This window comes from Pteropus medius, unplaced genomic scaffold (genome assembly GCF_902729225.1).
Source record: "Pteropus medius unplaced genomic scaffold, Ma_sr-lr_union100, whole genome shotgun sequence".
Taxonomy (NCBI): domain Eukaryota; kingdom Metazoa; phylum Chordata; class Mammalia; order Chiroptera; family Pteropodidae; genus Pteropus; species Pteropus medius.
In genome coordinates, this window is record NW_024349225.1 from 5,866,069 (window position 1) to 5,927,016 (window position 60,948).

Consider the following 60,948-nt stretch of genomic DNA (forward strand, 5'->3'; position numbering starts at 1 on the left):
CCAAACCTATTCTCCCAAACTGCACACACACACACACACACACACACACACACACACACACACACACACACACTTCCAGGAAACCAGTTAGAGAGAAGCATGTTATATTTTATTTCTCGAAAGAGTAATGCAAAAATAAATCAGTGGAATACGAAAAGCTCAGGATCTCTCCCAAGACTACTGCAGGAAGGTTGACAGAGGATATGGGAAGGATGGAGACAGGGACCAATTTTGTAGCTCATCCACTTAGGACACCTTAGGAATAGCATTGTGGTAATGACGACCAAGATGTTCTGTCAGATTCATCCAATCTGCACCTTCCTATAGCAGCTCAGTAAACTCAGCTCTTCACATGGTTTCTTTCTCGTGTGAGTTTGGCGCGTCCTATTAGCCGATTCCGGTTAGTTAAAAACAAGTTACACCCTTTCCCTCCTTCAGTCCCAGGGCCCAGAGCTCAGCTCGATCCGGGTGGTCTCAAGGATTGGCACGGGGAGGGGGAAGCTTTTTTTTTGAATCACTTTTTGGTCACTGAATCTGCCATTTTGAGAGTAAGATTTGCTTTATGGAAACCAGTTCATTAATAAAAACTACATTCAAGTTGCAGCACTATTTCACAGTGAAATATTTTGAGTAAAATTTTATTGCTTAGAATAGTCATGGACAAAAGTTTATCAACAAAATGTTTCAATTATGTTAATAAATAAGACAATGCTACTAGAGTCTCATATTTTGGTTTAGAATCTTCTCTGTGAGTTGCAGAATTAATCACTTTTTCTTCGTAGTCTTATTTGACAGGAGCCAACAATTGTAAAAACGTTCTTATGGCAGAAGATTTTCCGGCTGGTTTGGCCGATGACACATGTGTAATATGAAAGTATATACAACCACACCCAAAGATCATAAACAGGGAAAAATTATTGGCAATTTTGTAAATTGTGCCTAAGCTTTCTCAGTTAAAAAAAAAAAATCAAATCTTAGATCCTACTTAGTCTGTATAGTCTGGTATTGGTTAGCTTTAGCTCCTTAATGAAATTAGATCTTTATGAAATAAAAATATATTTCTTAAATAACTTGAATAACTTGCTTTTTGGCATAAAATGTCTTAAGTAAAATGGAAATTGTTCAACTCACACTTTGTTTTGGCAATGTAAAAAAGCAAAAATTGAATGATTTGTTAATTGTTGAATCCCGCTATGGCTCTTAGTTATTCCATTTTTAGTTGTGACAGACATTGTGTATTGGTTTAGATCTAAGTGATGATTGTCATTAGCTAATATCAGTCGTGATTCCGAAGGTAAAATAGCAGTTTCCTGTTAGGCCAGCTCATTTAAGGTTTAACTACTTGTTAGATTAGTTGGTCTTTAAAAAATCATTTTGGTTCTTAGTATTTTTTTAAGATTGAGATTAGTTGACTCTGTGTATACCCATGTGGGTTTGGCGGCACAGGATAATGAAGCTTGTATGCCTTGTAAATTGATCACTTGTATTTATTATGTTTGCTATTTTGGTCACAAAGCTAAACATTTTTTTTCTCTGTTTTGAAAGTATGTTAACGATGAGAGCTTGTTTAAAATAAGGTATAAACACTGGTTTAATATGCTAACTTTCACTAACTCATAAAATATATGTAGTAAATATGAATTTACATACATGTACATACACATTTTTTTCCCTTATGACCATAAGTAAGCTTCAGATCTTGGAATTTTCCAGAAAGTTCCGTGCAGCCCATAGTATAAAGAAAGCAAAGAAAAATACCTAATCTCTCCTTTCCAGGTGGGAAAATCGAACCACAGCAAGAATCCATAACATTCCCATGACCATGCAAAACATGAAAAGAAGACACAATAAACATATCCCTGGTCCTTGAGACTTGTTCCAAACATTAGACATTACTGAGTAGCTTCTTACTCTTTTCTGCAGCCTCCCAAGAGTACTGAAAGGAAACCACATCCCGGAATAAAATCACAAATACATCTGCTAAGAAATTTATAATCTATGAGCAGTTTCATTTCTAACCCCGTCTGCAAACAGAAATCCCCATGAGTCAAAGCAGATGATGATGTATGTGATCGCCTACCAGAGGCACAATTAACCGAAAAACTCTCAGAGGAGAAGCATAAGAAAGTTTTCACTACAAATTATAGATACTGATGAAAAATCAGAAGGAAAGCTCCCTTAATGCGGCAGCGTCAGGTCAAGACTGGTAACAGAAGCTGAGTCCTGGGTCAGCTACCTCTAAGTCACACGCCCCTTCTCTATTTTGAGGGACAATCTATCCGAACCTCAAAAGTGAAGGAATCAATTCTATTCCAAGGGAGTCACATAAGTCAATTTTCCATTCCTCATCTCTTCTCAAAGATCATCTCCCATTGGTCAGGGGAGACGTTTTATAACTTTAACAATCTGTCCCACTGGGGGACCCTTTTATGATTGCATGTACCTTGTATTTCTACCCACTGGAAATGAGATGATTCCCAGGGTAACCTTACAAGTCAGACGTTGTAAATGGCAGGGCCTCTAGAATGACTATTCGGAGGGCCACCCTGCTGACTTTTTCCCCATCTAGCTCACTACGGGAGCAAGAAAAACAAAAGTATCGTGTTAGAGTTATGCACATTTTTAGGTTTATGTGATATAGTAAGCAGTAAATCTTACCAAATTAATATACATAAATTTTCCGGGCACAGTTCTTAATTACAGCAAGAGATTTGTAGAATATGTGATTGAGTATGTCAAGACAGGATTATAAATTCACTTCCACAGAGGGTTAAGCAGACCTGTTAGAATTTGGGGGTGGGGGTGTCAGTGTGGACGGAAGCAGAATCCTTTCCTCAGCCACTTGGGTAGATGGCCATTTCAAGATCTTAATTTATTAAATTTTAATTTATTAAAAAGGATGAACGATGTGTCACAAACTACTGATTTTACCTTTATTTTATAGCTGTTTTTTAAAAAAAGACAATATTCATTATAACCCCTACCCTGCTCAGGTTGTCCCAGAAATAAATCCTTCTTGCTTAGGAGATGGCACTAGTTAAATCTCATAAAGTGCCCTCATGGTTTGAAAGGGCCACACGACGCTCAGAAAAAGGGATGAAGGATACTCTCTAGGATACGTTGCTCTTTCTATGGCATTTTAGCTTCCATTGCTTTGGTACCTCCACTATAGGTTTAGAGTTTAATAAAGTAGAAACTGACCACAGGCATCAAAGAATTGTTCTTTATTTAAAACGTGTCCATAAAAAGCCAAGGAAATACCGAGGTGAGGCAGCACCCAAGTTTCCTAGCCGATGCGGAAGCGCCTCTGGTTTTCCCAGCAATTCCCATTGGTGTTACGACTGAAGAGTCTGTTGTAATCGGTTGCAGAAAGGAGCTGAGTGACAGCTGGGATGCAAAGACGTGTGCACAAGCCAGAGTCAACTCAGCTTTGCCAAAACCCAACTGCTCCCACGGGAGTGTCTTGCAACATATGTTCTGTTGAGAAAAAAGGTTGCAAACCAGGGGCTTGTTGCAATAAACACCACTTGTGATGAACAAGATTCGTAAGTTTAAATTTATTTTTTTAGTTTGTCTTCGTCACTAGACAATCAATTCTGAGGGCAAAGACTATATCACCACTGTACTCCAGCCCCTGGCACACAGTAGGTACTCAAATAAATATATGTTGTAAGGATGGATGGATGGATGGATGGATGGATGGATGGATGGATGGATTCCACCCAGCTCAAGTGTGAGTAGAAATATTCTCTGCTTTGAGGGGAGAATGAGATAAAACACATAGATGCATGTCATTTTTAATGTCTGAAAAGTGGATCGAATTAGCACTAATAAATCTTCTAGATAATTGTACTTCTTTCAATGTCCAAACCACATTTTTCTACCACGTTGAAACCCAAAAGTAAATACCTTCCCAATGTTTGCTTTACTGGTAGGAAACACTGCTAAGATGATGCCGTGTCATCATCAGGAGAAAGGATGTCATTCCCAGGCCCAGAGTGCACAGGCAGCAGGGCACCAGCAGGCACCACTGTTCCAAGTGGGCCAGGCTGACAGCCTCTCATTCGATCGCTGCTCACTTCTTCCAGCCTGAAAGTGGAGTATGTGTTTACGTGCTGGGTGGTGAGTGGGAGGGACTCTGACAAGAACATCGGATGCTATGAGGCAACAGTACTTTACTGGTCACAGTATGACTGGACTTCACGTTCTGTCCTAACAGTAAGAAGAATTTTATGTGTGAGCAAAGTCAAAAAAATTTTCCTTTGGTCACATTATGCAAAGAATGAGCTGAGTATCACCCAGTAGGACCTGTCCGTACTCTAGGACTCTGAGGCAAACAGCTGCCCGTACAGTCTGTCCTTCCATCCAGTCTACCCTTTGGGCTCCAGACCCTTGATGTGTCTCATACTCAATGCTATTTCTCTCATGCCCAGCATCAGGAAGCAAAGAGTATCACACTGGCGCATTAAGACATTTATCTGGCCACGGTCTCAGGGATGGGGCCAGCTTCCGCTGACGTGAGCATGCCTATTCAACACGTTCAAATGTCCCCATCCCGCCTCATCCGCGTGTGATGGCTCCTGAGCCCTAAGGTCCGTATCCTGAGAACCTCAGTTGAGAAATGTCTACAGCAGCTTCACTGTTGCTCAAGAGCCTGAGTGTTGTAGCAGCCCGGGGGCAGGCTGTCCCTAATGTTCTCCAAGTTCTTCACGTCAGCCAGAATCCCATCTATGCTCGTCTCCAGCAAATGGAGGTGGCCCCTCTGCTGACGGGCCCTCTCCTCCAGCTCTGACATCAGGGGCCGCAGCTGGCTGTTGACCTGGGTCTTGGCTCGGGAAAGCTGCTGCTCCAGTAAGATCAGCCCCTCTTCATCCACACTGCCGGGCTGCTCTGTTTTAGAGAACGGGAAAGGAATTAACAGAGACGAGCTGTGGTTAGGTCTTCTTAAACATACGTGGGCCCTTCTGTACACTTAACTCCTTCCTGTGTCCACCTGTCTGTAGCAAATAATATGCCATGCATTTTTAAAAGATTTATTTTAAATTAGAAATAACCTAGAAAAAAAATTCTAAGAGTACTAGCCAAGTTACTGTGTTGTGAACAGCCCAGTTCAAGCCTCGGGGCCCGATGAAGCAACATGAAGCTTGGATTTCTCTTTTTGTGTAAGGGTCAACAGTTTATGGAGGTCAGAGGGGACAGAGCACCGTCCGAGGTGTCTGCCCAACACTGCTCACCGTAGGATCAGAATCAACCCCAAATGATATTTTCTGAACCACCCTCAGGCAGTATCTTACTGTTTGCCATTGGAAGACCTTTAGAAATTGGCTGGCCTTCAGGCTTTACAGAGCCCAAGGTATGCTTTGCTATTTGGTGATGGATTCCAGCTGTCAGAAAATGATGCAAGATTTCCTTGTGGCCTGAAACAGTGAGAACCTGGCTAGATATTAGTTTATTTCCAGTATGAACTGTAGTCATCTTTGTTCGGGTATGTTTGACCCATATGTCAGCATGAAGAGCACCTGGCCAGACCCGTTTTGTTTGAATAGGTTGGAGCGGCCCTTAGCCAATTCCAACTCAAGGTCAGGTTGCCTCACGCATCTAAGCTGAGCGATAGCATTTGATTGCATGGGTTTATCATACCTAGAATGACTAAACTGTTATTGTTCCAGGCCTGAAGAGAGCAAATAGAGTAGAAATGATACCATAACAAAAATGTTGGTCCAACGGATCAGTCCTTCACCTGGGGGCGGGACAGAATTTAAGAATTTAAGGCCTTATGACATGCAAAGGAAGTAAAGCACACTTAGGGACAAAATAACCCTGTCCAAGGGGAGGAAGCATAAGCAGCGCCAAAACAGCAGACGATGAAGAGACCTCGGTTTAAATCCCGCCCCCACAACGTACCGTGTGATATTATTAACTTCTTCAGCCTCGGTTTACTCCTCTGTGAAATAAAATAATAAAACCCACCTCGTAGGACCTTGAAAATACCCAAATGATATTATACCACGGAAACACCTGGCATCGTGCCTGACATGTAGTAAATATTTAATAGTTCGCATCTACCGTTCTCACCCCATTCTCTCGTTTTCTCTTTAAAGGCCCCATTGGTTTCATTACCTTTTTTCTAGAACATTAAACAAAGCTGTTAAAATCTCGACTGGGGAGTTTCCCCGCCTCCCAGAGGGTATTTTACTCTCTAGGGCTCATTGGATCACAAAGCAGACCCATCAGTAAAGCAACACAGACAATATTGGTCTCTCAGGGTGATGGCGATAACCCACAGGAAAATCAGGCTTTCAAGTTGTTCTACTGAACTGAAGAAGCAGAACCAAGCCTTTTCTCAAGTGCTGCTGGAGTTCGAATCCCTCGTTCTGTGCCTGCTGCGGTCCAAGCTCCGGCAAACGGGCCAAACGAGGCTCTGACATCAGTTCTAGCTATATTCAGAATTTTGATTCGAATAGGTCTCCTCTGGGGAGGTATTTTGAGTTGTTGCCGCACTATGCCATCGAATCTATGTTATCCTGAAGTTTCGTGCTATCTCAGAGACTACCACCTTTACACTTCTCCCAGGCTGCCTCACAGGCAGCGCGAGCTTCCGCGACTGGATTCATCGAGGCATAACCGTGGTTTGGGGAGGGACGAACGGCAGAATCAGCAAGTGATTCCTGACTTCCAGGACTGCCAGAATCTCTCCCCTCTCCTCTCACAGTGCAGAGCAGGCTCCCTCACCCCTCTCCTCGATTACCATCTCCTCAGCCATCTCATCGGTCTTCTGCATACCCCGCCTTTGAGCTCTCCTCTAAGCAAGCACCCAGTGACCTTTCGGAAATATACAGTGATAATGTTATTCTTCTGCTTAAAATTGTCTACTAGCTTCTCAGAATCAAGGCCAGAATCCTTGGCAGGACTGTCAAGACATCCAGGGTTCACTTTAGCTGTGACATTCAAATCCTGCCTCCACAATTTACTTAGTGATCGGTGAGACATTACTGCCCTCTCTGAGCCTCGATATACTTCCCTAAATACACTTAGCTCTTTGACCTACAGACTTAGATGCTCAGGGATCCGTGTTAGAGTTAGTAAGACAAGAGTCCAGAACATGTAAAGTTAACTGCCTGGTCTCGGGGCCTGGACACAAAGCAAACTTCCTGATACCCTTAAGTAGAGCTGGAACTCCAGTTCATCAGGGCTACGTTCTGGGAGAAGCCAGGAGCACGGGGCTGGACAGTGGTGGACACGCCACATACCTATTAGGTGTAGGATGCTGTCCAATGTGTTGAGCGTATCTTGGATTGTAACTCCAGCATCCTTGGCTCTGTTATCAACTCTTCGGGCTTCTGTAATTACCTGAGGAAAAATAAATACAAACTTGTCTTGAAAGGGTATTTCCCACATTGGTGAGTTTAAAGGAATCTCCCGGGGCAAGACGTGAGGACTCACCGTCTGCACGGCGTCCACGTCCATGTCGAGCTCCTGCTCCTTCCTCGCCAGCTGTCCTTCTACTTCCCTCAGCTCACTCTTCAGACTGGCCAGTCCCTTTTCCATGGCCAAAGCTCCATCTGCTGTCACGTTGGCTTCCAAGTTCAGACTCCCTATCTCCTGGGAGAAGAAAAGGAGCCAGGGACGGAAGGAGAGAGGGGTGAGGCACGAGAACATTCCAAAGGCAACTGCAGAAAAAATACAGCTGCAGCCAGGCCCTGATGGAGTAAGTCAGAGGAACGAGGAGAGTGAGACTCAGGGACACGCCCTTCCCCGCGCTCTGTGGGGCTATGTCTCTGGGGACCTGGGGAGTCAGCAGTGAGACACTGCTTCCCTCTCAGGTTGATGCTCAGCAAATGGCGGATGCAACGGGAACCAGTTTGGAAAACCTCGAGAACGAGAAGCTCATCTCATTCTCTGCCACGTTTCTTTGCCGCCACAGTCTTTTGCATGACTTTACTCCCTGAGACAGTTGAGTTTGGGGGTGTGGAGAATGAACGGGCTACAGCCTTCAGTTCTGTTTTTATTAGAACAAATTTTATCAATATCTTTATCAACAGCTATGATCAAGCACCAAATTGCTGATGTCTCTACGCCAGAAGCCATATAAAAGGAGGCACATAAAATTGGTCTCTACCCTCGAGGGTACTAAAATTAGAGATTATTTTTGCAAGTTACCAAGTGGTCCAAGAGTGAGGCCACATGGTCCAGATCCAAAAAGTTCCCTCTGGGCTTTCTAGAGTTACATAAGCTTTCCGGAGGTCATGCTTAAATAAGAACTATGAAGCGCTCTTCCTGCTGAGAAGCGCTCCTTCTCCTGGAGCATGTAACATGGCCTGTGTGTGTGTGACCAGCCTGTCTCTCCCCGTCACACTGAATGCTCCTGGAAGAGAAGGACGGGGTCTTTTGCATCTCCACATCCCCAGCACCAAGCACAGTGCTGGCTCATAGTGAAAAGAAAGAGAAAAATGAAGCTTACACATGAAACAGAGGGACAAGGGACGTAGACTCCAGAATTTCATCAGCTTGAATGAAAACACGGATGACGGTCGTTATGAGTTGAACTGTGCCCCTCCCCCCATTCATATGTTGAAGTCATAACCTCAGTACCTCACTATGCGACCTTATTTGGATGTAGGATTGTTGCAAATGTAATTAAAGTGAGGTCCTAGGGGAATAACGTAGGCCCCTAATCCGATATGACTAGTGTCCTCATAAGAAGAGTTGGAGACACTCAGGGAGAAGAACCCCATGTGATGACAGAGGCGGAAGCTGGAGGGATGTTGTGCAAACCAAGAAATGCTAAGGACCGACAGCCGCCCCCGGAAGCTAGGAATGTTTCTACGCAGAGTCTCGGAGGCACACGGCTCTGCCAACACCTCGATCGCAGACTTCCAGCCTCCGGAACTGTGGGAGAATTCATTTCTGTTGTTTCAGGCTACCCAGTTTGTGGTACTCTGTTATAGCGGCTTTAGAAAACTAATGTAATAGTCTATATATAGATAGATAGATAGATATAGATATATATTTAAAAAATAAATAAATAAATAAATAAAACAAGCTTGGCTGGTTCTTCTCACAATGTTGTCCAAAAAGGGAATTGAAAACAAGGGGTTCTAGCACCTAGTCAATGACGGCCCCATGACTCAGTCAACAAAAGGGGTGCCAGGTAGGTCTGGGGCCACGACAGACCACAACAGGACTCTGAGCCCACGGGTCAAACTGAGCCTAGTGCTCTCTCCCGTTCCACACCACCCTTGGGTTTGGAGGTGCTCTGGCCGACCTGCATCTCGATTTCCCCTTACCTGCTCGATCTTGCCGGTGATCTTCAGCGCCTCCCCGGCCGCATTCTTTGCCCTCTGGGCATCGGCAGCAGCACCGCCCAGGGCGGCTTCCGCTTGCTTGGTCTTCTCGCTGGCGCCCTCGACCTTCTGGCTAATGTAGGAGAGTTTCTTCATGGCCTCTTCGGCTTCTGCTTTTCTGTCTTCGACCTGCAGGTCAAATTCTGAAACGAAGAGGAGAAAACATTGCGAGAAGGATCAAAACTAACTTACATAACTAACTTACGAATGAAGATTAAAAGGGCTGAAGTTTTTAAGAAATCCAGAAACCGGGTTATTGCTGCCTGGAAACGTGAGTGTGGGAAGCTGTGGCTATGACTCCTCCTTATCTGGGAGAAAGCATCTTAAAAGCGGCCTCAAAAGGGCCATAATTAGTCCTTCGCTTAGGGGCACTGACAATCAGCCTGCCCTGGGTCCCCACCACTGCAAGAGTCTGAACACCCCAAAATGAATTAGAAGCAGGTGGAATCCTTAAAGCCCAAAGTTTCAAGCCAGAGCCTTAAACACTGAGCTGCCAATGATGACAGCTGACGACTGGATGGAATGGGTAGAGAGGTATTCTCTGTGAAGAAAATCTCAAGACTTTAGGAATGTTGTTTTGTTGTTGTTGCTCTTTGGTGAAGAAGCCTGAAACTTTAACCAAATCTCTACAAGGCACAAACCCAAATTTCCTGGGACCTGGATGCTGTGGCAAAGTTTGCTCCATTATTACCACAAAGCAACTGTATTAGTTCTATGTGGGAACTAAATAGACTACCATAAAAAAAAGAAAAACTATTGGTATAGTAGTGGGATGCTGAATCTGTGAAGGGCCTTCGAGATCACTAAATTCAAGCTCCTCCCTTGAAAAAGAGGGAAGTTAGGGTCTGGAAAGGCTATGTAATTTATGCGTGACCTATGGTCACACAGCGAGCTCAGCCTTGTCTCGTGGCACAGCAGAGATGGGAACTCAAGCCTTCTGTCTTCCAGTTCAATTCTTTCCATTACATCAAATATCAATGAGTTTTTTCTTTAGAAAGTTACTTTAAGCACCTATTAATACCCCAATATACCTACCACTTAGAGAGACAGATGAAGATTCAAAAATAAACCAAAGTCATGGTTATACCTTTAAAATATCAAGTGACCCGACCCAGGAAACACTCACCTCTGAGGTTTTTTAAGATGTTCTCAACTTCATAAAAAGTGGCATTGCCCATACTTAGTGCTTCTTGGGCTCTGCTTTTTGCAAGGTTGGCACGGGAAAGCAGCTGATCTGATTTCTGTAAATAAACAGATAGAACAAGATTAGAGTAAATGTAACATACACCTGGGAAGTGCATTCCTGCCAGCAAAATCACTCTGATATATTTCTCTTCACGACAACAAGAACGCTGTGATTCACCCAAGAGTCTAGGGGTTCTATAGCAAGCCCTTCCACAATCTGGGACAGAACAAACTTTATAACCCAATGACTCCAAGGATCCCATATAGAGAACGGTCTCAAACTCTATTCCGCTCTCAGAGACAAGAACAGTTTGGCAAATCATAATTTTAAATTCTAGATACTTCCCGAGGCCAAGCAAGCAGACAGAGTTAGACCAAAATTGGACCCAGGAGACCTGAGTCCTATTCCTAGATTTGAGGGCTGACTCAGTGGTAGAGCTGAGCCAGTTACTTCAAGGTCTCTGCATCTCAGTCACTTCCTGTAGAAGCAGCTGTTCCATGACCTTTAGAAGCTTTTCAGTGGTTCCTCTTGATACTTATTCACATGGTAGGCATTCGGCATGTATCTGTTGAGTGAATCGATTAACAAAGGGATACCTGTCTCCCGTTCTTTCCGTTCTGTAAGAGCTGCCGGGTTTCTTTTTCCCAGTCTCCCAGACTGCTCTGCATACGCTTGAGCTCATCCATATGCTCAGTCACCAGGCCTGAGAGAGAATCAGCTTTTTGCTGGATCCTCTTCGCTTCTATCTGTGAGCCCAAAGAAATGAATGAGTCTGACTTTCTGCTCACCAGTCACTACACCAGCCTTCCTAGGACCTGACATCATCGTTTGAAAACAAAAAAAAATCCGGGTCCAAAGTCTAACAGAAATGAAGCACCATGCCTAAGGAAATGTCAATCAGCAGGTCCCCCAGGCATCAAATAGGCTTTTTTTTTTCAAATTTATTTTTAATTATAGTTGACATACAATATTATATTAGTTTCAGGTGTACACCATAGTGAATCAACACTTATGTACCTTAAGATCATGCTAATAAGTCTAATAAACAGCTGTCACTGCACATTGCTATTACGATATTATTGACTACATTCCTTATGCTGTGTATACATCTCTATGACTTATTTTATAACTAGAAGTTTGACATTCTTAATTCCCTTCCCTTTTTTCCACCTATCCCACCACCCTCAAACAGGTTTTGTGTCTCTTTTTTTAACTTATTATTTTATGTGTTAGTTTATATACACAGGATCATTTTTGTGAGAATCATTGTGATTTTTGCTGTAGGTAGAAAGCTGGATCTTCTTAACCTAATAAGTTTGGGATCAACAACAGCAACAATGCAAAACTTGTGAGAAGAACACATGTCTTCTGAGTGGCCGTACATAGAGATATGCTATAGATTGGATCCCAATTGTAAATATCAAATTTTATCTATAATAATTTCCTACAAGTTTCAACAGCACTCAAAACTAGGGAAGAGATATAAAACGTTTACCTACTAATAGGTTCAAGATGTGAGCTAAGGCCTTTTCAGAGACCAAGATTGGGCTTAAAGAACAAGGAAATAGATCATAAGAAGGATAAATGCTGTTCATACTCTAAACAAGAAAGGTCAACTAAATGATCGAACGATATTATGGAACTCCCAGAGAAGAAAGCATTATGGCCCTTCTTCTGTACATCGGCATGAAGGGAAGATGCCCTTACCTGCAAGGACTGATCATTCACTCCCTGAAGCTGAGACACAGAATCGAGAAGGCGGAGACTGTGCTGGTAAGACTTATCTGCTTCGATGTCCATTTGAGTGGCCTCCCTTGACAACTGCTGGGCCAGAGACTTGGTTTTCTCTAATCTGTGGGGAGAAGGTGGGGGGACTTTGAGAATTCATTCTTTTTATTAAAAGCAAGAATCCATTCTGTTGTTTTATAAGTATGTAGTTGGAATTATCCGAAGAACCAAATGAGCCTATATGTCAGCTATGTGTCCTTCTCCACAATCTAAATATAAGCCTTCGAGCTGATACAGATGCGTCAGGAAAATTCGGCCCACGTTTCCCAATTCTTGATAACATCATTATATTACTTTTATATCCTCCATGCCATCAGATGGGTTTACTCACATCCTTCAAATACCGCAGAGGGTGACCACATCTTCAAGCATGCACTCTCAGTCAAAACACAAACTTTACTTAGATCGATCAACCTTATTCTTCAAGCCTTAAAGGCATTCGCTTTCCCCCCAAAGTAACTCTCTCATTCTCTTGTCCCTCTTATTATTAATATATTTTTTAAAGAAATGCACCACCCCGTCAAATGTGCTTTGCCTTATACCCCGGGAGGATGCAGATTGCACTGGCCCCAGGAGGACCTGTTGAAACGTACTTTCCCACAAGCCCTTGCACCATGGAGCCGTCCAGGCTGCCGCTGCCGCCGCCCCCCTGCAGAGCTTTGCGTGCCAGTGACAGAGCTTGTTGGGAATAGTCTTCGGTTTCCCTCGCCAGTTGCTCCATGTTACTGGCTGACTCAACATGGCTGAAAGAATTAAAAATAAAGCATTTGAGTTTTCGAGCAAGAACTTCCTTTCAGACTTTTATTTAAATGAAGGAAGAGGAAAGCCTAACAGAATTGACCCAGTTTGGGGGAATTAGAAGAACTACTAAGAAGCAGAATGTCTTCTGGAGAAGCAGCCTCATGTCATAGACTTTTTGGTGATCTTTTCCACCTATGGCGTAATCAGGGGAAGCCCAGGGCTGGGGGAGGGATGTGAGAGGGGGCGTGTTGGGAGCAGCATCAGGGTGATAAAATACGAATTGCATTTGTAGGTTGTTTTCTGCAGGAAAAAAAGACCCATAGGTCTTGTTTCATCCAGGATCCAATCCCCTACTCACTTTTGCTACAACTTTAAACTGGGCCCACCACTAGGGAGAAAAAAGCCTGTCAATAAAAGTCCCCAGATGCTTTTGTCCTTCTTCTAGAAAGTGATAAGAAAAACAAGTTCAGGAGGAAGCTCAGGCTGCAAAAACACAAGCCAGCCTCTTTGGCTAACCGAATTCCATCTGAGGTAGACAGAGCCTGCCACCCCGCTGAGCACTGGGCGCTAAGCAAACCTCTTCAACATGGCGGGATTTATAGTTAGGCAAGGACATAAGAGCTTCCTGCTATCACTGAGGCCCTGCAGAGCCAGTTTTCAGGAGGAAGTCCCCTCTCTGCAGACTTGGCCCCACAGGCTAGCAAAGACTTGTTGGTACTTGTTCTCAGGCTCGGCATGGGAGCTTGGGAGTCCCTCAAAGCTGCAGAGTGTTCTTTTCCAAGGGCTGATTCATTTCATGAGGCCCGAGGAATCACATCTGACATACGCCAAAGCCATACTGTGAGTCACGGAGAACTCTGGGAAAGAAGCACACTGAGCCTCAGCTCTTGCCAAATGACCATGCCTGGTGGCCACCAAGACACATAAAAGCCAAGAGGTTAAAAAAAAAAAAAAAAAAAAATGGCTTCAAGGTAGAGGAATGGTTGCAAAGGAGCCTGGAGGTAATGAATATGCTGCTTAGGGCTCGAACGCCCAGCAATGTCATTCAAGTCTGGCCTTGCAGAGATGATCAGAGGCAGGGGCGCCCTCTGCTAGTGCTCACCTGTCTGCCAATCTCGTAGCCTCCTGAGCCAGGCTTTTAAAACCATTTGGCCCCACGTAGTGCTCTGAGGGAGGGATGTTCTGTGAAAAAGGAAAATTGGTTAAGGTTTTGCATTTGGCCATAGCGCCTAAGCAGGTTCTCCATCTGTCCCATCAGAACTGCTTGTCATTAGCCACACAGCATTCTACACCCTGATATATCGAGTCTCTCATCACTAGGGTCACTACAATTAAAAACGTATAGACAAGAATAAAGACCCATGTTCAAAAAAGCCTGTATATAGATACAGTGCACTAAAATATATATACATGTTCATATGTATTTCAAGTCCAGTAGAATATGGTGGCTATTCTTAGTAATGGGATCATAGGGGATTTTTATTTATGTTCCAAAGTTTCTACAATAAATGTTATTTTTGTAATAAGAAAAAAATCAATACATACTATTTTCTAAATCGTTTACTTAGCATACTATCTGCTTATCTTCTAATTTCCTTTATTCATCTCCCACCTGCCCACTTACGTTATTGTCACCTTTGCCTTCTTCATTCAGAAACAGAGAGTGTTCATTCAACTCCCTTCCTCCCGCCACACTACGGACTCCATCATTAGGAAGGTTATACTCACGACAATTTTTTTCCCCATTTTCAAAACCATGTCTTCGTGGATCCTTCCTTCCTTCCTTCCTTCCTTCCTTCTTCTTCCTTCCTTCCTTCTTCCTTCCTTCCTTCTTCCTTCCTCCCTTCCTCCTCCTTCCTTCTTCCTTCCTCCTCCTCCTTTCCTTCCTTCCTCCTTCCTTCCTTCCTTCCTCCTCCCTCCCTTCCTTCCTTCCTTCCTTCCTCCCTCCTCCTCCTCCTCCTTCTTTTCATTTGTTCTCTTGTTCATTTATTCATTCGCGCATGCATGCAGCAAACATTTAATACAGCCACACACCAGGCTATGGGCTGAGAATGCAAATGAACGAAATTAAATTCTGCCCTCTGGGAGCTAACAAGCTAGAAGATATGCAGAAATAAGGGAGAAGAGATAGGGTCAAGACGAGAATATGGTTAACAAGAAATGAATTGAGAAGAACATAACACAGTAAAACAAGAAACTGTGGGAAGCTAAAGAACACAAAATTAGTTGTGACTGTTTTCGAGGGAGAGAAGTCCAATTATCTGCCAGACAGACCAGAAAAGCTGAGAAACAGCCAGCGATCCAGTGATGTCTACGAGGGGGTCTCCCAATACAGCGGCACCCTTACCCTAACCCGGCACCACCTACTGTTTTCTGTAGGGAAGACTCGCTTTCCTCCAGGCTCAGGCGCATCTGATTGATAAGCCTGTGAGTATCCTGAACCCGGTTCTGATACTGACTGCCCAGGGCCTGAATTCTTTCCACAGTCATCTTGAGGTTGTCCAGGCGGTTCCGGTAGCTACTCTCTTGGCTCCTTGCCTTGGCCAACTGGAGATTGAGAGATCTCACAGCACCTGAACAGCAACAAGGACAGGAAGGGTGAGCTCTTTCAGAGTCAGCGCAGGGTGCTCAGACAGAATAGAGGACTGAAGAAGTGACTCTGATGGGCTTTTGGCAAGATGGTGAAACTCAGTGAACGAATGCATACAACTGCTCTTTCATCTCCATCATTCAGGTCCCAGGAGAATGTCCCTCTTTGCAAGAGCTGGGCAGAGATAAGCTGAACTGATATCCACAGAAGAGTCTATGACCTAGTGTGCCAATGCTTTCTGGGACTGTGAATTCTCTCCTGTCTGAAAGGAAGTCGGCCTTCATCACCTTCTGAAATCTGGGCTTCTCTCAGAATGTCCTGAAGACTCTGCTCAGCCTGCTGCATCCTGCCCTCCAGCTCTGCGTTGGGTGCTCCTCCGCCACCACCCTGAGCCTTCGAAATCAGGGCCTCCAGGCTCCGGAGTTGCTGCATGAACGGATCCATCTGAAACCAAACAGGGAAGAGGATCGGAACAGATGATGGTCGAATACCAGGTGTCCAGGGGGTAACGGCTACAAGCCCAGAAATGCTTGGCAGGTCTTGGCAGTTCAGAATTCAGACTTTAGAGCCCAGACTCTGAGTGTGAATCCTGGCGCTCCTGCTCACTAGCTGTATGACCTTGGGCATGTCACTTTCTTTATCCATAAGATGGAGATAATGATAATAATATGTCATAGAGTTATGGGACTAAATGAGTTAATATTTGTACAGGGCTTAGAATAGTGCCTGAAATAAAAGAAGTGTTATAGAGGGCTGGTTGAATAAATTTTAAAAACAGGTTGTGTTTGTCCTATATTTGGGATTCTGTTTAGGCCCTTTTCCTCCCCGACACCTCACCCCGGCAAGGTCATATTTAATAATTAACAGCATGAATGAGAAATTTATGGAGGCTATTTCTGCTTAGATAGCCTTGACACCTTTTGGACTCCTTATACCTTTTGTATGTTTATGATTTTCTTTGTTTGTTTTACGAGAACGTCACTTGGAAAAACATCCTAGAAAGTGGCATATTATAGTAGAAAGAGCACTGAACTCAGAGTCAGGGGACATGGGTGAGATTCTTGGTTCCACCTGGCCATGCGACTTAAAAAAATTGCCAATTTTTCAAGACTTTGTTTGCTCAGTAAAACCTGAGGTCGGAATGCTTTTTCTGCCAACCCGACTAAATTATCATGTGTATCAAATAAGATAATATCTGCGAAAGGGGTTTTGAAAATGATATATATAAGAACATAAATCGGAAGTCTTATTACTATTATACAGAACTTTTTAAAATACTACAATTAAAAAAAAATAATAACCCTCACCACCATCCTTAGGAGACTAGGAAGGTCCTAAATCTGTGACAAAACCACCCATTAGACACTTAAAGCTTTTACTCGTGGGGATGAGGGTTGGTTAGCATGCACACCTGAATCTTCACTTGATCGTAGCAAGCTGGACAGCTGGCTAATGCTGCATGCTCACAGTTGAGGCCACCGAATCCTGGCTTGCAAATACAGCTGCCATCATTTCGACACTCCACAGGCTCAGAGCCCACTGGGTTACAGTTGCAAGCTAGAGACAAAAGACAAATAGAAAACATTCATATCAAGCAAATTCCAGAAACTGGAGACATATAGCAAAACGAAAGGAAGAAGATTAAGTCAGCATTCATATTGTGTCAACGATTCATACTGTGTTAGATTTATCTCTTAGCTATGCCTCCAAGCACATTCCTAATACAGTCTTAGGAATCACCTGGCAAGTCTGTTTGGTGTGTGTGTGTGGATGAAGAAATATTACGATAGTCTGTCCTTTCTGGAGGCACTTATATTTTTCCTCCTGTTAAATGGTAAGCCTGTCAGCCATTCAGCAGGCACTTCGGCTTTGCTCATAAGGTGAATAACATTTCTTCTGGGTCTTTTATGCCCAGGGCCTGAATTCTTTCCACAGTCATCTTGAGGTTGTCCAGGAATGATGAGGAATATGAGCTCAGAGAGGTCCAAGGTCACAGAGCAAATAAATGGCCAGCTGGAATAAGAACTTCGAAAAAGGCAATGCTCTTTTCTTTCTGCCCTGCTGCCTTTGATGTAGAAAGTACAGAAAGAAAGCAATAACTTTATTCATCCAATCAAATTGCTTGAGCATCTATGTTCTAGGAGCTGAGGACGTAACAGTGGGTGAGACATTGCTCTAATGGAGTTACAGCAATTCTCTGGATTGCTCTATCTTTGGTGCTCACAAAACGCTCAGCATTCAGACATGTGATCCCATATCTAAGTGTACTGTCATTATTTGCTTACAAATTTGTGTGTCTTCCTTATTAGCATATGAGCTCTTTAGTATCGAGCTCCACATTGCTTGACGAAAGATAGCTGAGTGAAGAAATGTGTGCTCTAGAAGCCAGTGAAATCTCTATTAATAGCGCCTTATAGCTAGAATTACATAGTTTACAGTGTACTTTCTCATATGCTGCTTTATCTTTGCAACCCCTTTTGGTTAAATATTAGTCACCCAATGAGGAAACTGAAGCTCAGAGAGATTAATTGCTATAATCAGCACAATACTATAGGTATGTTAAAAAAAAAAAAACTGGACTTGAACTTAGTACTGCCAAGATATCATGTGGGGGTCTTCCTATCTCGGGGTACTTTCTAGCATATTACAGTGAACCCACAGGTTGGGATCAGGGCAGATGGGATTTGTGCCCCCGGTCAGAAGCCCTGGGTTGCATGGAGTCCTCAGAAGTCCCAGGAGTCCTCTGATCTGGGTCCCCAGAGCCACTCTGGACCTTATAATAAACAAGCTCTTGAGTTCTGGGCACCAGGCTGGTCTGGGACCTTTGCGAGTAAGGGGCATGTCTGCGGGGCGGACCAGTGCCCTAGAACTAAACTTGCCTCGTGGATATAACCGGTGCAGAGGTGTGGAAGAAGCACCGGCCTGCACAACCTGCGTGTTCATGCTTCGATCTGAAGCAGCCCTAGGAATGCCGCTTGGAAGCCGAGTCTCTCTGGAAGACGCTTCGACTGGCAGCCTTCTGCGCATCGATTCCAGCTGGCCATTTATTTGCTCTGTGACACGGACTTCCTGAGAGTGTCCCTTAACCTACTTTACAGCCCACTCCCCACGGCCCCTCAGTTTGTTCAGGTTCAGTCTCAAGGCATTTGATATTCTCCTGTAACAGGTGTGGCGCCACTTCCTGCCTCCCGGCCTTGGCATTGGCAGAAGATGTGCCCCGTTTTATCTCCGCTTCCACTTAAGAATGTAAACCTGACCTTTTCCACTTCTCCCACCCAGCTTTAACCCATTCAGCATCCTCCGGCTCAGTCTTCCATCCCTGCTGCTGGGGAAACTGGCCTTACGGGCTTCAACAGGTGAACGATCTGGGCTGTTCATGAGCCAACTGGTCAGAGACACCAAAGGAGCATCATGACATGAACTGCTGCTGGCCTCGTTGATTTGTACAGTCTTACGCGTGTACACACTGGCAAGCTTATGTGTCTACACACACATGTACACACACACACACACACACACACACACACTCACACACACGCCCTGTCCAACCCGTCTGGGATGCAGTCCTACCTCGACACTTGTCCACTGGATTGGGAGCCAAGGGGTCCCCAAAGAAGCCTGCTTTGCACTGGTCACAGTGGACACCGGCTGTATTGTGGATGCACTTGAGACATCTGCCTGTCAGGCGGTCACAGTTCCCAGAGGCACTGGGGTCCACATTGTTGTTGCACTGACAGGGCTGACAGGGCCTCACTGGGCCCCGTTCCCCAAAGGGGTCCCCAAAGTAGCCATCAGCACAGAGCTCGCAGCGGGCACCTGGAAGAAACAAACGGCCACGCCCAGTGGTCATCTACCGGCAGCAAGAGCAGATGCTCAGGCCAAACGTACCACAGCCTCAGGAGCGGGCTCCCAGGGCAGGGGGCGTGCTCTTCCCTCCAGCGGGTCGGGGCTCTAGACCCCAGCAGCACCGCTCCGAGCCTCCCTGCCAGTCAGACGGTCGGGGAAAAGCCAGGTCTGGAGCAGTACGCCCAAGGCTGCTGCGAAAGCATGGTCTCTTCTTTCAGACTGACCGGCAGGGAGACGTGACATTTAAAGGTCTCTACATTTTCCATTTTCCTTCATGACCTTGGTTCATCTTTAAAAACCGAGTTAAACCGTGTATTTTGTGTGAGAACTTCATCTCATAATTACAAACCTCCTACAACAGCTTTAGAGATTTCTTCCCGTACACTCCGCCCTTCCTCCATCCACTTCGCCCCTTGGGCATCAAAATAGTCTCATCGTCAGAATGAGCCCACTTACAACAACCCCAAGGAATCATAATTCCCTAGACCTTCCTCGGAATAGAAGCTGGGTACCCAAACGGCACGAGGAAAAGGGGACGCGGGCGCCGGCCTCACCGGTGACTCCGAGGGGGCAGTTGTTGCACACCACCTCCTCCGTCCCGGGCATCACCGAGCAGCTGAACCCGTTGCGACACGGGCAGGGCTTACAGCTGCGGGGGTCGTGCGGGTCGTTGTAGAAACCGAGGGGGCAGTCGGCACATTCGACGTCAGGATTCTCGTCCCCTGAGTAACAGTCTCCTGGGAGGCAGGGGAGAATGGAAGGGCAGACAGAGGAGCGGGGTAAAAGTCCACGCTTCCTGTAATTCGGGGGTCAGAGCTCAGTAGCTCAAAGCCTTCCTTTCTGAAGCTTTCTTCACGGTGTCTGAGCCCTGGCATTCACCTCTGCCCTAGTCCCAGCTCTAAACGTGGCCGCGAACCTGAATCTCCCCCTCACGGCCCCATGCTAAGTACATCCACACTTCCTTTACTAGCCATAACTTAGCACCGCGCCCCCCGCCCCCACGGCCTGACACCATTTGTCAGCACACTGATCCAGGCCCTGACACAGCCTTTGATCTCCCAGTACTATTCTTGCAACTCGACACCAGCTCCCCACCCAGCATTGAACCATGACAGCCATTTCCTGGAACCTAGTACTTTTCCCACAACCTGTGGCGTTTCCAAAATGAAAAGGATTGAGTGGAATAGGACGCCGTGTCCATTTCCCCTGACTCCAGCCCCATTTCCTTAATCCTTTCCCATCTCCGAAATGAGTTCAGCTACGGTCCTTCTTATACAGCTCTCTCTCTCCCATGGAGACCCTCATCACCCGGCTGTACCCCCAGCCACCTGGTCCAGGTACCATTTGCTCACCTGTGTCTGGATCACAGGTCCCTCCTCCTTGGCAGTTACATGGAATACAGGTACTAAAAGGTCCTAGTCTGGCTGAATCTCTTTTGTAGCCAGAAGCACACTCCTGGCAGAACTGCCCCTTGTACCCAACAGGACATACACATTGTTCAACCCAGGGTGCTGGCGCACCAGAGACGGGGCGGGCTGAAATCAGGGTCACGTTGTCAATGTACCCGGTACCTGCAACGGAGGGAACAGGTCAGAAGAAGCCAGCGGGAAGGTGCAAAGATCTAAAGTCAGGCCTCAATTGGATTTTATTTTTCTTAACTATCGAAGGCAGGTGGTGTTCACTCACCATGCCATGCGTAAAGGGATAGCGGTCCCTCACCAGGACGTGCCCAGGCTTTGGTGCCAGAAACAACGGTTTGCATTCTGGCTGCCCACCCCCCCGCCCCACACACTAGCTGTGCAGATTGAGCAAATAACATAAACCTCTGCATGACTGTGTTTCCTCAACTGCAGAAGTCGTGCAAATTAAATGAGAGAACATGCCTGTCACATAGTAAAGACTCAATAAGTTGTTAGGAAACGCCTTTTCTACTTCCCGCTTTATTCACTGCATTAGGGACATGGAAACGGTGCCTGTCGGCCATGCTTCCTTTTTACATGGGGGCTAAAAATTGGAAGAAATTCTCATTTAAATAATTTCGGTCAGGATTAGGAGGGCTCAACAGGTGAAGTTCAACAAGAGGAATGAGCAGAATATATGACGATGTCCAAACATGGTAACTAGGAGTATAATCCCCAAAGAAAAGCTACCCTAGGAATAAAGGCTGTGTCATAGATCCTGTCTCCTAGCTAAGGGAATGTGCCCATTTGTTATAGATCATCTTCTTCAAATAATCAGCTTTCATCTAAATCTGGAGACTCGTTTAGCAAAGCGACATGACTCGTTCTTCATTGGTGCTGACCTCTTTTTACAGAAATTTTCCTTTTTAACGACCTCTTCTAGAATATAAAATTTTAGACCCCTTCCGAGACTGTACATCAAAGCCATCAAGTAATTTATCGACTTGTTTGGTAGCTGAACCATAGAGAGCGGAAGCAAATTAAACTAAAACCTAAGAACAGAGAAATCCGTTTCTCCCAGTTGCTTACTGTATTCTCCATAGGTAGCTCGGATCCACAGGGCCGTGAGGTTCCGCAGTAACCGACGATACTCAAAGTAACTCAGCTGGGGGCTCCAATTACTGCTTGGATGTTCACTTAATCTGCACGATTTAAAAGCAAAAGCTTAAAAATACAACTCTTTAAAAATCTTTTCGTTTGTAAACCTGATACAAATCATGCCCCTTGGCAGTCCTGCAGAGAGGGGCCAGCAGGACGGGGAGCCACATCCTTGTAGGCACATAGCTTTCTCACTCCATGGGGAGCAGAAGCCCCACAGGACATAATGGAGGGCATCCCAGAGCTCCAGGGGTCATGGCATCCAGTGCTGGTCCATGTCCTCAGAGACCACTTTCTATTCCTGGTCATGCGAAACCTAATATTAGAAACATCTCTGAGTTCAAGAAGCTCTCATCCTCTGGAGCAACCATTCATTTTTGGTTTTGTTGTTTAAATGATTTGTAATCTAAGCGTATTTCACTTGCTCTTTTTAAAAGTCAGTTTCCACCTTCGACATTGTCCACATCGAATCCCTTCCTAACCGGGCATCATAGTGCCTCACTGCATCCCATCACCAGCCCCTGCACTGTTTTTTATGCTGTTTTATTTTTTTCCTGGAATAGCAATTCAAGGAACAACCCGAACTCTTTCATTTCATTCTCTGATTCGTTAAACGACAATTTACTGTGCACTTGGTTTGTATTCTAATGGTCCAATGAAGGACCCTACCCAAACTGCCCTCCTCACGGTGCTCGCACCCAGCCTCCACGCCGATCATGTGGCTTCTCAAACTCTCAGTGTCTCGGCGGCTTCCCATCACTGTACGGACATGGACAAGATCTCAGCACCTTGACATGACGTACAAGGCCCACTGTGCTGGGTTCTTTTCCAGTCCTTTCCACCTTATCTGTCCATCTCCCCTGCACGTGCTATGTGGCAGCCATGAATATTGCTTGCCAGTCCCCGCTGTGTTATGGCTTTCCACATCCCCACGTATACTCCTGTGAACAGGTTGTCCTGATTTTTGTCCCTGGGAAGGCTCTGGGCTTTCCTTCTGTTCTCAGCCCACGTTTCCTTGTCTGTGATGTTTTCCCTGACTCCTCCAGCAGAATTAGATACTCTTTCCTCTCGAGTCCCCATGAACATGCACCACCACTGAAGCGATGATTGCACTGTATTATGTTTGCTTGTTGGCATGTCATATATCCTACTAGACCATGAACTCTTAGAAGTCAAAGGCCAAATTTCTTCATCTTGCTTTCCAAGCTGCTAATCAGTACTGAGCACTTAGAAGGCACGGCCCCCTTCCCAGACCTCTCTGTACCCACCATTCAAAATTCCCATTCCACAGGATAATGTGCAGCCTCCTTAGACACACAGGGCCGTCCGCGACCTCAGCCCACCTCTTTCTCTGACCTGACTTCTCGCTGTATTCCCCTCCCCCACTCCATGCTCCACTCCTGCTTATCTACCTGCAACTTCCTAAACCCCAAACTTCCTCAGGCATGACAGTTCCACTGCCTTGTTAGCCTCTCCCGTTTAGAAAGCGGCTCTCTGCTTGACACGTCTCCTCGATCGCTCCAATGGGGGTTAGTTGTGCCTATGTGTGTGTCCACCTTGTCTATCTCGTCACTTACAAGCTGCACTGTAATCATGTTTGTTTTTCTCTCCCATGAGCCACTCAGGGACTTGAGGACAGGAATCATGTCCTGTCTCAGCACATGACACCATGGCTGTTACGTAAAAGGGGCCCAGAAAAGCTTGTAGAAACAATGAATGGTGGTTGAATGAATGAACAAAGGGACGAGACTTCAACCACAATTTGCTGTACTTGACCCATGGACAGTCTTGCTTTTTACCTGAACGTGTAAGTCTTGGTGATCCCGCAAGGCAGTGTCTTGCCAAGCGGCATCAAGGGAGCTGTGACCCGTAGACCAGCACCTTCTAGGATCACGTCGTGGGCGGATGGGTGTCTGCCTCCGCGGTCCACGCGGTAGTCAAAGGCCAGGCTTTGCCCATAGCTCACCTGCTGATTCCCAAGAAATTTGGCTGTGCAGTAAAATTTGAAAAGATTGAGATCAGTTGTGAAACTGGAGAAGCAAACGAGTGAGCAAGTTTGCACCAATGTTGGCAACTTCTGTTGGAGTTCTGTATTACACACCTGCCTCCCCGCCCCAAACCACATTCCAGAAAAGCCAGCTCATGGCACTGGATGTGGCCATACCGCTACTGGCTACAAAGGAGGGTAAGTTACTGAGATGCTAAAAGGGCCTCCTTGCGAGACAATTCCATCTACATGACAGACCAGTGCATAAAGATATAGCAGCAATAGTGCCATTTGTTACGTAAAGCTTCAGAGTTTACGGAATGCTTTCGCAAACGTCATCACATCTGACGGCAATAATTCTCGGAAGCAGGCATTATTATTCCTGTTTCGCAGCTGAGAGAATTGAAACTTGGAAAGATTAAATAAGAGGACAACTTACCCAGGAATCACATGTTAGCTAAGGACCTGAACTAGGAATAGAATTCTTGCCAGAGCTTTTCCATTCAGCTTTTCTATACCACTGACTAATATATATACATATATCTATCTATCTATATCTATCTATCTATCTATCTATCTATCTATCTATCTATCTATCTATCTATCTATGTAATTTCCAAGTGGTTAAAGCTTTAAGAAATGCCCCAGTTTGGCTTTTCCATCTGCTTCTCAATAGACCCACAGAGTTGACCACAGTCCTTATGTCTTGTCTTGGTGGGAAGCCTAGACACCTCCCACTTGACTGAAGTAGGAACCTCACCCCAGTCCGACTGCTTGAACACCCCGTTCTCCTCTGTCGATGCCATGACTCTGTCCCCAGCTGTCCTCTGGAGATACTGCATTTGGCAACTCCATTTTTCTGTCCTGACTTCCTAGTCTTATAGGTTGGCTTCTGGAGGAAAAATGCCATACGTACCAGGAGCTACGAAATAGACGGGGTCTGATCTTTGTGCCGAGGTAAACACGTCTCGATGGCGCTGGGACCAATGGAGTTTTGCAGGAGACCCATTTCTTTGGATAGCCTTCCAGTCGTCAGCACCTGAAACAAAATAAAACCACTCTGCATTCAGATAAACCATCCATTGAGATAAACAAGGCAAGACTTGCTAGCCAAAAAAATGCTAGCGGTGGCTAGCAGCTGGGGTCTGCTTCATATTTCTACACTCGTGCATGGTCCTCGAAAGTCCCCTTGTGCCTCTTTATTTGGGTCTCGACTCCACCTGCTCCCATCCCACAGCGACGCTGACTACTTGTCTTTGAGTCTGATTTTGTAACAAGAGAGCACGTTTTCGTCTACCTGTAATTTAGATTTTTAGTTTATTTATATAAACAGGGTCTGGCCTTAGTGAGGTAAGAGGGTCCAGTACATTTAAAGAGAAACTCTAGAGTTGCAATCATATCGATCTCCCATATTTTTATGGTGCTTTGTAGCTTGGAAACTAACTTCACAGAAATTAACTTATGTACTGTATGTGAAAACAGTATTGTTAGTGAACGTGAATTCCAGGAAAACTCTCATAAACTCTCCAATCCAATAAATGTTTCTTTTGTGGTTTTGAAACAGATGGGGATGGGAAATGCAGGGAGATGAAAATCTGGTCTCTTTTTGGTTATTCTTTTAAGTTATTCACACACTGGTATGAGCAAACCATTAAGCTATACTTTTTCAAGACATCAGGTCTGCCTATCGCCCTGTCAAGATAACACACATTAAGAGCTAGAAGAGAGTCACTAAAGATGCTTGGAGGGTCCCATCCTATGCACGGCAAGGTGGTTATCTGTCAGCATAGAGCCCTATACGATGCTGAAAACTGAATTTCAGAAAACAGAACGCTTTACCTTGATGGAAGGTAGAGGTGATTCTGTGGACACTGTAGTCCCCAGAGCTGCGGCAGCTGGCTGAATGCCCGTAGCAAAAACACTGGGTACAGCCCTCAGGGTTTCCCTCATCCAGGTGGTAGTAACCTGGTCGACACCTGCAGTGGAGTTTTAGAAGTCAGGACAATGCTATAGGTTATTTCTTATTCAAATATAGAGAATGTGATGACTGATCTTTTCTACTTTCTCCCCCGTCGGGATCTTTTTATTCTCAAAGGTGGGAAATACTAAGTGGCATACACCACCCTTGTCCCAGACCACCTGTGGGACAGTCACAGCCCCTCAAGGGAAGGGCTTAATCGGGGCTAAAGGGTGGGAGGTGGGGGCCAGTGACAGAAGGCAAATGCTCCAGTCTCGGCACCCACTCGGCTGTACAGACCCACCCCCCACCAGACCACTAGGCGTGGCCCGCCATCCCTGCCCTTTGTACCCAGGCTCTGGCCCACAGAGGAGAGGGGCAGGTGAGGGTATAACAAAGGACGGCTAGTGGCTCCCTACAAAAGCAAAGTGTAGGCTGTTGTTCCGCCTCTGCTCCCAGATCGAGCCCTCCAGGGGCTTCTCTGAGGACCACAGCTGCCAGACAAGTCCCAGATGTTGGGGTCACAGAGAAAAGGGCAGGGGAAGTTAAGGGGAGTCACTTTTTCTCTGTTCAAGTTAACTACATCCTTCCACATGAAATAATGATCATTTCAATATCATTTATTGGTATTATTTAGCACTTATGATATGCCAGGCACCTTATGTATGTACTCTCTCATTTAATCCTCACCAAAACCCTGTGAAATAGGAATTATTATTTCCAATTTTCTTAGATGAAGAGACCAAGACCAGAGAGGTTAAGAAGCTTGTTCAAGGTCATTGAGCTGGTTATGTGGCTGAGGCAAGATTCAAACTCAGGTATAGCTGCCTTTAAATCATGTGGTCTAATCTGCTGTGCAAAATCACAGAAAAGAAAGTTAGCTGTGATATTTCAGAGGACAGCTGTAAATAAATAAACAGGGCGAGGGTTAAAAAAATCATTATGACATCTATGGAGGAGAGATTAAAAGGATTGAAAAACAAGGAGGGAGGGAAGGCAGGAAGGAAGGAGGCGGAAGGAAGGAAGGAAGGAAGGAAGGAAGGAAGGAAGGAAGGAAGGAAGGAAGAAGGAAGGAAGAGGAAGGAAGGAAGGAAGGAGGGAGGGGAAGGAAGGAAGGAAGGAGGGAGGGGAAGGAAGTGAAGAGAATCTGGCAAAACTAAAGGGTGGTGTTTATGGATGCACTTGCAAAATAAATTAAGAAGAAAAGTAAGGAGGAGAAAACCATAGAAGTCAGAACAGTGGTCACTTCTAGGGAGGGAGGAGGTGTCGTTGGGACGGCCCCTTTTTTAGCAAAGGTCTAGTTTATATATTTGGTGGTGCTGACATTTGTTTTACGAGGTTTTCCATTTCTGTGTTACATTTCGAGATTAAAAACTTTTTCAAAAAGTGACTCCTCTTTAAATCCTGAAGCTATGTTTCCCCACCCCAACCTCAGCAGCGGAGAACCTCCTGAAAACACGAGTTCAGAACGTCGCTGGCATTTCCTCTGCCCAGGTATAAGTGATTGGCAGGATGCCAAAGAACTGCTTTCTTACTTTTAAGGTGATGAGGAGGAAGCCTTTACCTCTGGGGCCGGGCTCACAGCCCTCTGCTCCCAACCGTCCCAGGCAAGGGCAGAGCTTTAAGTCTGGGTGGTTTGTAGGGAACAGCTGAGGTGGCTCTCTCCTCACTGGGCCACCTGCCCCAATATGGCATGGGGCCCAAAAGGCTCTTACATCTTCCCTGGTTCGTGTGTGTGCATGCAACCGCCGTGCCAACCCTGGGCGGCTCCTTTTCTGCATGATGGTTAAATATAGCCATGTGCCGCGATATTCCCTCTTACTAGAATGTTCCCAACACGTTTAATTAGGGCAGGCCTTTCCTAGGAGCAAGCTGAGTCACATGACCTCATAATTGCACCTTGTGTCAGAGCACCTGGGATTTGGAGTTGGGGAGGGGACTCACTGGGGCCCTGTGCCTCTACCGTTGTGTACACAAGGAGAAGCCACAGCAAAAGCATGGAGTCCAGTGAGATTTGGAGGCTCAGTTGTATTTTTTTTTAAAGCCTAGTTTTTGAGGACAGAGGGCAGAAAAAAGGTCATCAACATTCATTCGTTAAGTGTCCTCTTTCCACAATTGCACTCAGAGGTTGGCTTCTCATGCTGGTTGCCAAGGGGACCCTCCCTGCTCTGTATGTAGGGCCACAGTTCACACAGACCTATCACATCGTGCTCCGGTGACAGCAGGCTTGCAGACACAGCGGCCCGTGTCACAGGGCCCCGAGATGCCAGCTGGGTCACAGTCACACTTGGAGTCCCTGGGAAAGAAGGAAAAGAAAATTAGGGATGTGTTTCAAAATGTTTTGCAAGTGTACACACAAAGATCAAGTGCTCATGAGCAAATGTCACCGACTTGAGCGAATCTTTCATCCTCGATGCGGTCTCGCTTAGCTACCCTCGCCCATGCTAATCTCTCTCGGGCCCTTTAATTAAGGACTCATTTGTCTACGTTAGCGTTACTCCGAGTGTGGTCTGTGGGCGGCAGCCAGTCCACGAACTGTTTGCTACCTGCCCCTAAAGAGAGGAAGGGTTTTGTGCTGGAAAGTAAACCCAACTCATCACTGACTGTTTAGTTCGGTTGACTATTTGGTTCAGTTGACTTTTTTTTTTTTTTATTTCTCTTGTTTAATTCAATGATGTCTGCTTTCATCATGATTGATTCCATCTACTTGCTATTTTCGTTCATTTCATCCTTTCTTTTGGTAACACCTTTATTGGGATGGAATCCCCATGCTCTGCAATTCATCCATTTAAAGTGTACAGTCAATGGTTTTTAGTAGCTTGTCAGAGTTGAACAACCATTACCACAACTTTAGTGCATTTTCATCACTCCAGAAAGAAACCCTGGGCCCTTTACCGATGCCCCCTACCACTCCTCACCCCCTACACTTCCCACCCCCAGCCCTAGGCAGCCCCTAATCTACTTTCTGTCTGTACAGATTGGCCCATTCTGAACATTTCCTATAAATGGGATCATATGAGATGTGGCCTTTACTTGGCTTCTTTCACTCAGTATGTTTTCAAGGTTCATCCATGTCACGTCGTGAGCCAGCATTTCATCCTTTTTATGGCTGAATAAAATCCCATCCTATGGACATACCACCTTTAGTTTATCCATTCATCAGCTGATGGACATTGGGTTGTTTCTGCTTTTTAGCAATTATGAATAATGTGGCTGTGAGCATCTGTGTACAAGTTTCTGTGCAAATATATGTTTTCATATCTCTTGAGTGTGCACCTAGGAGCAGAATTGCTGAGTTTGGCTGGGTTGTTTGTTTGTCTGTTTATTTGTTTTTTGGCAAGACATTCCCAATGAAGCCTTTCATTATTTAATTTAGCCACCATCACCTTGTCTCATGCAGACTAGTACTTTAACTAGTGACTAAGTGTACAGATAGCTGACTGGTCAAAGCACTGGTCTCTGTCGCTCAGTTTGGCACACAATTAATGATATGTATTTATCTCATGGGTCCAAAACTGGTGGGTCTTTTCCCTACTGATCTGCTCTTCCTCCGACTGCCCTATGACTCCCTTTAAATCCTGCCCAAACTCGAATTCGATTCCTCCCTCTCCCTTATATTCTTCATCCGAGTAGATGCCACATCCTGTCCGGCTTCCTGCAGATTTCTTCCCCAATCCTCACCTTTCCATTCCTATGGTCTCCTCCCTGTCTTAGCCCCTCCAAACTACTCATCTGGACTCTCTGAAGCCCCGGGGATACTAGGACATGGGACATATTCCTGTTCTCTAGGAGTCTCAGGCAGGGCAGACATGGGAATAGCAATGACAATAAAGCAGATGCCAGCTGTAGCTGAGCTGGAACACCCCTACATGCCTCTTCCTGAGCAGATACATCAGTGAACAAGACAAAGCCACAATGGGGCTCACATGCTAGTTTGAGAGACAGACAAATATGTATAGAAAATAAGAGATTTTAATAAAACAAGAGTCAGAACACGGAGGGTGGGGCCTGGTCAAGGAAGGCCTCCGTGAGGAGGTGGACGAGGCGGGGATAGAGCCCCAGGAATCTCTGTGCGGCTCTGCAGGAGGAGAGGCAGCTCTAGGCCAAGGTCAAGGTCACATATGCTTGGCTCCTTTGAAGGAGGGAAGGATGGCTGGGGTGGCCCGAATGCACGGTGCCAGGGGAGGTAGTGAGAAGTTGAGTGGGAGCCTGTGGCTGAGGCCGCTGAGGACGTGGGGATTTGGCAGGGCTCTGCTGGGTATTGATGAGAAGGGCGGATCTCATTCTGAGCGGGAAAGGGAGCGAATAGAGGGTTGCAAGCGGAGAAGTGATATGATCTGCTTCATGTTTTAACAGGTTGTGAAAGGGAGATCGGGCCCCGGGAAGGGTCTCCAAACACAATCTGAAAGAGAACATCCAGGAAGCCAAGAGGACCTGAGACGACGATGACGGGGACGGTACGAGCGTGGCTGGGGGGACAGTGCGCATGCGGACGAGGGGCTGGAAAAGCGGGCAACGGGGACGTGATTCCTCCGCGGACAGATTTCTAGCTCATGGCTTTGCTGTCGAGATCCCCCTCCTCTAAACCATCCCCAAACCCTGCCAGCTCCGCATCGCTGGATTGGTTGTATGATTTGTAATGTAAGCTCCAACTTTTTCCAGAAAAGATTGGGAGGAGGGATAGAGGATGCTTCAAACTAACGGGGATTAAAGTCATGCAGAAAAGTTCTTCTACTCCAAATTCATTGGCGTCGAAACGAGTCCCAGGTTAGAATTTGAAGATTCTTTACCTCCTTCCCACTTCGTCTAAAGGGGGGCAAATTGTTGGGGTGAGGACATGGTTCCAGAGCCCAAACTCTGGGCCCGAATACTAAGTTCACCCTCACCAGTACCATCAGGCAACTTATTTCACCTCACATGGTATGAGTTTATTATCGTCAACATGAGTATAATTTTAATCTCAACCTCACAGGTTTTTTGTGAAGGTTAAATGAGATAAGCCATATGAAATTCTCAAGGCAGTGTTTGGCACACAGTAGGTGCTCAGGAAAGGTAAGCGGTCACTAATGTCAATATAACTGTCATTACTCATGGCAGAGGCAGCAGTGGTGGGTGTAGGTGCTTACGGTAGCCTTCGGTCCTGGGTGCACCCGGCATCAGTGAGTGTGTGGAAGCCTGGCAGGCATCGGTCACACCTGTCTCCCGTCACACCTGGCTTACAGCTGCACCGTCCAGAGTCGTCACATCGCGCGCTAAGAGAACCTGTAACCGACATGGTAGGGGAAGGAAAGAAGAAGAGGAAATATGTCATTTACACGGCATTAGGAAGCAACTGTCCCTCCGCGGGAGTGCCATAAACACTAAGTAACAACCGCCGCCTGCTGCCTCTAGCAGTTCTCTCACATGTCTGCGTGTGAATCTGCCCATTAGGGAGAGTTTTGACAGCCAAGGATGTCTTCTTCAGGGAAGGAAATGGAAATGACTCCTGAAAGCATCTTAATTTACATATCTGCTTCATTTCAATTAGTAGTGTGTAAGCCATGGCTTTTTAAAAGAAATTTGTCAAATCTCTGAGATCTCAAGAAGGGAGAAAATTAGTGAATGAGTACACGGGCCGCCCTGAAGAGAACGGGCATGAGAAAGCGGGCAATATTCTCCCTTATTTCTGGCAGGGAAAAGCCACCTTTTAAGGGTCAGTGTTCGAATGGTGTGATTTTTTTTTTTTTTTTTTTTTTTTTGAGTACAAAAAGGCCTCTTGACTAAAAATGTCTCCACCAGCCTGGAGGGGTAGAAACTCTCATCCCCGGAGCATCGCCCTTTGTGAGGGCTGAAGGACCTATGCATCTCGCCCAGTTTACAGCACTAGAGCACTTGTCCCGTGATTGATTTTTACAGACATGCTCTTCCCTGTAAATGAGTCCTCGCAGGTTGAGCGCTGGTGAAAGACAAGAGGTTCTCAGGATAACGAAATGTGCCACTGTGGAACCCAACCACTTCTCAGCACCTCCCCTCCCACCAGCCCAGTTCGAGCCTCCATCTTCCCTTCCCTAGACCCTGCCTCTCGCTCTCCTCCCTGCCTGCGTTCTTGCCTGCATTCTCTATGTATAGAAGCCAGGGCGCTCTTTCTAAAATGAAATGCGGATCCTATCATTCGTCTGTTTAGGTCCGCTGGTGGCTCCCACTGTATCCTGGCCCGCGAGACGCAACCTCTCTTACCCCACCTCCCTCCGTCCTCCACTAAGTTCCAGCTGCTCTCTCTGTTCCTAGAAAGGGGTAAACTTCATCCATCCTCAGGGCATTTGCACCTGCTGCGCCCTCGGCCTGGAACGCTCTTGCCCCAGACTTCCCCGGGTTGGCCCATTCTCAGCACTCAGGTCTCGGTTAAATATCACTTCTCTAGAGAAATATTCTCCGGCTCACATATCTCGAATACCCCTCCCACCCCTGCTCCAGTCCTTAGCCCCGCTCGCTTATGATGACTTCAGCTCACGTTCCCTGCTGTGTCCCCAGGGTCCAGCACTGTGCTCGGCACAAAGAAGCAGCCCAGGAATCCGCTGGATTAAAGCCCAGATGCCGAGAACGAGGATGGGGCTGCTGTGAAAGGGGCTGATGGAAGCCAAGAGATGAGGTGGAAGCTGGCGAGGCCTCACCTGCTTTAAAATCTCCCTGCGGCTGGCAAAACTATGAAATAATCCAGATAGCTCAACTAATTGTGACAGGCTATTTATACTCTATACAGCCAACGAAATACTTAAAAGTTGCTCCTTTTTTTCTAATCCATTATTCTCCTGTGAACTTTTCATTCACTAGTAGGTACAATTCAAATCAATAAAGGTATTGACTCTGTGCCTTATAAAAAAAAAAGGCTTTTATGCCACATGTGGAGCATGAAATAAATTAGTCACATTCACAGTCAGAGTCTGTGACAGACTCCATGTCAACCCTGAAAGGCTTGAGGGGCCCTCGGTGATAAGAGTTATGAACTACATTTTTCGAGCGCCCAAGACACGTGAGACACTGAGTCAGGCACTTTCGATATATCAGCTCATGCTATCAACTAATGAATTAAAAGCTAACAGAAGGATAACAGACCCGTTTGTGGGTAATAAGGGAACTATCAGACTGTCCGTTTAGAAAGACGGCTCTAGAGCAATGAACAGGATAGTGTGAGGAGGGGAAGGCCAGCAGGCTCCTGTAAGAGGAATCCTGCTGTGACATGATGGCCCGGAGCACAGGAGTTGGGAGCGGAGAGTAGGAAGGAAACACTGAGGATGAAGAATGAACAGAGTTTGGTGACTCTCGGGAAATGGATGGTAGGGGGCGGGGATCACACAGATGTCACCAAGGTCCCAGGGAACACAACAAAATGGAATGCGATGCTATTTACCAGGAAGAAGATTGAGGAGGAGCAGGCTCTCAGGTTGAACACTGCAAGAGAAGAAAATGAGTTCCGTTTTGGACATAGCGAACTCGAGGTTCCAGCTGTGGATTACGATGGAAATGTGAATCCGGGCCTCGAGAGAGAGGCTGGAGATGATGTTCTAGGAGGCGTCAGCACACAGAGTAATAGGAAGCATGACAGTACTTTGGGAGCAGATAGAGAGCGGGAGGAAGTGCCTCGAACAGAAATGGAACATCGCTGATGAAAGGAAAGGGGGGATTAGGGTGGGGAGAAGTCTCAGGACAGCAGAAGTCAAAGCGAGGAGGGTTAAAGGAGGATCAAAGGAAGGGAAAAGTCTTCCGGATCTAAGGCAAGAGAGCGTTCAGCCAGAGGAGGATGGAGAGAGGCTGTTGTGTCTGGCATTTAGAGATCGCCACACTCACTGCTCTTCGGTCAGCAGAGCTAAGAGGGAAATATTATTTTTTAAATTATGCTTTGATAAATAACATTAAATAGAAGTCATCTCTCTTTAATACAACTTAGTTGTTTTGTTTTGTTTTGTTTTTTTAACACAAATGGTAATTGATCTGGAACTCAGAAACCCATTTGTTTCCATTCAAATTAATGGAAATTATGCTTTTCACTTAAGAAAACTCCACAGCAGTTTTTCAGAAACGAATTATTCTTATAAGATGGAGAAGACTGTACTTTGCTTTTGGGTTTGGCCCAAACAGCCTGAAAAAGCACTCTACAAAACAGCGTTCTGAGGGGTATTAATAGTCACCTCATGAAAATAGGCATTCTGTGCTCAAGAGTTTGGGAAATGGTACACACTAAATCTTTTACAGATTTAAAACATAATAGTACATTCAGGAGGCAAGAAGCCTGTTTAACTTTTTAATGCCAGCGATTTCAAATATTATTTGACATTCTCACAGGCAACACCTATTATTATCTTGAGGAACACAGTGTTCCATAGAATATCATCCAGCAAATACAGCTCTAGACACCGGGGGTCACGAAAAGAGCCTGGCTTTGATGTACAGCAGATCTCACTTCAAATTCCAGCTTTGCCACTTAGCTGTGTATCCTGGGGCAAACTGCTCACTCACTACTTCTTTTGAGTGGAGATAAAAACTTATACCTATACCTAATAGAGCTGTCGTAAGACTTTGAGTTAAAATATATCAAGTGCCTAATTCAGTATCTCATGCATAGTAGGTGCTCCAAAAAACGTAGTTTATACTGTTATCTCTAGGCCTCTTTTAAGCCTTACAAAGTACACAAGTTCTTAGTGTTCACATGGCTACTTTATTTCATGTTCCTAAACTTCCAAAATAATAGCACTGGGTTTTCAAAGTGTCTCCTTAGTATAAAAAGACCTGTCTCAGTTTCTACATCACGAGCTACTCTTAGGGGCCGTGAACAATCGAGTTTCAAAAACAGATGAAGAACAGCTTCCTGTTCACAGTTTGTGTCCCAACGAACACCTTAAGGCTAATGTAGATATAGTTTACATGCATTTGAGGATTCAGGAAGGCATTCTAAAATTATTAATATTTAAAATTTAAGCCAAGAGAGTAAATTCCTTTTTGAGAACCCTTTAAAAGTAAATATACTTGCATTTTTAAATGACATGACTATTATTTAAGAGTTATATGGAATAATAATTAATTATTATTTAAGGCATATTTTAAACAACTCGAATGATACAGTCTGAGTAATCTGCTGTCAGGAACATAAAAATTGATAAAATTAAGAGAATAAGTCCAATGTCATTGATGTCCACACAGATCTCAAGAATGGAGGTGTCACAGGAGAAACAAAGACATACATGCACACACAGTGAATTTTAAAATATCTGCAAAAGGTTATCAGGTGCTTACTAAATCTTACGCATGTGGTTACAAGAGTCGAAAATAACTCGGCCTTACTGCTGAGCTCACAAAGTCATCATCTAAAAACAAGCCCCATTGCTATATTTGTGAGAAATTGATGTGAAGTCCAAATCTGTGACCAATTTGGCAATTATTAATGCTGTTGCCTTCATTTACCATACATGGAATGATAGCAGTTTTTCTAAAATGCATTCCTCTGCATTTGAAATTGAATATACTACAAGTTCCCTTGTGAAGTTATTATTTGAAAGTGAAAATATCCTTTGGTTTGATTTGGAGACTGAGAAATCACATAGGGAATTAACCTCGTGCCACTGGTTTAGTGATCTGTGCAGCCAACGTGCAGTCGGAGGTGGCACATGGAGGGGACAGTCTCTGCCACCAACATGCAAGCAGCCCAGGCAGCTGGGGCTCTGGAGCTTTAGCCCCTTCATCTATGTAATGGTGGGTGGAGTGTGTCAGTACACACACAAAGAAGACAGCATCTATGAATATGTTCTGGGGAAGTATAAAGCATTACCCAGATCTTAGCAAAGAATATCTACAAAGTTTTTCCTGAACATCTAATTTTCTGTTGTTGGAGATAAAAGGATACCATTCTGTTTTTCTGTTTGTCTGTTTTTTGTTTTTTTGTTTTGTTTTGTTTTTTCATATGAAGGGTTTAAGGGGGAATAGTTCTTGATTAGAACATCTGGATTACAACTTGAGCTCTTGTAATCACTCGCTGAGAAACTTCAGGCCATTCATTAACTCTTCTAGGTCTCAATTTCCCCACAGTTAAAATAACAATTCACTGCCATATGTTAATAATAAATAAAATGTTAATAAATAGTTGTAGACCAAACGTATGGCCTTTACCAGGCTTCTTTCTATGCTCGAAGGTGATATTTTAGCAAGCCAGTGTTCCAGGGGATTGGGACCCTAACCTCTGTCCTAATAAGAAACACAATTTATTGCATCGTTCACCACGTGCTTGACAAACGTCATTTTATCCTCATGTGATCCTGTAATGTAAATAACGTGATCACCCTTTTATAGGTGAGGACAGTGGGGTAGCGAGAGGTTAAAGAGTATGTCCAGAGGGACATCACACTGGTGGAAGTGCCAAGATTTGAGCCCAGGCTGTCCAGCTCCAAAACCCACAATGTTATGATCTTCGACATCGGCACACCTGGGCTGGAACTCACATAGCTCTACGACCTTCGACAAGTTTCTCCACCTGCCTCTCTAAGCCTCTGCTACCGCATTCGTAAAATGGAAATAATAATAGCACCCTCTTCATAAGGTTATTTGTGAAGATTAAATTAATTGCTGGATGAAAGCATGTAGAATAGTGCCTGCTACAGAGTGAGTGAGTAATGCATGTTTGCTACAATATAAGACGCAAATCATCGCTGGGCTCCACCATTTCCTACCCCCAGACTAAGCACACTGAGTCAGGGGTAACTGTTCCCCAAAAGAAAAGCAAGAGCCAGACTCATTGTTGCTAGGCGGGCAATGGACTACACTATGAAAAGAAGAGAGGATGCAGCAACTCCCTCATTAGCATCTCTCCTCGCTAAGCAGCAGGCTTAGCTTGTCTGCTCTGAGACTAATCACCCTGTCTGCAGCTGAGCCAATTACATTTCTAGTTCCATCTTCTCTGACCATTTTGCTGGTATGACCCAAATCCAGTGACTCACAAGAAAGCCGCATTACCTACAGCAATGTGGGCTCTGCAGAGAGGTTAAATGCGCATTTTAATGGAATAATTTTTCTTTTAGTTTTCCTTTGTGAGGTGTTTTGATTCGTAGGGAGAACTACTCAATCCAAAAGATTCTAGATGCTGATTCTACGCCACAAAGCTCAGCAAATCTGGTTCAAACCACATCGTAACAGCAACTCTGGCAATTTGGAGAGTGATTGCTGGGATATGGGTCTGTATCACCACATGGTCACCCCAGTTTTCTATAAGGGTCCCCAACACATTCTACCAGCAACTCGCGGCTGGACCCAAATCTGCCTGTTTTTAGATTATTTCAGGTTCTGCTATGAGTTGATTCTAGGGAGCTACACTGAGCGATTACCACGTGCCGGCCTGGCTGTACACCCTTTTAGGCATGTTAATATTTATCATAGTATGCTATTAAACACTTTCTAGCAAAGAGAAGAAACAGATATTGCCAAGATGATAGACAAATAGAGTAGTTTTTTAAAAAAACTCAACTTATTTAACAGAACTGCCTATCTCTCCCTTGTTATTTTTACTAACTTGTCTTTACGGTCTGCCCTCAATGAATATAGCACAATGTGTGTGTGTGTGTGTGTGTGCGCGCGCGCGTGCACGCACACACGCCCCAAAATTACAGTTCTGTGAATATAGCACGGGGTGATACATTTAAAACAAACAAACAAGATCCCACCTATGAACCAGCCACCCCGTTAGGTCTTTCTTATTTGTTAATTCTATTTTTTCTTGTTAACAAGCCTGGGAAAGACTTTAATCTGCCTATTTATTTGTCTGTGTCTTCTATTAGTACCACTTGATATTGCTAGCACCTAGCATAGCACCAGTAACGGATCTTTCTAATCCCTTATTTTTCGAGAGATTGGTCAGATAGTCGTGGATATGAGGAACTATCACTGGAAGAATTCAAAGTTCCTTTGTTCCTGGGTCAAATACTGCCGTCTGCCAAGAAAAGTAATCCTGTGCCTCTTGGTACTAGAATTCAAACCAACATGCCCTAAGGAACCCAGACTTCAGAAAAACACGTTTCTTTCCAGACTGAAATTGGTAAAAAACAAAACAAAACAAACAAATAAACAAAAAACAATGTCCGGTAAATCTCAATTGTTCTCGACGTCGAGCACCTCTCTGTCGGGCTGCTTGCTTCTCCCTCCCTCCCCTCCTCCCCGTCTCCCTCTCCCTTTTCCTTTGCCTTCTTCCAACTACCTTTGGAGTTACAATTGCAGGGCAAACAGCGGTCTCTCTCTCTCTGTCGGTAAAATCCTTCTCTGCACCTCTCGCAGTGAATGCCGTCCGTGTTGTCATTGCAGTTGAGGCAACGGAATCCATTTCCTGTCTGCCTGTGAAGGTCACGATCAAAGATGCATTGCCGGGACTTCCCATTGCAATCGCAGACTGGGGATCAGGAAAAAAGAGACGTCGTTAGCAAAACACACAGAGACAATTCTCCCAGGTGTTTTATTATTGATATCAATTACGCAGGGGGTACGGGGTACTGCATATTAATCTCATCTACTTGATGGAGGTCGGGGAGGGCGGTGGAACGGGCCGGGTGAGGACTGTGAGACTTCTTGCTCCACCTAAATGAAGTAGCAGTTATGCAGTGCTAGTGGGGCGTTGCCTGGGGGAACGTGGGTTCAGGGTTACTCCCCAACTGTCCAATTCCTCATGACAAACCAAAAATCTTATATATATATATATATATTTTATGTGAAAATTTCTGAATTAAATATTTGCAAGGAATTCATTTTGAAAACCCCATAGAAAAAGTCTATGGCTGGAAAAGACCCGAGGACTGCCAACTGTCCAACAGCTGATGGTGTCATCTGTTCAAGACACACAACATCTGTTCCTCCAGCGATGGTCAAGTCTGAGGAGCTAATGTGACTCTCTGGATAGGTATCTCCTCCCCAACTCACTGTGCCTTGAGTGTCCTCCCAAAGGACACCTCCCAAAGCCAGGTATCAAAGAGAACCATAGTCCCATGAAGAATAGCCTTTCCCAAGTGTCTAGGAAAGTTTATCTTGTGGATCTTCCAAAGAGACTCATGGAGTGACATCTTCATGTGTGACCTAAACAGCCAATGAGGTGATACACAGAAATACTGAGCATAGTACCACGCACACAGCAGACACTTAATGATTCAGTCACTGTTTAGAAGAGAAAGGTGATGAGCCTTGAGGTTAAAAGACGTGGATTAAATATCGATTCTACTATTTTCTTGCCAGATCACTCGAACTCTCTGCATCCTGGCTCTTCTCTTATAAATGAACGTGGCGTTTTCTGCCTCCCTGGACTGGTGAGAGGGTTCCACTGAGAAAAGAATATCAAAGTCCTTCATCTTTGCTATTTTATTCCTCACTCATATGAGACAGTTATTGCCTTGGATGAGAAAAATGCAGCTCTGAAAGGTTAACTAACTTGACCCAGTGGAGAGCTGGGATTTGAACTTTGTCTGATGCCAAACTCACTTTCTTTCCACTAGGCACGCTGTTGCCAATGGTCATACACGCGCAATGAGCCTGTTTCTGGAAGCGCCTGGGGCCATGGCTCACCCAGAGTACTGATAAAAATGGCAAATGTGCCAACATGTACTGAGCAGCTGCCCTTTGCAAGCCGTGTCAGGCTCTGCAGGCACAAAGGTAACTAAGCAAATTCTATGAGCTTTTTAAGTGACTTCCTTACAGCTCCTAAAACTCTCTCTGGCTACTTTGGATGCCATCTAACCCAGATAGTCCACTAACATCCATCCGGAGCCCATTCTATTTATAGGACTTTACATACAGCGGCTCACAGTAACACTTTAACATGGGTTTTGTTTTCCCCATTTAACAGAAGAAGAAACAAATGCTTAGAAGGAGTAGGCATCTTTCCTAACGTCACAGAGCTAAATGGCAAAGATAATTTGCTCCCAGGTCTTTCCAGCCACAAAGCCCTCACCTTTCCATTTTCTCCTGCGTTTCAAGAATCCAGTTTACCACTACTCAGACATTCTTTTTTATAAATTCATCCCCTTCTTGAATCCTTCCTAATCTAGTACGATTTCCCGTTCCTCCTTAGACAGCACTGGTTGTTACAAATTATTTTTATGGAGTTTTAAATCTGCCTTCCTCCCTGTAATTTTTACCATGTGTTCTTGTTCTGCCCTGGAAAACACACACACAGACACACACACACATACAGACACACATACACACACACACATCTACGCTCTCTTCTTCATTTATTTAGTCATCATTTACTTCAGATATTGTTTTATTAAGGCGCTATGTCCACCAAGCCTTTGAATATCTGAAGATAGTAACTATAGCATCTCCTTCCTTAGTCTCGTCACCTCCAGGACTTTCAACCATGTCCCATGTCACAATTTCTAGATCCTTCTTGACTACCCTCCTAGAAACAAACTCTAATTTTTAGTATCTTTCTTTAAATGGCCAGAATTTATTACAGTCCTTCACGTGTGGTTTGAACGGCTCAGCTTAACAACCAGACCAGATATTACAGCTCCATGGATGCGGCCTAACATTTCATCACACTTACAGCTTATTAAGTTTGCACTCAATTCAGGCTCCCAGGGCTTTTCACAGAACTGGTGCCAAGGCGAATCTTTCCCAGCGAATGCTTGTGTAACTGATTTTTGGGATCTCGAACAGATGTGCCACGCAGCTGTCATGTGCTGTGACACTTCTACCGAGTACATCGTCAGGCACGTACAAGAGCTAAATTCGCCAGCCAGTGATCCTTGTGTGGTTCCATGAGTCGATGCCCTTTCTGCCCTGGATGCCTCTGGGGAGGATCTCAAAATAATTACAGACTTTCATGGTGCGTTTCTTATTCAGAACAAATTTTTTGCTGGTAATAGCTAACTTCGTAAGGACAGCTCATGATATATTTATATAGAGCAATATTTTAAAAATAGACAACCTCGTCATTACCTGGTTTTTAACAATCTCCCTTTCCTTCTGTCCTTTCTCCTTCAAAGCTCTATTCTCAAAGAACTGTGTTCTTCCTCTAAATTCATAGCCTTCCTTGGAGATGAATTATAGTTCCCGCAAGGGAGGCCGTCAGCCGGCATCCTCTCTGTGGAACTTGCCCAACAAGTTACAAATGTATTGCTAATCTCTCCCTCCTCTCTCTCAAGTGGGTTTCTGTTACAGTGCAGGGTTATGCTGGCTGGGGTGAGGGGATCCCTGGGCCTGATGTCTGGGGAGTGTAGTGGCCTCCTATGTCTATATTATGGGCTGATTCCAGGAAGACGCTTTCTCCAGCCTTGCCTATGGGACTTCGAAGTTACCAAGCTGAGCTGAGCTCAACACTTAGCTGTACTGCACTTGGGTCAATGTCGAGTCTCCTGACACTCACAGCCAGAGAAAGAGGGGGAGAGCCGGCCCTTTCGTACGGAACGGGATGCATTTGCAACATGGTCTCTCTCAAATCATCTCCCAAATTTAGACTAACTTTCCTAAAACCAATTATTATTCATTCGCACGACTGCAAAAAAAAAAAAGTCTTCGTATTTCAAATTCCAGACTATTTCTGCAACTGGGCTTAACGAAATGGCCCTCACGCAGCTTGTGCTTGCCTGGTCTCTTTTATTCTGCGACCAACTTCTTCCCCAGCCACTCCTCTGGGCGCGCTGGCTGTCGAAGGGCACTGGGAGGCCGGAATAAGGCAGCAGGGAGCAGTGGGGACTCTGCCAAAAGGGCTAAAGGGAGAAGCAACATGTCACCTCAGGCCAACTGTAGCCACACAGGAACGATATCTACTGTAGTCAGCTTTTCCACTTAATGTGTTTAAAGAAGACAGAAATCTAGCGTTATGTATGAAATCTACTGAGTTCCAAATGTTGGCAAAAATTTTTCCTAAATTTATTTTTGAAAGGAAGCTGGGCAAATCTTTGCACTGGACTCTACTCTTTGAGCAGGCAGAAAGCACACCTCATGCCTTAGAAAAAGGAAAAACGAAGTCTTAGTCTGTGGTACACTGTCTGGTCCACAGGAAGTATTTAACGCTTTTTTAATGAACAAATGAATGAATGTTTTCTTGAACCTCAGGAAACTCCTAGATGTGTTTTTACCATTTCAAGGACTCCATATGTCCCCACATGTCTGGCTATGCCTTAAAAATACAAATATCAATACTTAGCAATCACACTCTTCCTTGTTCTCTGGCAGGGATGATTTTCTCCACAGAAGCCCACTCCAGAAAATGGCCTTTCTTGATAACTTACACTATAATGATTTATTCAGATTAATAAACCTAAATATAAGCCTGTAATACATTTTAAAACAAGAGGACATTCTAAAAAATGTTTTTTTATTTCACTTCCTTTATGTTTAACCTTGTTTAACTTTATGCCTAGAACTTTTTTCATTTTTATTTCATAAAAATGTTTGCTATTATTGTAAATTCTGGGCTAGCACCAAATTTCATAAATACGTTTTCTAGTTTCCATCAGGGAGCCGTGACACAAAATCAAGTGACGGAAATGCAAAGATGGGGGTCCTGGACATTTCTCTTTTCTCGACATTCATTCATTCATTCATTCATTCATTCGACAAATATATATTGAGCACTTATTATGTTTCTACGTGCCAAGCCCTGTTCTAGGCACTGGGGATAAAGCAGTAAACAAAACCAGACCTCATGGGAGTCTTCATGGAAGCTGGAGGGGAAAAAAATAAGTAATACAGAGAGAATATTGAGAGCGTGGTATTTGTTAGCGAGAACTACATGACGCAGTGGAAGGAAACAGGAAGTCAGGAGGTGGTAAGGCGAGTTGGAAGGGAGGGCTGAAAAGTGCCATGCTGGTTTACTATTTTATTTTTAATTTGATATTCATCAGTTTATGACTTTGCCCATTTATCTATTGGGCACCATGTTTTTCTGATCGGTTATCATGAATTATTTATATAACAAATGTATCAAACTATTTGCCTGTCCCGTTGTTACAAATTTTCTTTTGCCCCTCCTAAGCTCCCATTCTCTACCTTCTTGATAGATTTTGTTTCACTGATCCTTACTCCTTTTTCCCCTTCTTCTGTCCTCAGCCAATGAAATGTACAGTTTTTCCATTTATTTAATAAATAGCACTTCACACCTAACAGGGAGGCTGCACTGGGCGCTTGGAACCTGGGACTTCATGGAGAAGCAAGATTTCAAAGAAGGGATTCGCCAGTGTTTCATTATGTCAAATGAGATATATATTTACCTAGGATGTATTTATTTAATATACAAATATATATATTTACTTAAAACATATTGGGCTTTGGCAAACACTATTCACATCATCCACGTCTTCCTCCTTTAGCCATGGACAGGCATGGATCTGGGACCTGACCTTAAAACACCTTTGCATCAGAAAATACAGAAAAAAAATCAGACTCAGACACTGAACAGACCTGAAGCCTTACAGGGTCTAGGAATCAAGGTAGGTGAGTTTTTTCTTCCTTTTTCACTGAATTCTGTATCACAAGTGACTTGACTATTCATTTGTACTGTACTCTACCCAAACTAGGGACCACTCTTCAAGGTTTTGTTTTATCCTCTCTCTGTCCCCCATTCCAACACCCCCAATAACTGTCTCTGTCACAGCTAAAGGAACGAGATTGACCAAGTTTACCTCAAGCCCTCCATAAACATATCGAAAACCGAGTCGTTTTACTCAGATTTTCACAAATTTTTTTCAGCCTCGTAAAGCGTGGGTGGTAATTGTGTCTGGCTATGCCGTATGCTGCTTCTTTGGCACTTATGTATTTATTATAATAACTATAATAGCCCATTGTCGCTGCCCCTCAAGGTGGTTCTTAGAAAATCCGGTGGGGCAGCCAGACACGGGCTGATCAGCCCACGGCCACCCACATGCCACCCGCCCCGCCCCCACCCCAGATGCAGACCCAAGGAGCTGGGACCCTCTTCGAACAATGGAGCAAGGTGTGTGGGACCCCGGGGCTCGCTTCACACTCCCACCCTCACTCACACAGTCTCAACAGGTCGAGACAGGAAGCACAGGAGACAAGGCCGTTTCCAAGCTGCATCCTCAGGAGAATGGAAGGAAACCGAAAATTTCCTCGGCTTGTACCTGGGGCAAGGCCTTGACATAATCGCCCTTGGTGACTGCAGTTCATCAAGACCTCATTTTAAATTTCCCATAGGAAACGTTGCAAGAAATTACGAGAATTTTTAACCATTTGGCACTGATCCGATCATTTGTGTATAAACAGATCCTCCTTCTGTTGCTCTAAACTTAAAAGCACATGCTGCTTTTCATCGGAGTGATCTAACTGCCATCTTTGTATAATTAATGGAATCGTTGTGTTTTCAGTGCTTTAACAGTAATAAGAAAATTAAAAATCCAAACCTTTTTCAAGACCCTGACCCTGCAGATTTGGCCCTGTTGACCTCTGCCAATTTATCTCATGCCTCTTTCCCTCTCGTTCACTGGGCTCCAATACACAGATCGTCCAAGAATCTAGGATGCTCCAAGCTCTTCCCTCCCCAGGTCCTTAGGCTTGCTGTTTCCTTTGCCTGGGGCACTACCCACTTCCACCCTCCCTAAACCCACATGGCAACCAGAGTGATCTTTTCAAGAGCATAAATCAGATCCTTTAGGGTCCCTGCAGATAACCTTTCAACAGCTTCTCCCTTTTCCGAATGCCCACAGGATTTCATCCCCATCTTTCTCCTGGCATTGATTACTTTCTATCCCGTGTCATCACTATTTGTGTACATGACTTACTTCCTCGATAGCATGGCACACGTTTGTATCCTCATAGTACCTAACCCAGAGCTTGGGACAAGTGATTGTTGGATGGATGGATGGATGAATGGATGGATGAAAAAAGGATAGAAGGAAGGAAGAAGGAAGGAAGGAAGGAAGGAAGGAAGGAAGGAAGGAAGAAAGGAAGGAAGAAGGAAGAAGAAGGGAAAAAAGAAAGAGAGAGAGAGAGAGAGAAAAAGAAAAGAAAGAAAAGAAAGAAAGAGAAAGAAAGAAAGCAAGCAAGCAAGCAAGCAAGAAAGAAAGAAAGAAAGAAAGAAAGAAAGAAAGAAAGAAAGAAAGAAAGAAAATTCTGACTCTGAAAAATGCCAAACAAAAACATACAGAAGTCTCCCAGGAGCCCAGGGACCCAATATAAAATTTTATCAATACAAAACACAAAGTTTTCATTGTCTACAAATACAGCATTCAATGTAAAAAAAGCTTATGTTTCAACCAAAACACCATGGTGAGATGGGAACAGGAAGAATTATAAGAGGAACGTGGCCCTCTGAGGTAGAGGGAGTGTCTGGAGACTTCAGGTCGCCGCTCGCACCAGATGAACTATTTCTGTGCCAGGACTGCCTGCCCATCTGTGCTCTGTGAGCCTGGAGCTGCAAAGACGTTCTGCCTGCCATCTCAAAGGGCAGCAAGCCTGGGGCTGCACGGGAGGAGGGGCCAGGCGGCCAGGCAGGCTTGAGAGTGTGAGATCAGTTTGCAGCGATCAGGAAGCCTTGACAGGTAGTGTACTTGGCTGCTGTGTGGGACTAGCTCAGGAGCTAGGAATCTGAGCATCGTGTTTGAACCTGACGGTGTGAGTGCTGGCTGCTATTACGTAGAGCTTTGCTGCTCTCGCTTCCATTTCAGCTACTTAGTGCATTAATACTGACTCGATTAAACAGCAGCGAGTCTATGAAATAAGTTACCTGTAATCCCCTGTGAATGAATCCAAACATAAATCATTTAGAGGTGACACTCAATTCCCTTCTTATTTAGAGAGAAGGTGTGTGCTCTGCGTCTCCTTTCTAGAATTTTGTGCCCCTTGTTCCCTTTCTGAGACGTTGAATCTTTTTCTCTCCTTCCTTTCTGAAACTCTCTTCCGTTGGATGCCCAAATGTCACACCACCAGGTATCCTCTTGGCTTCTGACCTTGGCCTCCACCCGCACCCAAGACTCCATAGGCTCCTCTCCTTACCTCAGCTCTCGAAGCCCGGCCCTGAAGCTCCATGACTCCTCCCTCTAGAACTCTCTCGTGCAAGCCCAGGGCGTCAGTAACCATGATCACGGTTGACATGCCGAGATTCTTCCCTGGCCCAGACTTCATTCTCAGCTTTAGACTCTCCTGTCCAGCCAACCACATTACATTCCCAACTCAAAAACTCTTGATAGAAAACATGTTTAAAACCAAACTTGTGACCGTCATCCCTTCAAAGCAGGAAGCCGGAAGCCATCCTTACATGTTCCTCTCCATCTTTCTCATCTGCTCACATTCTAGTCAGCACATTTTATTGATACGACTCATTGAATAGCTCGAGTCCACTCAAGCCCACCTCCACTATGGCCCCTCTAGACCGGACCCCAATCACCTTTTGCCTGCAGTATCTCCCTAACTGAATCTCCTGCAATTTCTCTTGCCTCTCTCCACCGGGCAGTCACAAAACCTTTTCAAAATATAAACTTTACCAGTTATCTCTTTGCTCGAAACTTTATCCTTTACTTCTAGGATAAAAAAAAACAAAAACAAAAAAAAAAACAAAAAAAAACAGAATTCCTTAACATTGCCTGCAAACACTTTCATGGTCTTACCTACTTTTCCAGCCTAATTTTACACACCACTCTCCACTGGGACATCTTTATCTCTCTCCCATTCATTTTCACTTATACTTTTTAAAAAATCTTCACTGCCTCTGCTTCTTTAAATTCTTGCTTCGTAAAAGAAAAGCATCATGGTGGGAAGAGGTAAGTAGGGGCTAACAATCCCGACCACCTTCCTCCAGTTGGTTTGTTCCAAGAAGTTACACTAAAAATATTAAATCTGAATTTATCTTATTGGATATCATTCCCTTTCACTGAGTCAAAGAACCGGCCTCATGTACACTGACAGACTCTTACACTCAAAGATAGTAACTTTCACCTCCATGTTAATAGCTAGTCTGAAAATGGAGAATAAAATTAAAGTTGAGCATAACATACTCACTTGAAAAATAACTGGCAAATGTTTATTTTCAGAACAAAAGCAATGATTGAAAGTGTCCTTTAAATAGCAGTCTATCCTAATGTATTTTAAATTATTTTTACGAATTCTCCAATTGCACATTAGTCATGAAGTCTAAGGGAAATCTATCAGTTTGGTATCAAAGGCCCAGGAAGCGATCATCCCACTTGCCAGAATTAAAGTCTCCATACTGGAGTGATAATTCATAAGTTATATAAATGTCTAATCACCATGTTATACACCTGAAACTAATATAATATTGCATGTCAACTTTAATTGAAAAATTTTTTAAGTAAATGAATTTAAAATTTTAAAAAATCAAAAAGTCTCCAAATCTGAGATACTCAAGATGACAAGATGAATATTTTTATTATATTATATTCTAAGATGTGATGATGAAGATGCTTTTAAGTATTTTCTAGTGTTAGAACCTCCTACATGAGATTTTCCTAAGGTTTAATGTGCTTCTCAGCTTGGGCGAATACTTTAAAACAAAACTCTGAACATTTCATCATTGAAACAGATCTTGAATTTTACGGTTTAATGTGTAAATGTCTGCTTCCAGCTTTATCTTTTTAAGGTAAACCACGACATGTCTTCGAACCAGAATTAAGAAAACCGAAATGGCACTTCCCTCGCTAAGAGTCTTTTAACTGAATCCGGTTTTCTCACCCACACTTTTCACAGCTGCCTCTTCAGCGGACGCAGCCACAGCTGCCTGATGCGTTTGTTTCCCAGGACATGGAAGTGCCCGGCAGTATAAGTCAGTCTGCAACGTGAAGTGCTCTGAGCAGAGGGACAACAGAGGTCAGTGTTCTCATCCCACCGGCCACTTCGAATGATAAAATTTGGGCAAGTCTTTTCAACTCTAAATAGTCTGAAGTTATCAAGAGTCAATGCAACTCAGATCACCATAGTTTCCTCTTGAAAGAGTACGGCTTAAAGGGAGTCATCTATTTTCACTGAGTTTATAGCACATTACATTACAACCTAGAATTGGAAAAGGCACATGTGGACTGTAGGTAACTCGGCCTAGTGAGGACGACACCAGGAAACCTCACCTGGCCACGTCTCCCCTAACTCCGCACCAGAGCCCAGGCAGCCAGCCAGTGGGGAGAGGGAAAGAATGACCCAATGAACAGGGAGGTGGGGGACACCAGTTTTTGTCTACCTAGCAAAAGAGTTGAGGGCAAGGGAGGAGGCTGAGGGCTCAGTCTGAGTGAGTTCAAAGGTAAAACAAAAGAGATTAAGATGAAAGAAATACAGAAGAGCCTCCCTTTCTCCGACACCTGGCACCTCGAAGGGCTCAGCTCTGAGAGAGCTGTGTCAGCTGCAGCATTTGGATTCAGCAGTGTTCATAGTAGGGACTCTGTATGAAAGTACCCATCCATCCACGCATAGCCCCACACCCTTCTGGCTGCAGTAAAGCAATTTCTATTTTCTATGAGATCATCTCTAAAAGAAAACATTCCAACACAGAAAGCACATTTGACTGTTACCCAAAGAGCATGGAGCCTTTCCTGCATGGCCCAGCAACAGCTGTCATATGCCCCTTTAAGAAGCAGCTGAAATAAGGAAGATTAGAGTCCATCTCTCCACCTCTCCTCTGATACAGCACAGGGGGAGGACTCAAGTCCTTATACTGATCGGCGCTGAGGAAGAACCATTCTTTTCATCTTTCATAATTGTGATGTAAGGAAGCATATGTCTGTTGGGGAGGCACATACACAGACATACAGTCACCCAGAGAGACAGAAAAGACTTAGTTTTGGCTTTGGATATGATTCAAATATTACATCATGTACCTGGGGGTTATGTTAGAACACAGCCCAGTAAGGATTTAGTAATTGACTAGGCCTAATTTGTGACTAAATCAGAGTATTCTAGAATCTATGAGGCTCCTGTTTCTACACTGGTCCATAAGAGATGTTTCAAGTCTTGTCCTTGCAAATTTTTCTGGGGAAAAGAAAAGTCAATACAATTGAGCCACTAAGAACTTTAATGGGAAAAATATTCCCAGGATTGACATATAAATTTCACGCTTCTGACTTTCCCAGAAACACTGATCACAAATCGAAGTTCTTCCTCAGCTTCTTGGATCAGCAGAGCTCACCCAGTGGCTGGCTGGCTACCCCCAGTTCAGGGCACCCAGAATTGAAGTCTACTCAGAAATGTCCAGCTTATAGATCAACCCAACTCTATACTCCTGTTTATTGGACACACTCGAGTAAAAGGTAAAAGTTTTTATTTTCCCCTTTTTTTTAACTCTCAGGAAAAACAAAGGATACATTTAAGTCTTTTCAAAATTCTCTCAGATCATATGGTACTTTCTCAAATACTTTATTTGAAAAATAAAGTATTGTTTGGGGAAGACACGATAATTTGAAATGACCTCAATCAATGTTTTGGAGATTTATCAGTAAGAAAGAGGCCAAGGTATTAAACGCAATTCTCATAATTTTTCATTATCTTACAATTGTCAGTGCTGAAAATTGTTATAAATAAGTGTTTCAAGATTAGTTATGTTGTGAAGATCACAATGCGTGCTTAAGGATGATTTTTTAATGTTTTTAAAATGATATACTTTCCAGCGACAGCATCAAAAGCAGACTCGAATAGGGCTGTGTGTCTCAAACTACCTAGTCTGAAGTGAAAAAGAAACTGTATCAGAATGGCTTTAGGAATGCATTCCTAAAGATGAATGGAAAGAATTTGAATATAATTACTTCATGAAATGTGAATGAACTAGCCAATACTTCTAAGCTATTATTTTATAAATTGTGTGACTTTAAATGTGTTTGTGCAAATTTACTAAGTTAAATATAAAGAGACATGTGACCACTGCCTTGATATTGCTAAATGTTCTCATAACCTAGTTGGCAAAAATCCTTTATTTTTTTTGGTGGCAGTGGTCCAGGGGGTGCAGACCTTCCCACTGAGAAGTGAGAGACCGTCTCATGTGGGGTCATCTTATATTTGTTCATATTCTAGATAGAGTGCAACAGCTTTGCTGAATCTGTGATGAGGTCTGGCGGTTTACAAAAGGCACGGAGAAGAGATGATACGAAATCTAATCTTAAAATTCCAGTCTGTTTTGGGTTCCCTGTTAGGAACTCCATTTGTTTCATTGGGTAAAACTTAGGGTTCATTTCAGCCTGAGCAGAAGGGCTCCTCATCACCTTTCCTGAGCTAATTCAAGGAGCCTTCAAAAATTTCACCACTCAAAACCCACAAGGCGATATGCTGACATTCAATACTGGCAGGACAGTTAGTTATATAACAGTAATATTAAACACAGAGTGAGTGCTTATCAAGCACTGTACAAAGTGTTTTACGTGTAATAATTGCCACTATTTATTATCGCCATCTTTGAGGTAACCGAATAACAGGTGCAGGAGCTTGCCTAACCCCCAGCGCTGGTAAAGGATGGACTGGGATTTGAACCTAGGCAGTCTTACCCCAGAGCCTGCACTCTCATGCGTGATGCAATTTCACTTTAACAGTTTAAATAGCAGAATGCATGTGAGAGTAGAAACCTTTCCAGGGGCCCTCTCCACTATTTGCAGCACCTATTTTCCGGTACCAGGCCACAGGAGAAACCAAATTAATGATCTATAACGATCTGGGATTCTGGGCTCACCATTCTAGAATAATTGCTTCAAAACTTACCTGATGGCTGACTCCAACAACGGTGTCATTTTAGTCCTCATCTTTGTATATTCACATTTTTACATGTGAGTACTGTTTATTATTCCTACATTGTTGAAACTCCTGTTAACTCTTGGGCTAACGAAACACCCCTCTTAATTCTCCTCTATCCTCAAGGCTCCTTCCTCCTCCATCATTCTTCCTTCTCCTTGTTAAGAGTTGAGGCTTCTTTCACCTCCATGTCCCATGTAGTCTCGTCGATTGCCAAGGCTTTGCTTTCCATCTCCGGGCTCCCAACTTCATATTTCAAACTTTTCTTCTAAACTTCAAAATCAGAGTTCCAGCTGTTCACTGGGACTATAAGACATTGCCACGCTCATCTCAAAGTCAACAGGTCCCCACAGGATCCCACCCCCTCCTCTTCACTGCTCGAGCGTGCTCCCAATCTGATGCTTCTTTTATCACCCTCGTCTCCTTTAGTGGCATCCCTGGCTAACTGTTCGTACAGACCTGAAGCCTTGCACCCATCTTGGCCTCTTCTTTATTTCTCATGATTTCCCCCCACTTGTATTCCTAACACACACACACCCGTTGGATCACCAGATTCTTCTGATTTTACCTTCTAAATGTCTCTCTAACCAGTTCCTCTTTATTATTTCTATCACCACGACGAAAGCCTTCATCATCTCTCGTTTAGATTACTGCAATGGCTGCTTATTGGCCTCTCCTAGATCAGCTCCATCGTCTATGCCTTCGAGTGAGTGACCTTTCTAGAACATGAATCTGACCATGCCCACTCTTGCTTATAAACCATCTGCAACTCTTCTTTGCTTACAGGGCACACTATCTATCCTGACTGCACAGCCTGGCATGCAAAGCTCTTCACGACCAGATTCTTGGCTACATTTCTAGTCTCATTCCTATTTCCTTTTAGCACCTTCTCCAGTCATACCTCCCCACGTGAACTATGATCCAGACCATTGGATCTACGTCCCACATCCTCTCACACCAACCGAGCTCCCGAAGGGGAGTCCTTACCTCCCTTACTGATCTCTGGGCATCTGAGTTCATTAAACCTGTACAGTTGGCTTCAGACTTTGTAAAGAAATGCGATCCTAGGCATTTTGAGGCACTTTACAATAAACTCTCATCCTTTCACTAGCTCTACAAGGCTGCACAGTGTTACTGCTTCCGCTTAGCAGGTGAAGAAGCTGACTCCAAGCGCCTGAGGAGCCCGAAAGCTCACTCATAAACAACTAGTAAGTGAATGAGGCAAACCCTGAAGCCAGGTTAGGCTAACTCTAACACCTGTGCTCTAACTGAAGCCAACCCTGAAAGTCTTGCTGATTACATCTAACGCCATAATTTTGCCTGCAGGGGGACAACCAAGAAGCAATGTCATTGCTTTAGATCCTCACAGGTGCAGCTCACAAGACACGGATGCGTGTCACTTTGGTAGGTGGCAAGTACCATACTTTCAGTCCAACATCCACTACATTCCAGCATCCCATGAACTGGAAAGCATGTGTGCTCTACCCTGATGCCAAATTTTTCACACTTTCATTGAACCTCAAAATGAAGCCCTTTGGGGAGGGAGCTTAATATGTTAAGTAGTCCATCCCCAAGGAAGGGGAACATCTGGAAAAGAACTAGAACACTGCTTCTGACTTAATGGTCTAGACAGAATGCCCAGAGCTGAGCCATCCTTGAGAAGTAAGAGTCTAAGCTCTGTCCTTTTGAGTTTGATTTTATTAAACAAGTGATAACATCCTGCATATTAACTTCTGTTATCTAATGCTAATACACACATATATATTCAAGTATAACCAAGAGCAAAATTGCTTCAATATATAATTACCCATTATGTAAAATACATATACATTGTCTCCTCAATATTTTTGTAACGTGGTCCCAAAAGTTCCAGCCTAAGAATCCCTGAATCAAGTTCCAGTTCTGTCTCTGCCAATAATTGCCTGTGTGGCTTTGAGCAAATTCATTTCTTTTTTTTTTTTTTTTCATTTTTTAAGCCAAGGGATTCTAGCGGTTGGTCTATGAGCCGTCCCTCTGAATTCTAATATTCAGAGACTATCCTTACTTATAGGACATACTTCACTAGGTTAAGACTATTTATCCTAACTCTAAAGGAACCTAACCTACATGATCATTTTTTTTTTTTTAATGGCAGTCACAATGATGGGCTGGAATTTAATTCCAAGACTATTTTAGGAAAACGAAACAAAACAAAACAGGACTGCATTCAAATATATGCTAAAATATTCATGCCATTCAAATATAACTCAGGCCAGCATCACCCAGACTGCACAGTAATAAAGGGAACACCTAAGATGAGCCCACGTACATGCGAACACTGTCTCATGTTTACATATTGCACACGTGTGAAAACGGCTCTTGAACCTATTGAAACTATTATTTTAAATGCCATCAGGTGCAGGAAGCAATATAAACATGAAGTTTCTGGGTAATTATACAGGCAAGTATCACTACTAAGACTAAGTGACAAGGAAAACACCCGTTAGGTGTTGTCATAGCTGACACATGCATACAGTCAACAGTTGCTAGGCTCTCAGAAAGTTTTGTTTACATCAGAGGAACTTCTCACGACATGACAGCCACTGGGTGCCCTAGATAAGATCAAATGATCTATGCACACGCACCCAATAAATGTCTGTCGAATGACTATTATGTGAAAACACTATAAAAAGTAACGTTATGTGAAAGTAAAGCATTGTTATGACTCACTTTCTACCCCAAAGACGAAACAGGAATTCCAGAAGGATTTTTGAAGAGGGTCATTCTCTGTCGTGTTCACGGTCACAGAAAACACTCCCACCAAAATCCCATCAATAAAAACACGGAATTGGAAAAGCATTTATACACCGACATATTACTGATCACACGCGGGCCCCTTGATAGAAAAAGCAATCAAGGAACATTATTAAAGTAAGGAAAACCCTGGTTTGGCACACCTGTTGGCTTCACATTTTAAAATCAGACAGTTTTATATAGTAATATTAGTCTTATTGAAACCCCGACTCCAGAAAAGCCTCAGATGGGGGAGGAGGAGGGTGAGCTAAAGAGGTTCTGGACAAAGTGGGCATCCTTGGAGGTGCGTTCGGCCAGCTTGGTGTGCACAGAAAGGCCAGGTCGCAGCCCGGGGCAGCGACGTTTGCTCCTGGAAGCCAACTCACCTTCCCTCCTGGAGGTGGCCCGGGCGGCAGGCAGGAGCAGCGAGAAGCAGAGGCAGCAGCTCAGCCAGAGCGCGGGCATGGCCGGGCCTGCGGCGCACCGTCCGCCGCTGGAGGGGTCGCTGCCTGGCGCCTGGAGCCCTGCGGATCTTGCAGTGCGCTCCGCTGTGCCTTCGTTTTCCTTGATCAGGTGGTTTTATCGACTCTTCCACCTGACTCAGTCCTGACAGGAAGAGAGCCTGTTTCAGGGTGTGACTCACCTGTGAATAAGGAGGACCCAGCCCTCAGGAGGCAGACAAACAGCACACGCCAGCGCTGAAAAAGCGCTCACCCCAGCCCCGGCTCCCCCCTCGTGCACACCTGGCCCGGCTGAGGGTGTGGTGCAGAGGCTGCGGCCCAGGGAGCCCTCTGGAGGAATGTGCCAGAACCCCCCCAGAGCCCTCTCTCTCTCCCGGGGTGGTCCAGGGCAGAATTCACACAGGTAGCTAGCAGCCCGCCCCTTCTCAAACTGGGAGGCCCGGTGGGAAGTGCGCAAACTCAGAAGTAAGTTGGCAGCCCTGACCAGCTCTGATCTAGAAGAAAGACATCGAGGAAAACAGGCTGGTCTGAGAGTTACCACAGGGCCCAGTTCTTCCTCCGGCCAGGTTAGCAGCCCTACCCCCGGCCCACCCACTCTGCTGACACCTAATCCCTTCCCTCATCACCACCAGGCTGGGCCAAGGGCTCCTTTCCTGAGTCCCTACGATTTCCCTCTCCCATCTACTGTCTAACATCTCTAAGTCCCTGCGCCTGGCGGTGAAGGCGAGGAGATATCGCTCTCCACCCCTAACGACTCGTACAAGATCTAGCTCACAGTCCACGCAAAATAAACGTTCTGTTAAATCGAGTGAGAAAGTGGGTCCACATTTCTATTCCCTTTCCGTCTCACAGCATGTTTCTCCTGCCATTCTCTACAGGCCCCTTAGAAAATGTTTGCTGGGACGAGCTGTTGAATATTATTCACGTCCACTGTGCTAGGTGAAGTGGGCGACAGCTAGGAAACTACAAATCTTGGTATATCCTGCATTGTCCCTTTCCCTAAGGGGACTGGTGGCAATAATTCAGAGAGGTGGCAGTCAAGAAGGCTTTGGTTCCTCCTAGAGATTTAAAAATTACTAGAGGTTTATAGGTATACGGTATATGCAACACAGTGTCCAAAACAACTACTCCTGTTTTTCATCGTTGAAGACAGCAAAGGCCCCCAATAAATTGTTGTCCACTGATTAAATAAATGATCTGTGGATAGTTCTACAGGTGAGAGCAACGTAAGACAATAAACAATACAGGACAGTATGTGATTAAGTGTCAAAGGGTGCAAGAATTTCAGTTTATCCATGTAATTAAGACCAGCATGAGCTGACAGAGCTAGCTTGTCATGGCTTTGTACAGAACACAGAGCTGGAATTAGGTGTCCAGGAATAACTTGGATCCAAACATAGCACCAAAGAACCACAGGGGCCAGGCAGGTTTCTACAAACTGGCTAACACCTACTTGAAAATCTCCAGTAGCAGAAATCGAGGACTAGAAAGAAAACTTTAATTTTCTCATCCCAAGCTCGGTTCTCTTCTACTCTGTCCAGGATTCAAATAAATAACGTAAAGATTCTTCTCTCTCAAAACTCACAGTGTCCAATTACTGCTAACGTTTCAATTTGCAGAGACTAGGTATTTAGAATTTTCCCCTCTAAAAGCTGGTGCTGAACTCACATCCCTGAGCTGCCTGCCCCTTGCACTTCCATCCCTCAGCGCCGTGCAATAACTCACGATCCTGAAGGACCAAGGAACAGAGCCCGGCGAAAATAAGTCCGGAAGGTAAATTTTATTTTAGTGTAGATTACTATAGTTTATTAAATCTCAAAGGATGGAACAGATATTTTCATCTACCATCATTTTTTGGCTAGTGATAATAATGACTAACACGTATATAGTACCTACTATTTGTCAGCTCTGTTGTAAATCCTTTATACATAATAGCCTTTCATTCTTTGAAACAATACTATGAAATAGGTATACTATTAATATCCCCATTTTATAGATGAGAAAACAGAAGCATGGCAAGATCAAGTAACATGCTCAAATTCACACTGCTAGTAAGTGGCAAAGCCAAGATTCAAAATCAGTCAATCTAGTTCCAGAGTCCATAAACTCTTTGTTAGATCAGATTAAAAAGCACCATATAAAAAGGCAAATTCACAATACTGAATGAGTTCGATACGTAGTCAGTGGTTATTTATCAACATCCATTGCACCCCAACTAGATTGTGAACTATGGGCCCACATCAACGAAGCCAAGTCACAATGGACTCTGAACAAAGATTTCGGGTTTTCCTCACATGTTAGCTCTGAAAGGACCCCATCGGTCACCTGGACCTGGGCCAGAAAGTGGGCAGCAGGCCCCCGAGCCCCAGGCCAACCAGCGGCCTCTTTTATGTGAACGATGTGCTCCGATGTTCCTCCGTTCCACCTCTCCTCCCTGCCTTATTCTGGGCCTCTTCGTCCACATAAGCGACCTATCTGGCTCAGGCTTGCGGCCGCCGCTCTATCTTAACATCGTGCCTTGATCGGGGACAATAGCAGCTCCCTCTGCCAATTTGAGAATTTTTCTCTAGCTCGTTGCTGGGGTTAGGAGTATCCTCTTGGTGAAAATCCAACGCCCTGGAGCCAATTGCCAGGGCCAGATCCTGGCTTCACTTCTCATCAAGGCAGGTCAGTCACTTAGTTTTCTCTGAGTCTCGGTTTCTTTATATGCAACGTGGGGATAATAATAGGACACTTAGCTGGTAAGGTTGTTGGGACAATTAAAAGAGTTAATGACCTATCTGGTACTCAGAGCAGCACCAGGTATATAATATGCATTAAACAAGTAAATAATAATAATAATAGTTGTTATTGCTATTATTATCACTAAGCACCATCAGTGTCTCCTTGTTATAATTGTTAACAAATATACGAGAAAGAAGGTTTTTGCTTTAAATTTTCTACTAACTGGTTACTATGATTTTAAAATAAGTTTAAAATCATAATTTTAAACTTCTATGAAACTCTTGGTCTAATCCAAGTTCAAGTCCAAATTATCAACATTTCCTTGGAAGTTGTTAATTAATTTGTATTTTTGCTGCATATCTGGAAATTTCCTTCACGTTCAAATTTGCCTACCAAATGTTTCAAAATTTGTGCATTTAGAACTTCATTATTAATAAGGTGGGGTGGATCTTATATTTCAGGGAACGTGTAAAGATAAGATGGATTTAAATATATTCTTATGATCAATTTGAATTAATTCACGATTTTCAAAAAGGCAACAAAAAACTATTTGCCTTTCCATATGATCCCAATAAATCTTTTTTCAAACCAACAAAAATCGACTTGATGTACACGTAGAAATGGTTAAGATGGTAAATTTTATGTTATAGGTATTTTAACACGATAAAAATGTGACAAAAATCAAATTGATGCTACTACTTAGCAATAAAAGAGAATGAACTACTGATCGTTCTCCCATGAAAGAAGCCAGACACAGAAGACCAGATTCTGTATGATTCCATTTATCTGAAATTCTAGAAAAGGTGAAACTACAAGGAAAACAAGCAAATCTGTGGTTACCAGAGGTAGGGGCCTGGTTGCAATGGGGATGAGGATAATTTGGGGGGATGAATGAAATATTCTGAAATGATAGTGGTCAAAAATAATCAAATTATACTCTTAAAATAGATAAATTTGATTGTATATAAATTATACTTCAATAAAACTGATATAAAAAAATAAAAGAAAAATCTCCTTGATAAGTCAGCAGATACCTTAACTCCAATGTGCAAACTCAAACTCAGGACTGGAAACAGACCAGCGTGTGCATACATTGTGACGAAGCCACAGCACAGGTGAGTTCAGCCCTAACATCCCGCTCGTTCTGATAAGCTCTGAGGAGCTTCAGGCAGAAGGCCATCTCAGCCCTTCGGGCGAAAAGACCATCCAAAAATTGTGAGGGGGACTCCTCTTCTGGAAACCTGTCTGTTTTGGCAATTTATAAAAGGTAAGAGATGCTTTTCTGAAATGTCTGCCTAGGGGCACACTTTTCAAACCCATCTTGGACTTTGGTTCTAGGAAGTCAGCACTTGGGTTTCCCTCTTCTCTTCCCCAAAGTGGTCACATTCATCTGGAGTGTAATCTCTGGTATCAGTGGGGGTGACCTTCTCTGCAGTCGTGCAGTCCCGGAGACCGAGAGGTACTGGGGTGTGGCCGGAAGGCCGAAGCCCTGGAAGTCCCCTTTGTCCATTGTTTCATTTACAGCCAGCTCAGTCATCACCCGGGGACTTTTCGTTTTACAATGCTGTGTAAATCACTTCATAGAACTGCCATCTCTGCACCCCAGCCTCCCACAGAGAATTGCAAGTGACATGTTGAATTTTGCCTTGAGTTCCATCATTACCTTAGTTAACTTTCAGCAGGAATGTCTGGCATGTCACCCGCTTTCAAACTCACTTATGATAAAAACTGAAGCACTGGCTGTTCACATGCCAGCCACGGACAGGACCTCGGTGTCAATTCTCTGCCCTTTATCTCCCCAGATAGTTCTAATTACGTCAGCTTTTGCATAAAGTTTTAAAATGTAAAATAAAGCAATCAGGGAAAAAGATGACTCCCCTTGTTCTTAATTGTAAAAGAAAATGTCCATAAATGGAAATCCAGTGTTTCCTGGATCATCTGGGTAAATTCTCTGAGGTTGGCCAGTCTCCAGAAAACAATGCTCACAGAAGCAGGCCCCCGCCCTGCCTGGAGTGGCAAGCTTCCATTTAATGCAGAAATCTATATGGTCTTCCCACAGCTTGTGCTCAGGGGTAGGGGCCGGACCCAAGCTCAAGTAATGCCTTTTGCTTTTTAAAGGGAGACAATCCTTTTTTCTGTGGTTGACTGAGGATCTGCCTGGGCCAGGAACTGGTGGGAAATCAGAGCTGGGCACAAAGAACACTTCTCCCGCATCTTTTTGATGTAGTTGTTACAGACAGAAATATTCAAATCAAGTATTTGTTTACCAACACAGGTGGAGAGAAGCAAAGAGAGTACATGCTCGGAAAAAGACAAAAGAGGCAGGAAAAAAAAAAAAACAAGAGAGGATAAACATTCTACAAGAGAGAACTTCAGCAGACTCAGGAGCGTGCTAGCTCTTGTGTTCCCTTAGACTGAAATGTGCTCATCCTGTCTGAGATGGCGATTTGAGAGAGTATTTGCTGCCCGTGGTTCCTCAGCCTCTCCAGTGCTTGGACCAGAGATACTGACATTTGAAGGAGAGGCGAACGAGCCCACCGCAGTGAAAATTCTTCCCTGGGTTTCTATGGGGGAGGTCAGGGCGTGACAAGATAAGCTGGAAGCGAACGGTGGCCACACTTAGAGCCCCATACGCCTGCCTTTCAGGAGTCAGAAACAAGTCCAAGAGACAGTGTTTCTAAATGTGCTTCTCAATTTCAATCTGCAATTTTAATAATTAATGTTATAAAGTCTGGGGAACTCTACAGCACTTAGAGGCTGCCTTTGAATAGGAAACTGGGCGCACTTTAAATATCTAGTAACAATTTTGACCATTAGAGTACTGACAGCGAAGCTGGAATCTTCTGGATGTGCCCAGATCAGTGCTTTGCAATTGGCTCCTCACCATCTGTTATGATCCTCATTTCAAGGCCACTCAGGCTCCCTCACAAATCCACGCCCACACCTCTCTCTAGCATTATTATTCAACTACGAGATAAAAACAAAGTAAGCCTCTCACTGGATAAACACACTCTTCTCCCATTAAAAAACAACCACCAAAATGCGTTGGGCCGCCAAACAGAACATTGATTTCCTAGTCCTTATGTCCTGTATTCTGCAGTGACTCCTCTCCTGCAGCTCGGCAATAAAGGCTTGGTTATTAGGGGTGCATTTTCCTTTCCTTTTCACATTACCTTTTGCAATCCTTCCGTGCACAGTGAGTTCAGATCCTTGCGCAACATCGTTTTACAGCATCCAGTCAGGTCTCGACGGTTGTTTTCTCTTGGTCTGACAACTTAATCTGGGTATCAGAGCACTAGATGAAGTAACTCCATCCTTGAACTCCTTAGAATCATTAGAAATTATTTTTGGCCTAGTGCAAAGAGCATGCGCGGTCTGAAAGAGCTCCAGAATCCAGGAGCTGTCTCTATGGCTCCAGCTTTTCTTGGGCCTGGTTACACAGAAATCCCCAAACATCCCTGGATGGTTTTTCTTTTTTTTTTTTAGGAAGCCTGCAGATTGGAATAGACTTTGGTTAAAAGATGGAACCGTTAGACCACAGCAATTATAAAAAGTGCTACCAAGAATCACAGAAAAATCTAGAGACACTTTTCACTAATCTAAAATTTTCTCACAGCCTCAATATGTCTACTTAGGTTTAGGAGGAGAATTAACGCAGTGATTCAGACACCTTAAACCAAAATGATACATTTTCCTCACCCATCTAGCTATTTTAGGTGAATCTATTATAGGCTTGAATTATTTGGACAATTGTTTCAATGTTCTGCTTTTTATTGTATAAATACACAGCAGAGCAAGATCTAATTGCCATTGCTTTAACAAAGCTGCTATTTTTACTGTTTTCTTATCTCAGGGTTCTCTATTAATACAACCCTTAGAAAATCTCAGCAAAAGCAAAATATAACTGCTTGGTTTTTCAGAATTATTTATATAGAAGTGAATATATTTTCTGTCCTTCGGGTCAACTTAAAATGGATTATACTTAAAATGTACAGAGAGAGAGAGAGAGAGAGAGAGAGAGAGAGGAGAGATTACCTGAGCTCTAAATAGAAAATCTCCTTTTTTTTTTTTGAGTAAAAAATGTGGGCTTTTTCTGATTGGTTTGGTTTTTAAGTTTTAATCTTACATTTAATATTTTTTAAGAAGAGAGCAATTGCAAATCTTCTGACCCCTTCAGGGCCTGAGGAAAAATCCATTTTAGCAATAACTGTCCCAATGTTATCTACATCCTATTTTTTCCTGCTGAAATTTTCTGAAGAATTATTAACTTTATACATTTATATTAATAAAAATTAATTTAATGGGCTTCCTTTCGGAAC

The 60,948-nt window shown here is 44.2% G+C and overlaps 1 protein-coding gene across 2 annotated transcripts; it reads right to left on the reverse strand.

Annotated features, from left to right (window-relative positions):
- Window positions 1-3,545: 3,545 nt before the first annotated feature.
- On the reverse strand, window positions 3,546-60,022 carry LAMC2 (laminin subunit gamma 2). 2 transcript variants are annotated; one of them, XM_039881276.1, is made up of 24 exons: window positions 59,803-60,022; window positions 53,831-54,050; window positions 38,209-38,397; window positions 31,124-31,259; window positions 28,195-28,293; window positions 25,880-26,016; window positions 24,957-25,079; window positions 23,853-24,042; window positions 21,985-22,097; window positions 20,848-21,066; window positions 20,050-20,232; window positions 19,220-19,465; window positions 17,061-17,206; window positions 15,937-16,093; window positions 15,427-15,632; window positions 14,162-14,241; window positions 12,912-13,061; window positions 12,238-12,382; window positions 11,127-11,276; window positions 10,471-10,585; window positions 9,288-9,487; window positions 7,444-7,602; window positions 7,251-7,350; window positions 3,546-4,890 (listed from the first exon to the last, which is right to left on the reverse strand). In XM_039881276.1, exons 2-24 carry the CDS (start codon window positions 53,907-53,909, stop codon window positions 4,637-4,639), a joined length of 3,576 nt encoding a protein of 1,191 aa, XP_039737210.1. In that variant the 5' UTR covers window positions 53,910-54,050; window positions 59,803-60,022; the 3' UTR covers window positions 3,546-4,636. The 2 variants fall into 2 exon arrangements, with proteins under 2 accessions (XP_039737210.1, XP_039737209.1); XM_039881275.1 differs by having other exon boundaries at window positions 53,831-54,087.
- Window positions 60,023-60,948: the final 926 nt, after the last annotated feature.

Coding starts and splice junctions, on each gene's coding strand:
- LAMC2 (XM_039881276.1), bottom strand. CDS start 53,909: ATGCCCGCGCTCTGGCTGAGCTGCTGCCTCTGCTTCTCGCTGCTCCTG. Junction 25,080..25,879: donor CACCTCTACCTTCCATCAAG/GTAAAGCGTTCT, acceptor ATTTTGTTTCAG/GTGCTGACGACTGGAAGGCT. Junction 9,488..10,470: donor CATCTTAAAAAACCTCAGAG/GTGAGTGTTTCC, acceptor TCTTCGTTTCAG/AATTTGACCTGCAGGTCGAA.